Here is a 72,089-nt window from a genome sequence, read left to right on the forward strand (position 1 = left end):
TATGTTAGATGTGTTGGTTAATGGCTACATAATGAACTGTTATTTTGTGCATCTCAAAATTTTTAGTGATATTCGATGGATATGGAGTAGTGATGTTTTTGGGGTTGTTAGTTGCTGGTAGTTCGAACTTTGTATTATCTTTTTTTGTTTATCAATATAATCAAAAACTTATTACCAACCAGAAAAAAATAATGATTTTTTCTTTTTAAATTGGTTATGTGTGCACCTTGCGCTAGAATTAAACCATAATTAAAGATTATAAGGGTTATGGTTAGGATTATTATTAAGGTTAAGGAAAAAGAATGGAATGGAAGGTCTTCAAGAATGTATTTGAAAAAATAAAATCATTGAACAATAGTTGGAAGAAGTTAATCAAAATATAATCTCCAAGGGATTGGATCAACTTTTGTACTCTACACAGAAGGGTCTTCAAAGTGAGTGGGAAGAGGTTTGTAAGAGAGAAGAAGAATATTGGAGACAGAAGTATAGAGAGCTTTGGCTGAAGCAGGGAGACAAGAATACAAAAAAAATTCATGCATCCACAAAACAAAGAAAAGCATAAAATGTTATATTCTCAATCAAGCATGCAGACACAGGGGTATTGATTGAAAATTTGGCAGATATTCAAGATGAAGGAGTTAGGTTTTTTAAGAATATTTTAGCCCCTGTACCTTCTGATTTAGATTCTTCTTGGAATGATAAAGTTGAGCAATTACTGCAGTCTATTCCTCCTCTAATTATTGACTTGGATAATAGAGCTTTATTGGCCCCTTTCACCTTAGGGGAAGTCCACAAAGTGGTATTCTCCCTTTCCCCAGATAAAGCTCCAGGTCCAGATGGATTCACTGCTCTGTTCTTCCAAAAGTGTTGGGATGTGATAGGGATAGACCTTTTGGCGGTAATGGAAGAATCCAGGAGAAGGGGTGCAATGTTAAAAAGTTTCAATGCAACAAATATTGCTCTTATTCCAAAAACAACCTCTCCATCAACATTTGTAGAGTTCAGACCTATTTAATTCTGCAACACGATCTATAAGATAGTAACTAAGGCAATTTACCTCAGACTGCATCATCTCATACCTAAGATCATCTCGCAAGAACAAGGGGGCTTTGTTCTAGGAAGGGAGACTATGGAAGGGGCTTTAGTAGCACATGAGGTTTTACATTCTATCAATGAAAATCAGCAAGAAAATTTTGTTGTCAAACTTGACATGATGAAAGCTTATGACAGGGTTAAGTGAGAGTTTCTCTTCAAGGTATTATCTAAATTTGGCTTCTCAGTCAAATGGTGCAAATGGATCAAAGCCTGTGTCTCGGGTGCATACTTTTTGGTTCTAGTAAATGGACATCCCTCAGGGTTTTTTCAGGGTACACAGGGAGTAAGACAAGGTGACCCTTTATCACCCTTCCTTTTTATTCTTATGGCAGATGCCTTTAGCAGAAGCATTAATCTTGACTCATCAAAAGGGATTTGGCATGTAGCTAGTCTTCCAGGTACTTCAATTGCAGTTACTCACTCTCTTTTTGTTGATGACACATTGTTATTTGGTAAGTCTTCTCTAAAAGAAGCTAGGAATATTAAGCAAACTTTGGAAGTCTATTCATCAGCTTCGGGTCAGAAAATTAATGCTGCTAAGTCTAAGCTTTTCATTTTCAAAACAAATCCAATTTTGTCACTAAAAATATCCAAGATTTTGGACTTCTCAATGGATCAATTGCCATCTTCTTACCTTGGTATTCCATTCTTTATGGGGACAAACAAATCTTCTTATTGGTCTGTTGTTATTGGAAGAATCAAGGCACAAATCTTAGCATGGAAAGTAAGGTGGCTATCATTATCTAGTAGAATGCTTCTTATAAAGACAGTGTTAACAGCAATACTGAACTACTACATGTATGTTCTCAAAGCACCTTCATCTGTCATTCAACAGTTAGAGAAACTTGTAAGAAATTTTCTATAGAATAGTAATATGACAAATGAAAGGAAAATCCCCTTAGTCTCTCTAGAAGATGTCATTACAAAAGTCTCAAGGAGGAGTAGGTCTTCATAACTTAAAACATCACAACAAGGCTTTTGGAGGAAAATTGATTAGGAAATTGTATACTAATCCTACTTCAAAATGGTGTCAGATCATGCAAGCCAAATATTTGGACAACAACCAACCATCCAGAGTTTTGACAATTTTGGATCCTCCAAAAGGGTCAGCTATATGGAATTTTATGATTGATTCAAGAAGTCTAGTAACTAAATATATTACATGGGAAGTCAATAATGGTTTCAATGTTAACTTTTGGACAGACTCATGGTGTGAGCATCCTCCAATTGCTCAAACAGATAATATGGAAGATATTAGGAATATAGCTATAGATCAGTGGGGTATAAAATTGAGTGACTATGTGTCAGCTGTAGAAATCTTTTCAGGTAAAACATTATGGAAAGACCCAACTCTTCTTCCTATATCCAATCAACAATCCTCTTCCTTGGCAGATATCTTCTTGAATAGAACAATTTTCATGTCTAATAGGGAAGATGTGATAATCTGGGCAGCTTCTAAATCAGGGCAATATTCAATTAAAGAAGGCTATAAAGCCACACAACAGGGATGTAGCAGTAAGGTGAGTAGTCGGACATACTCATTCCAAGGACAATCATTCATTTACCAAGTGGGATAAGGTAATTGCAAAATCATGGAATGGTATTATTATACCAATTGGGATTCCTCCGAATTGGTCATCATCTCATGTTAAAGATTGGTCTTCCATAAAATGGTTACCCCCTGCACCTAATTTCTTCAAGATCAACTTCGATGGTTCTTCTCGTGGAAATCCAGGGAAGTCAGGAATCGGAGTTTACATTCAAGATCATCACAGGAAAATGTGTGCTTTCCAAGCATCTCCCATCTCCTCGGGTACCAACAATTTGGCAGAGGCAAATGCTTTACTAGCCGGCCTGGTGTTAGCAAGGAAATGTGATCTCTCCAACATACCTTTAGAAGGGGATTCATTAGTTATCATCAATGCAATTACATAAAAAACGTCTAAGACATGGCACTTATCGTATGTTTTAAAGCGTATCTGGGATTTACTTGAGTCATTTTCAGATTACATTGTTAGTCATACATTAAGGGAAGGCAATTCTATAGCCGACAATTTAGCAACACATGGGTTGTGATGGCATTTCAGTTGAGTCTGTTAACTCTCCCATCAAACTGTCTTCATACCCCGAATTGCTTGAATTGGTACAAAAGGAAATTGTAGAACTTTAATGCCAAATTATACCTCAATGAGTACTCGCATGTATGCACTTAAAATGAAGCCTGCAGATTGTATGAATGATAGGACAGTGCGAGTACTCCGAGAGGTTGATGATGTCAGCTCACATGGGAAGGAGATTTTTGGCTTCTCACACACTCTCTTGGTTGCGCTAATGTCAGATGTTAATGCAATAAATTTTGAGTGTGGTTTTTAATAGTCTGACTAATTATTGCAACACAAAGATTGCCTTAATCCAATCCTTCTGGAATCTGTTTTTGCGTGGCAAGCTATTGTTTATAAAAGGAAACTTGACTGCATTAGTTCACAATCATCAACCGAAGTGTTTGAAAGTTTTAGCAATTCAGTGAGTGGCACAATGGAGAATATTTCTTGCGAAGGTTGCATGCAATTGCACTGGGAGTACATGCCATGGAACGATCGAGTGGCAGTGCGTATTGAAGAGCCCTCTATGGCATTCCATAGCCACATTGATGATGGGGACCTCGATCAACTATTTCATCTACAAAACCCGCGACTAAGGAGAGTAGTTAAATACTTCATTGGTGAGGAGATATTGTCCCCTCAAGCCAAAAGAATTTTATTTCCCTATCAAATTATCAGTTCTTTTATGTCCAATGCTTTTGATATTTTGCAATCGATTCCTCTGCTCAAAATAGTGTTTTTTAAGTTGGTAAGGCAGGATGTGCTTGAATCTTCCAAGTCCTATGAAGCTTTGGCCAACTATAATCCGTTGTAGGGCTCGACTCTCTTAGGGGGTCTGTTTCCACCACATTTCATCCAAACTAGTCATGCATACATGGTGCTCTATGACCGAATAAAGCATGCACCCGAAAGGCAAAATTTATGCCATGTGAAGAATGGTCTGCACCAACTTGGTAGACAATTGAACGAGCACATTGTGCACAGAGTCAGGATTAAAGTCAAGGCTCTTATGGTGATTTTGGAGCTAGAAAATGTCGACTCCAAACCGCCAATATTGCAACCAGAGGAAAGGGGATAGACTCCAAAAAGGGTGCCAAACCTTAATGCACCTTTTCATGACGTGGCCTCAGGTTGGACAAATAGGTTTTCACAGTCCGAAGTGGTGGAGGAGTGGGAGAATATTGCATCGACTTCAAGGAGGGAAGCAAGGTCTCGATAGCCCACGAGGATAAATGTATGGGAGGTCGTTCGTCGTCCACAAGAGGAAGTAGAGCCGATACGATGGGAGGATGATACTTCAGACCTCAATGCCCTCGAAAATCAAAGCCTGAATAATTCCGCCATGGAAGAGTAAAAAGGTAGTTTTTGTTTTTTGTTTTTTGGTACCAAGAATATTTCCTTGATTCGATGTAAAAGGGAATTCGAAGTCAGCCGATATGGCATGCTAATTTTAGCTGATTTTTTGATATTTTTGATATTTTGATATATTATATAAAATTATACATAGCAACTATAGGCTTCCCAGAAAAATGTATATTTTGATGAAGCTTATTTTGTAAAATTGGGTGACTAGACCCTTTATAGCGTAGGTTTGGATTTTTGCATTTGTATTTGAGCTAGGATTCCGAGTTTTCTTCCTAGTTCTTTCTCTGATGAGCTCTCAAACTAGGTTTTATAAATATTAATATATTAAGTGCTCGCCAATTTTTGTTTAAAAATAAAATAAAAATGTTTCAAAGTTCTTTTAAGTACAATTTCATTTCTATATGGGACTAAGTATTATTGGATCTAAAATTATTAATCAAATCACCACAATATTTTTTATGTTTACAATTAACTTTAAAATTATAATAAATTATAATTTTAAAAATTCATAAACATTTATTATTTAATACAATTAAATTAAATTTCTATTAAAAAATAAGTCAACAATGACTAATTATAATTTTAGCATAAGTTAAAGACTAAAATCTAAATTTAAAACTAACTTTGAATTCTAATTTATTCTTTTTTGCATGCAAATCATTTCATATTAGAAATTTTAATTGATTAGTAAATTAAATATATATCAAATACCAAACATATATATATATTCACTAAAAAATATTTTATTTTATTTTAAAAATCACTTCTAACAAGAAAATCAATTTAAAATAAAAAGGAATTTATGTATCTAATTATAAAAAAATATTGTATTTTATCAAATGAAATTATTTTTAAACAAAAATCTAAGTTAAATAATTTTTTTGTGGGATTTATGTTGCTTTTCCATCTAATGGCTGCAAACGTTTAAATAGTCTTGCAAGCCTCTAAGATGATATGAACCGTGGATAGTCCAATTGAGCTTTTATAACTCATATAGAGAACGCCTTTGGCGTAGTAAATGAGAAAAATATCAAATTCAAATTAAATTAATATTTAATTTTTAATTATTAAACAATAAAAATATTTCCCTTCAATGTGAAAATGCAACAAAAATTAAAAAAAGGCTCTGCTCTGACTTAATGAAAATGTGAAATAACAAATACCTCGCTCATAAACATCAAATTCCTACGACATCCCAAGGCAGGACAAGCTTCTCTCGCAGGTACACGAACACACAAACCAAGGCACCGAAGGATTATTATTTCTCGTTTCTCATCCTCGAGCTGCCTCAGGAGCAAACTTGATTCTGATAGGACAAAGATAATTTTCATTTGCAAAAAATGTCGCCCTTTATGATAATATTTGTCGCTCATATTCTGAGTATCAAGCGTATCGCCCACAATGGGTTTTTACAAATGGAAGATGGATTGATATGTGCTACAATCTACAACAGGATAACCTCTCTTACAAAAGGCCGAATTACAATTTTTCAAATCACAAGGGAGCGCTCACTACACAACAATATGAGAATAACAAATGGCAACAAGTCGAATGCAGGAAAACAAAAAATTGGAAAGACGAACCCTTTGATCAAATGAAATTCCCAGAAGGAATATCGTAACAACTTTGAATCGAATGGGCACTAAGAATTTCCCTAATCTTCAGAAGGGATATAAGATAAGCTTCGAAAGTTATAATAAATTCCAAGCTCTCAGGTAGACCCGGTCGCGGAGGAGGGTCATTCGCCAATATGACAATTATAGGAAGGGAAACCCTACTCAGATTAAGACCAATGGATTTTAGAGGGGTAAGGGGCCAATTAACCCTCAATCTAATTTTAGGCACCCCCAAGGAATGATGGATAGGCCAAATAGAGGAGATTCTATGATGTTTGTAGTGGATCAAAAGGAACCCATAGAAAGATGGAAGCAATGTAGTAAGTGTGGTTTATTTTCCAAATGGAGTGGGTGGGGGTTATTGACATCTCAAATTATGGATTGGTGGAATTCAACATTCCCCAATCAGGTAAGTATCTCTGTCCTCCCCAATAATTTTCTTGTCCTAATTTGTAGTAGCATAGCCCTGAAGGATGAACTGTTAAAGGGCAATCCAATCTTTTTCGAAGGTTACAATTTCCTCTTTATAGATTGGGAGAAAAACTTTAAACCAACTGAATATAAATTTAAACATTCACCAACATGGGTTCGTATCCTGTATGTGTTGGTTGAAGTGCTATAATTTAAAACCCTAGAGACATTAGGGGATTCCTTGGGATCCTTCATAGGAGTAGAGGAAAACTTCTTAGACTCTAACGAGGTTAAAATTTTGGTCAACCTTAGTACAAGTGCGAATTATTTAGAACCCCTAGAACTCGTCACTGAATAATAAGTCTATTTTTTAGGGTCGAGTTCTATGAAGGGCCCATTGTAGGTAATATCATTACTAAAGCAATCAATAAGGTTGTGATAAGGCAAAATTGTCCTTCCCCTAACCTCCCACAAATAGAAAATATCAGCATCACCTTTAATCAGGAGCAAGGAGGCTTTCTCATTAACAATCACACTATTGTAGCTACTGAGGGTGGAGATAAGTCTTTCCCTCCTGAGGAAAAAGCTCCATTGGATCATTTTGAAGGGGATGACAGAAGCCTGGGGAAGAATATTGAAGTTAGTTCCCATTATTAGCAGGAGGTGGACACGATTGAGGCGATGAACCTCTAGATAGAAGTGTAAGATGGAAAGAATGAAGGATAAATCAAGGAGGTTGAAGAAACAGAGATTCTAATAGAAATGGAGGTAACCTACAATCTATTGGGATTTAACAACACCTTGGAGGAAGTCATAGACTCAGAAGAGGAGGATGATGCAAAAATGGTGGCAGAGAAACAAAGATTGATTAAGGAACTTCTGGAGATGGATGCTCAAGAGAGTGAGGTGTTGAGATTGGAGAATCGGGAGGGCTCTCCAAAGCCTATGGATGACACTGAGTTGGGGTAGAGATTATAACTAGACTAGAATTGTCCAAATAAAAAAACCCCAGATTGTGGGAATACTGACAAGAGGAGAGGGGTAGGAAATTCCTAAATGAGCTTAGGGGGATTGCTAGGGATGTTGAAGGCCTGACTAAAATTACAACTTTACTGCAAGCTGGGAAGGGGAAGTGCCTTCCCAAGGAGCAATGAAACTCACTTCATGGAATGTTAGGGGCCTGAATGCCCCTAACAAACAACACCTCCTCAAGCGCTATCGTTCAACTTTTGAATCAAAAAACATTATGATTCAACAAACTAATCTTAGATCAGAAGATTGAAATCAATTCTGCAGGAAGTTGGGCATTTGGAAAATAGTCTTTACTAATGTAGATGGAGTTGCGGGAGGCCTTTCTATCTTATGGGATCCTAGAAAGGTAATATTTTAAGATATATTCAACAAATCCAATTGGCAGGGTGGTAGGGTCAGAAGCCTTTCAAATCAGCTAAGTTTTTTTCTCATCAATATTTATGGTCCCATCAACATTCTAGGGAAAAGGTAAGTTTGAGCAGAGATTGAGTCCTTTAAGGCACTAAATTTAGAAGAATTTTACATTCTAGGAGGAGACTTTAATGTAATTATGGAGTTAGCAGAAAAAGAGGGAGGTGTTCAAGTAGAATCCATAGCCCAAAAGGATTTAAGAACTGGGTTCGCAACAACAATTTGTTGGACATCTGATTGGACAATGGAAAGTATACTTGGAGAAATAAGAGAACATGGAACAATTACATCGCAGAAAAACTAGACAGATTTTTCTTCAAAGGGGATCTGGCCAGATTTAGTAATTCACTGAGCTCAGCTATTCTGCCCCACTCCGGTTCAGATCATTTCCCAATCTCTCTGAATATAGTAGAGGACAAGAAACTTAGAAAATTCCCCTTTAAATTTGAAAATATGTGGTTTCAAGACAAAAATTTCCTTAATCTAGTTAATATTTGGTAAAAGGAAATTCGGGTTTCTGGATCAAGAATGTACTGCTTTATCACTAAGTTAAAATATGTTAAGCATAAAATTCTACAATGAAACAAAGATCAATTTAAAAACATTTTCTTAGAAAAAGGGAGCATTGAAGCAAAAATTGTTGATATGAATGAAGGTATTATCAGAGAGGGTATGGATTATGAAAAGCATACCCAAGAAAAGAAAAATATCTAGAAGTATGAGGACATTCTTACAAAAGAAGAGATATTTTAGAAACAAAATTCAAGGGAGAATTGGCTCAGTAATGGCGACAACAACACTAAGTTTTTTCACAATAACATGAAACATAGGAGAATCCTAAATAGAATTTTGAAGATAAGGAATGATAGGGGCATCCATTTAAATAATCTTGCAGAGATTGGACAAGAAATAGAGTCCTCCTTTAGGAATATATTGAACAACTGGGATGGTTCAGACCTCCATTCTCAACAGAATCTGCTTTCCAACCTACCTAAGATAATTACAGAGGGGGACAACAAGATGCTGACTAACAAATTCTCATTAGATGAAGTTCACAAAGCTGTAAAACAACTTCATCCTAATAAGGCACCAAGACCGGATGGATTCCTGGCTAGTTTTTTCCAAATTTGTTGGCCTATCTTAGGCACTGAATTGTGGGAGGCAATAGAAAGCATGAGAAATTCAAGGAGAATTCTTAAAGAAATTAACAACACTTTTATAATTCTTATTCCAAAAAAAGCAATACTAGAGGAGGTAGATGACTATAGACCAATCTCGATGTGTCACACAATCTATAAGGTGCTATTTAAAGCCTTGGACAATAGGATTAAGAAAATTCTTCCCTCCATCATTTCAGAAGAACAAATGGGCTTTGTGCCAGGTCGGCCCATTCTAGATGGAGTCATTATTGCACGAGAAATAATTCATTCAGTGAAAAAGAACTTAGAGCCTAGTATGTTGATTAAACTAGATATAAAGAAAGCATATGATAAGGTGGATTGGTGGTTTCTGTGCAAATGCTTGGAAGGCTTTGGTTTTGCTAAATAACTCATCAATTTAATCTTTAACTGTGTCTCTAGTCCTAAGTTCTCAATTCTAATTAATGGCTCCCCCGAAGGGTTCTTTGAAAGCTTTAGGGGCCTTAGACAAGGGGACCCTCTGTCCCCCTTTCTATTCATTATCATGACAGAAAATCTAGGTAGGGCAATCAACAAATCTCATCTTACGGGTAGCATTAAGGGTATCCAAGTCACGGATGGAGTCGCTAAAATAACTCATCAACAATTTGTTGATGACACAATGCTCTTCGGAGCAGGATCAAAAATAGAAGCCCGAGCTTTTAAATCTATCCTTGACCACTATGCTCAGGCCTCTGGGCAGGTAGTAAATGCAAATAAATCAGAAATCTACTTCTCAAACACTAATATCAGGGAGGAGGTATCTATTTGTCAGATACTAGGTTTTAACAGGGGACACTTCCCTTGTAAATATCTAGGTTTACCCCTAGATAAAGGAATCAGGTCAAGTAAACTTTGGGACTCAATGGTGACAAAACTTGACAATAGAATAGATTCTTGGAAAGGGAAATGGCTTTCCAATGCAGGTAGGGCCACAGTGCTAAAATCGGTGTTGTCGTCTATTCCCACTTACGAGATGTCTTGTGTTCCTTTATCCCAAGGAGCTAAAGATAAGATGAATAAAATCATGAAAACCTTTTATTGGCAAGGGCCCTTGACAGAAAAGAAACTACCTTTGATTAAATGGAGCAATATATGCAGGCCTAGAGAAGCAGGAGGTATTGGTCTAAAAAATCTAAGATGGCAAATTAAGGCTTTAGGGGCTAAACTAGTTTGGCATATGTACAAATTTTTAGATAGGAAATGGGTGAAAATTATGTGCAAGAAATATTTTATTGGATCAGATCCTAGCAATATCTTCAGAATCCCTAACCCCCCAAAAGGCTCTAGGATCTGGAATTTCATCCTAACAAATAGGCATATGATCATGGACAAGTTAACATGGGACATAGATGACGAGAAGAAGGCCCTCTACTGGAGTGACTCATGGAATGGGCTCCCTGCTCTTGATCAAGCACTTGTGAACCCTCGAATTAAGGAGGTGTTGAGCAATATGTGTGATACACATTTATGAAACTATGTTGAATTCCCTAATGAGAACTTAGTCCTAGGGTGGAAATGGAAGTCCCTAGACCGAACACCTTTATTAGAGGTAGAGAATAAGGAATTTAGAAACTTAATCTCAGATAGGTAAGTCTCCTTCAAGATTGGGGAAGACAAATTAATTTGGTCAGATTCTAACTTAGGGTACTATAGAGTCAAAGAAGGCTATGCAGAACTGATCAAATCCTAACAATGGGAGCAGAATAATATTCCCCCTCATTTGTGTTGGGACAAAGATTGCCTCCATAAAGAAGGCATGTTTCTTTGGGCTGCCTTACAAAAAAGACTCTTGACACCTAAATGGTTTAGGAGAATTGGCTTTCAAGGGCCATCTATGTGTTGCCTTTGTGAGCCAAATGAGGAAAGAATAGATCATATGCTCTTGAATTGCCCTTTCATGACAAAATGATGGAATTGGCTGCATAGAAAACTAGGTTGGTAGTCTGCTTCATCTAATGACCAAATAAACAACATAATTAGCTGGCTAAGATTGGGCCATAAGAGTTTGTATGGTGTCATACAAAAACTTGCTCCATCCATTTTAGTTTGGGAAGTTTGGAAGGAAAGAAATAGAAGGATCTTCTAGGGGAATAAGATGAAAATCCACACCATATGCAACAAAATAGAAGCCTCGATCATTGAAAGCACCAATAACAGAATCAGGAAAGCCAACCTTAAAGCTTGTATATTTTCCTATTGGGATAGCCTTATCAGAAGGAAGTGGTGGGGTCTTATTATTCCTCCACAATATGGGTGTGGGGGACATGAGAGAAAAACTCTAAGGGAGAACTGTAAATGGGAAAAACTAGAATATGGTTGGTTCAAACTTAACTTTGATGGAGTATCTAGAGGCAACCCAAGGGTTGCGAGAATCAGTTGTATCATCCACCATCGGGATGGGTTAGTCTGTGCTAAACTTGCTAGACCTACGGGTAAGTTTACCAACATTATAGCTAAGATAGAGGCCCTAATGGAAGGTTTATCATTTGGTATTGATCTAAACATTAAGAAACTAGCCATAAAAGGGGATTCTCAAATTATTATTAATGCACTGAGAACCAAGAGTACTCCCAATTGGCAACTGAACTCAAGGTTGGCAAATGATATCCAGTTATTAGATCATTTCAAAGCAGTTACTATTAACCACATATATAGAGAAGGAAATACTGCGACATATAAGTTAGCTAATTTAGGTGTTGATGGCACCTTTTTGGCAAAAATAGGAGGCTAGCAAGTTAATTATATTTCCTAGAAATCCTCATTTCTGACCTAGCAGAAGTATGGTGGTCCCTACTTTATACTGGGGAAATGTTAATCTTTGATTCATGAGTTTAGCTTACATCATGTTTCTTAGGTCCTTTGATCTTATATATATTAATTATATCTTCAATGATATCGAGGTGTGGAAATTAAGGCATAATTGCCTGTGGTGCCAGTCCTTGATTAATTATCCTCACACCCGCCTAAGCAAGTGATTTAACACCTACAACCAGCCTTGTTTTCACTTCATATGATACACAAGGTTAGCTTTGTTTGTAGACATTGCAGAGTAAGTATGGAATCGAATTTGAAATTAGTCTCTGCCTCCGATTCTAGGCTTATGGCTTTTAGGGGAGAAATTAAAGCTGAGCATTGGAGCAAGGTGTTGCTTGAGCTGGATGACTTGTCATGCAAAGCGGTAAGGAGGATTTTGGGGGATGAATTTAATCAACAACGAATATTGATATGGGTGAATTGTGATATCTCGATGACCTTTCTGACTATCCTGCTTATGATATGTGTAAAAAAGGAGGAGGTGATTCAATTAAGAAGAGCCATCTTTAGTGCTAAATTTCTTGGTAACCTAAAACTTGCCATTGGTAGTGTGGACGAATTCATGCAGATTCCCTTTCCAGAAGATTATGGAATTGAAGCAGGGGCTGGCGATGGGCAAAATGTGAGTATTATTAAATGTCCTCTATTGATAATTAGGGATAGAGAGGCCTTTGAAAGTAGAAGGGCTTCTATTCAAAGGAATACAAACTTCCTTTACAAATGGCTCCATCTGAAGAAGGCCCTAGAGAATAGAATTTGGTGGGTGAACTACCTAAAGGCAGAAGGGTTTGAAATCCTAGAATCTTTCTCAGGAGTGGAATTAGACAAGATTCAAGTTCTCCCTTTGGTCATTATCAAGGCGGAAAAGAGTAGGGTCACTTCAAAGAATGTTGATTGGTCAATTCCAAATATGAAGGACTTAGTTGGCTCCTCGACCCCTAGGCCAGGCATTTAGCTAGCCACCTTGGTCCTAGTTCTAGGCGTTTTTGGTTTTCATTTTGGATTCAATTATTTACAAACTTTCATAATCTTTAGTTATAAATAGAAATATTTATATTATAGTAAGAACATGTTATTGGACCTCAGTAGTCTCAGCTGCTTTATAGACCTACACAATATACTTGTTATGGCTTGTCTTATAGAATTACTATCAGGACGTTGCTCACTTTTTTAGAACAATAATTAACTGCTATTTTTTGGTTTCACTAACCCTGGCAGGATCTGAAAGGTGATGTCTCTTCTATAGGGTATTGTGGTAGTTTTTGTTTATTATGATTCTTGATGTGACATTTGTAGTCTATCTTTTTGTCATTTGTTAAGCTTTGGGCAGGGCTCATGGCTCTCGATTCCTTGATTCTTGGTTGGTTTTACTGATCTTAGCTGCACTACCGATTGGTTTATTTTTCCTTAAGATTTCATAAGCAAATGGTTAACACATATCAACAATAGCACTTGGATGATTTTGGTTTTGGAAGTCTGCTTTGTATGTTATAAGGGCATCATTTGCATATAGTTATACATTTGAATATGCAATCTTGGTGATATGCTTGGGTATGATAGAACTTAACTGCTACCCATAATTAAACATTTATTAATTTCAGAATCAGTTGCTGGTAGTGATCACTTTTTGTAGTTAAATATGGTTTCTTTGTTGCTATAAATTTGGTTTCCGTCTGATTATTATTCTTAGTTCAGTCTGGTATTGTGTTTTGTTATGACTTTGGCCCTGGGTATCCATTTTAGGCTACATTTTCAATTTCTCATTATTGGCGATGGTATGCTTGTATTATATGGTCTAAAGATACTAACAAGCTAACAATTCTTTGAGCTGGGAGTGATTTTCAAGTATTGCAAGATAGGTCCCAAGCATGGTATACAAAATAATTTAGCGAGCGAATGGCTATTGATGTTCAAAATGTGGAATCAGATAACCCAGACACAGATGAGAAAGAACTATGAAAGAATGGTCCCTTGGATGGGTATTTGTAATTTCATCAGGAAGGTTGTACCCCTATATAGGATTTTTTGTAGATATTGGCACTAAGCCAACAATGTAATCTTTTGGTTTTCAAATTTGATCTAGGATGTAATCCTTGGGCAAGACCAAAGGTTTTCTTTACCCGTCTCTTTCCTACTGGTGCCCACACCGAACTAGGTTTGTAATTTTTTCTATTAATTAATAAAATAATGACTATGGCCTATTACCCAACAACAACGAAAAAGAAAGATATCCCTTCAATTAATAATAAAATATATTTAGATCAAAAGACAACCTAAAATTGTAAATTATTTTCTTAAAATAAATAGAAAATCATATTAAAAATGACATAATGAAGTTAAAAAAATATCAAATTCAAACTAAAATAATTTTTAAAAGATTCCAAATTATAAAAAATTAAAAACACTTCCTTTCAATTAATAATAAAACTAATAAATTAGACAAAAGTTGATGCTATATGAAAACTATGATTTTCTAGCAAGTTTGGCTTTAAAACATTATTATGAGAAAAATATTCATCATTTTTTTTTCCATGCACTAGATATTAAATTTGTCATTTTGAAAAAAGAAAAAGAAAAAAACACTATTTGATCCTTTTTTTTTTGTGACATCAGCTCAACCTCAATTTTTTTGAAATTTTAGCAATTCATAATTTGCTCTTAAATTTACATAAAAACACATCAAACCAATTTTTTTTTTTATAAACAAAATTACAAGCATAAACTTCTTCAAGAGTTCTACATTTCACTAGTTTGCATCATTTTGAAATTGAAAACATAAAGACCAAAATGTGGTCAAAGTTGGAAATTTTGTTGGTGTTGGAATAATCTATTTACAAAATAATAAAGGAGGGTAGCAAGTTACATTACCACTACCAAAATTAGTTTCTCTTCCACATTAAAGATTTTCTAAGATGAAATCCAATACGTTGTGAGTTGCTTCTAAATTTATTTATGTTTAAGCATAATAATTCCTTCTATAAATAATCTAAAATTTCTATTATATTAGCAATTATGAGAATATTAAACTTATACATTTTAACTAAATCCTACATTCCAAAGTAGATTTTATAAATGAGTGATCCTTGAGCCCACCAAGAAGTAAGTCATTTAAAAAATTATTTGTGATTGTTTCTACTTGCAATGACAAATTTTGGAACTGTTGAATATAATCTTTGACAAATATTGTTTAGTGTAGTTTAGATAACTGGCTAAAGTAATTATTTACCATACAATCATAACAATGCAACTATAATTCATCAACGAAAAAAACCAATAAATATTAAGAGCCTTCTTTTGAGCACAAAGCCATTGTTCACAAATGAGTTACCCCAGTTCTAAATTTAAGGATATTATTACTACCTTCTATATACACCATATCTAATGTACATTTGAAAAATCTCGCCATATGGTTGATTTAGGTGATTAAATCCTTCAAATCAAACTTATGCATTTCCAGTTTTAGCATCATATTACATGATCTTGATTAGGTACCAGTCAAAGGTGATGACTGTGAAATATCTAGGTTTGCATTGGGTTGTGTATTAGTGCCAAGTGGTCAATTTAGTTACAAAATCAACAATTGATTGAGTCTCTACTTGAGCTCATCCACTTAATGAATGATATTGGTCATGTCAACTTGTATGTCTTGAACATTTACTAAGATGGACCAACCCTAAAATAAAATATCCCTTAATTCTTATTTCTATACTACATCCTCTTTATTGGGAGGTTTTCTTGGTGTCTATGAATTTTTCCATAGCCTCTCGTTTGCACAACTATCATATTGAGGCTTGATAGAGTAAAAAATGATTTTCCCCTTTGACCAAATTTGGTAAGATGACAAGTGAATCAAGTTGGCCTTAAATAAGAAAAATTGAAGAATTAGAGTAATATATTTTGTTATATTAGTTTAAAAATGTAAATATATATAAAAAATCCAACGATTTGTGGCTTGTAGGGTTAATATATGACAAACACCAAACTCACAATAATTCACTCAAAATTGATCATATAAGTTTGAAAATTGAATTGTAGCTTCCTTTATATATATTTTAGACTCCTTTAAAAACTCACTGGGGTTTTAAGGATATGGCTAAAATAAAATATTTGGCCCAAATAGTTGCTTTGATACACTTGTAATGAAATTACTTCTACAATAGGATAATAACATGATAATGAATAAGTCTAAGCCACTTTGAGGGGACACATTCCATGACCTCACAATAAGAATATAATTCACAATATTGTGATTTAGGAGAACCTTGCTCACACTCATCCATTTAAATGATTGGGCTAGCACACACCTCTTTATCCTAATTATATTGGCCTAAATAACAACTAACTAATGGATTAAAAGATAAATGACAAGCATGCCATGAGTTAGCCCCCACATATCCCTATACTGATAACTCAATGATGAACGAATAGTACCAAACCGGTACTGAGAGGGGGGGGGGGTGAATCAGTACAGACAAAAACACAATCCTAAACCGGTTTGTCAGTAGACAATGCACTTTGGCAAACAAATAGTAACACCGGTCTTAAACAAAGTACAACCGACAAAAACTAGAATAACCGAGACAAGCATAAACCGGTTGACACTTATCTTTTCATACAATCTAATACTTCATTCCATTTCACCCTAGTGCAAGAACAGGTAATCTATCATCAAATATATATATATATATATATATATAAACAGCTAGATCAACAAGATTTACCTTCAGACACAAATCACTTAAACCATCACATGAATAACACCACACATGACACACAGATTTTTCACATGGAAACTCAACTGGGAAAAACCACGGTGGGGGTGAATACCAACAAGCTATTTTTGAACTCTTTAGAAGTCCGCTCTATTAAGAGCCTTGTCTGGTTAAAGACTGATACAATAGGTTCCGTTAGGAATCGATCCTGTTAGGGATCACCTGGTTAAGGGATGACTAGAATACCCAGTTAAGGGTTAAACCCTGTTAAAGGTTACCTTGTTAGAGGATATCAAGAACTCAATGGTTTTGAGTCACCCTGTTAAAGGATTTACAGTAAGCCGGTTAAAGCTATCCTGTTAAGGGATTTCCCAACTGTTGAAGTGGTTAGAGATCAACAAGTATTACAATGATCTGGTAACAACACTCAATGCCAATGCAGATCCACTTTAGCTCCTCTTCACCTTCTGCACTTACACTCTACAGGTATCACTTCTCTCTTCTGGTCTGACAAGTATCACGTATCCCTTCACTTGGATACACACACAACTTTTGCCAACAACCTCAGAAAGAAACACAACATCGACCTTATAGGAAACAGATAGGTCAGTAGCATAAACCCTAAACCTGTTAGGTTAAGCAATTCAAATGGTTCAATCCTGACCGTTGAGCACATTGCATTAAATTCAACAGCCTTGAACCAATCTCAAGACGTTCTCCATCGTTCATTTTCCACCGATTTCATGGCGGTTGATAACCCATCACACGTTATCACCGTTTACAGACTTCGCAAATTCCCGAGGTAGATAGGAACAATCTCCTTCATGCAGGATCCTTCACACGCACAAAGCTGACATGGCAACACGATCTGTTCTTCGTTACAATGCTAACTCATCACACAAAGTCACCGATTGAGTCACACAAGCTTGAGGCACTTCAACCGGAAACCCTAAAGTTGAGACTACCAACCGGTAGTCATACAAAGCTTCCATGTGCCGGTTCCCATAACCACATGCCGGTTCACCTTAAACAAAAACACCGCTTCACTTTGGCACAAATGCCGGTTCACATTGTTATACCGGTTCTCACATATACCGGTTCTCTCCTCTTCAGCATATTGACATCAATGACAACATACAATGCATCATGTCCTCATACTAGTTCACATAATGCCAACATATACATGATAGAGCCCCAATGTGTAGCAACACACCTTCAACATCCTTACAATTAAGCCAAAGCTTCTAATTTTTCTCAACTAATCTCATATAATGGTGATTTTTTCTTATTTATGTTATTTCTCATTTAATTTTGTGCCCATTTTGAGAAAATGCTTTAATACATACACATATAAAAAGATGGTGCAATCTTATATGAAGTTGGGTTCAATCCTCTAGCATCCTCTTATCCCCATAAAATGGCTTCCCATACATTTAATTACATTTGCACATATATTAATACATCCCTCATTTATTAAGACACCTAAGACTTCACAAATATCCAAATATTCACCTTTATAAAATTGTGACCATTTATCTACTTGAGGTCATCTGTGTGGTTGAAGGGTTGATCCCATGAGCACAAACTCAACCCTTAAAATTTTAAAATTCAAATTCAAGTTTGGTCAACTTTGATCAAAACACACTTTGCACAAATTGATGCTATATGTTGTATTTAAAGGTATTTGCTTTGATTTCACATCCTTCTCACATTCAATCATCCTCTCTCATCCTAGGAACATTCAAGACACAAGTAATTGTGAAACACTTCTACACAATGCATTAAAATCATTTAGGGCACTTGCTTGCTATTTGTCTATCTTACATATAGGTCAATGAATTGAGCTAGGCGAATACACACCCTTTCAATTCAATGACATCCTTAAAAGGTATTTTATAATAGCACTAGTTTTAGATAGCAAAACAAATAGATCAAACATATACTGTTAAGGTGAATCATATAGCAAAGACACACATTGAGGAAGACCAAATTTACACAAATAGGGGATACATGTAGATGCAACGAGGACATGATTTTGTGGACTTTATATTAGACTCGACAAAGATCAATTGCAAAATCTAAGACAACATATAGACGAAGAGACATCTTTTCCTTACTAATAACAATCAAATAAATAATCTACATCAAAAAATATTCATTCTTTGATCATACAATTAAATACCCTTATCTATTACATTTACTTCAATAAATTAACATTAAATACATTTTTTTTACACCTATTATTCATACTTATTAATCTAAATTAGTTTATAATAAATTATATAAATTTATTGAATTAAGCTTAGAGAAAGATTATTTAGTTTTAGCCCTCCATGAAGAATTTTAGGTTGCCTTCCTCCATGGAACCATTGCCTTGGGCACACCATGAATTGCAAAGTAGACTCTAAAGGCAATTTCCTCTGGGTGTAGTTGATACACGTCTAGAGTATAGGTGGCTTCAAATATATGGTGCATCTGCGCTACAAATTTGCTTGTATGGGTGTGGAGGCATGGTGCTTCCCTCCAGCTTTCTGCAAGAATGCCAACTCTCTCGTTCAAAACAGTTTAACTCCACTGTTTTATTAATCTTGCGAGCAAGAGTGATTTACACAGCTCGTGGAATCAATTCATCCAATCCACACGCAATTAATGTTGAAAACCCTAGCTTTGAAGTTGAAAAACCCTCAACCCTATCTTTCAGACAACGCCACAAGGAAGCATTGTTAAGAAGCCTTCTCACCGCCCGAAGAAAACCACCATTCTTGGAGTGTGCTCTGCAGATATGTAAAGTCCTCAACCGTGGCCCATGGTCTCCACACCTTCAAAATGAGCTTGAACAGTTAAATATAGACTTAAATCCATACACTGTAAATCAGGTCTTGAAAATACAGAACAATGCGGACATGGCCTTTGAGTTTTTTGCGTGGGCCAAGTCACGAAATGCATATAAACACGATTATTTTACTTACATGAGCATTGTTGAAATCCTAGTCCATGGGCGTCGCTTTGATTTATTGTCTCAGGTCTTGGAAGACATGGATAGTGTGGGATTTCAGATGCACAGGTCCCTTTTCACGATTGTTATTGACGGCTATGTCCGAGCCGGGTTTTTAGAAAAAGCCATTGAGATTTTCCATTGGATGTTTAGCTCAGATTGTGTGAAATTTGGCATTGATTATAGTCATTTCATTGACCTTGTCGTCCGGAGTGGCCGCCTGGAGCTGGCCAAGAGGATTTACTTGCAAATGGTGGATCATGGATTTTTATTGATTGATTCTACTTATTCCAGTTTTATCCGTGCACTCTGTGAAGTAAATGATATAGGGTTCGCTTGCGAGCTTTATGCCTACATGTCCAGGCGAGGGCATGGAATGAGCATGTATGCGTATAATATATTTATTCATCGTCTGTGTAAGGAAAAGAGATTGGACAAGGCGCTCGAAATTTTGGATAAAATGGGAGAGAATGGATGCAAACCCGATGTTGTAACTTACACTACGATAATTGATGGGCTGTGCAAGGCCGGCCGAGTGAAGGGCGCAAGCCAGGTTTGGAATAAAATGGCGGAACAGGGATGTCCGCCGGATGCAATAGCCTGTGGAGCATTAATACACGGTCTTTGCGGTTTAGGAAAAATTGATACGGCCTATAATTTGTTTATGATAATGAGCAAGAATATAGCTTTCGACAGCTGTGTATATAATGCCCTAATCGGAGGGTTTTGTAAAGCCGGCAAAGGATCCAAAGCACAGATTATTGCAGCCTTTATGGAGAGGAATGGCTGCTCTCCTGATGTGGTCACTTACAATACTTTGATCAACTATCACTGCAAAGAGGGGAAGTTGTATGAAGCCGAGAGGCTGATTCGTAAGATGATGGATAAGGGCATTGCTCCTAACAGCTATAGTTACAACGAGCTAATTGATGGCTTGTGCAGGGTTGGCAAGTCGTATAAAGCCTCTAGGCTTCTTTTTCAAACGATGGAGGCAGCTGGTTTAAGCAATGTTGTTTCTTACAACACGCTTATTAATGGGCTTTGCAAGCTTAGAAGAACTGGCACAGCTTATAAGCTGGTAAAAAGTGAAATGGCGCAGAAAGGTATTGTTCCAGATATTGTTACCTACACTACACTGGTAAATGGTTTCTTTGAGGAAGGTATTCCTGACCTTGCAGAGGAGCTTTTCCATGAGATGATCAGAGAGGGTTTAACGCCTGATGCCATTTCATATACTGTTGTGATTGATCACTTATGTAGGTTGGACAGGGTTGATCAGGCTCGTGATTTGTTTATTGATATGGTGACAGAGGGCTGTTGTCCTGATGTAGTTTCCTACAATTCTTTGATCTATGGGTTCTGCAAGACATTTAGAGCAACTGAGGCTGTTGAACTTTTTGAACAAATGGTGAAGAATGGTTGCAATCCTGATGAGCATACCTATAGCCTGCTCATCAGTGGTCTATGCCGAGAAGGGAACTGGAACATAGCTTGTAAACTCTGGGAAGAAATGATGGAGAAGGGCTATCCGCTGGACACAAGCACCCGGAAAATTCTGGCGGATGCTGTTCGAAAGAGAAACATGCTTGGAGGAAACAAAATCAAAGGTATTATTATTTATTACTTGGCTTTGCCATTTTTTATGTAACGGGCCTTTTTTGTAGAACTGCACAGGTGGAAGTGGATTGCTCAAATCACAACTATTTATTGTTAATTTATCTTCTATAATCTGTCATTTATATATTATCTTTCCTTGCAGTTCTGAGAAGGACCTAAGTTGCAATGCAGAGAGAATATTATTCCATCAGTCTTAGATTCCAAGCCAACAATATTTCAGAGGCAATGGGCTTTCTGACATGCATCGGATTACAGAAGATCCATGGCCATGTTTTGCAACACATGCTTTGATAGTACAATCAATCAGGTTTGGATTTTCCTTGTCGATGCATTCCACTCCATCATATTACAAAATTGTCATTGAATTTGTCTTGACTTCGATTTCAGTGCTAGAACTTAAAGAGATTTCCTGAAGCTTCTTTGGATTCCTATATAAAGGCAGAGTTGCCCTTGTGTTTATGCTGGGCTTATGTTTGAGAAAGAGTTTGCCAGGTTGATTGCCTTCTTGAAGTGGATGGCTGGACGTGTGGTTTTTGCATCAGATCTGTGATGCTTGTATCCAAAGGCAATTTGAATACAAGTAGGCTTACTTCCACCCATGCTTATGAGCCCCATTTTCCTGCCTTTGATATCATTTATTCATATTCCTATGTGCTTTGCGATAATATGAATTTATATTGTTGGACGTCAGAATTTTACTGTCTCTCACTTTCATCCATAAGGATGAACTTGCTCATCACATAAATATTGCACAACTTCTAATATTATTGCATATCTGATCACACATATCTTTCAATTTAGTGGGCATGCATACTGTATTTAGTGTTGAACTTTTCAAGCCGTATATGCTACCCTTGCTTGAGCCTTTTGCAGTCCAACATCCATCAGAGATCAACCTTTCATACTTGAGTTCAATAGAAAATGACAAACTGTTGACACCACCTCAATTCATGCTGACCATGGCACTCATCAATTGTTCTGAATTCTGATGTAGGGGTAGTAATCAGACCAAGCAAAGTGGTTTATCTTTTCGCAGCTCCAAAATCTGTTTCTGGTATCTGCAATTGGCTGCACAAGCAATGGGGACCATTTCTTTTCAGGAAAGGGAAAATGATTTAAGCATAAACACCTCTGGGTTGGATTTGCTGGTTCCCAAGGTAAATTAACATCTCTTCTGACTTTGCAGTTTTCAAAACTTTGCACCTTTCACGAAGAATATTATGAAGCACATTTGCATATGGGGCTGCACATGTACTACTTGATGAAACCGAATCATTAACAACACTTCATCTTCCACATCCCGCAAGGACCAAGGAAACTGAAACGATTAGATATGAACAGCCTCTGCAACTGTTTGTTCTTATAAACAAAATGTAATTATATTTTACCCTCTTCTCCTTGATTCTTGAGGAAAGAAGACTGAGAAATAGGTGCAAAGGCAATTAAATATTATTTATGCAAAACATTCTCAATTTTAAGCAATTCGTCTGAGGATTTGACCCATGGGAATAACACAGCTTGGTCTCTGTTTCCAGCAGTATACTCCATGTATCATAACTTGTTCATGATGAATACAAGAGCTTTATTTTACTAACCATTGTTTCTATTGAATGTGTGATCGTGCTTCAGCACCTTTATATTGTACCTGCCAAAAGGCATGGACATTGTACTCACTTTAATTTTCACTCCCTATTTTCTAGCTGCTAATTCTGAAACTTGGTAGTTTAATTTAAATAATTTGTTATTAAACTATAAGTAATTGCTATAAGGTTTCATTAACATCTCCCTTTTTCAATCCCCTGTTCCACTATAATTCAAATTCCTTCTCGTCTTACTATCAACCTTTCGTCGATTGCAAACTGAGAATGTCGTCTTACTATCAACCTTTCATCGGTTGCAAACTGTGAATGTCGTCTTACTATCAACCTTTCATCGATTGCAAACTGTGAATGTCACTGGCCTTTGAAGTATTGTACCTTGCAAAAATTTAAGTTTGGAATTGTTGCAGAGCAGGGTGATGTTAACAATTTGATGATCATTGTATGCTGGCTTGGTACTACATCACTTTATTTTCCCTACCAAAATATATACTTAACACATTATTTTCAGCTCACCACATAATTTGCATTATATTAAACTTAAAATGGAATCATGAATGCTATGCATATATGGAGCTAAATTTTTAGCTCAAACCATTTAATTTCCATATTCAATCGTGTAATTTTCCAATTCAAGAAGATATATAACAATATAATCAACAAAACATTTATGCATCATATTAATAAAATCTATATATATGTGTGCCTTTAATCCACTATGGGACCCTTCATTTTATAAGAAAAAAAATTAATAATCCTAAAAATATCATCTTTTTTAAAAAAAATTTAAGGGCCTTGAATGTGTATTTAGGAGCACTCTCTTGGGTGTTGAGTGTTTTGGTGCTTAATCATCTCCGTAACACTTTCATCATTGGGTAGGGTGTGTCACATGGAGGTGTGTGCTACTTGTTGACTGTTCATTTATTGATTGACCTCCTCCAGTTCTGTTGCACATTTCCTTACACATTCCTCTGCGCACGGTCAGTATAAGGGCACCGCACTTGGTGGTCATGCATGGGTGCACATTACTTGTTAGAGTTAAGCAGTGCCTAATGTGGTATAAAAAATAGGTTGCATTTTGTGTGTTTTGCTCTTGTTAGCTTTGGGTATTACAAACCCAGAGTTACAGAAATTGCTGAATTATACCAATTAATAGCCCTTCTCTTTCCCCTGCTGATTTTATCTTAAAGAAAATTGTGATTTTTTGATATTATTGGTCAACCTGATTTCTGGCCCCTTTTTTGGTTTAAAAAATTAGGTTTTCTGGTTTTTTTTCAGATTATGGCAGCAATTTTTTCTGATTTGTTTCCTACTCCTGATCCTGACCTTCATCTTATTTTTTCCTTCACCCTAACCCAAACCCTAACCCAATTTTTTCTTGATCAAATCCCTGATATTAACCTCTGTAGTGTGACTACACTTTTTATTAATGAATCATGGTGTCGACCAAGGAAACTGTTTTTCCAATTGAATAAAAGCACTTATGTGGCTGGGGTCGATGTGGTTGGAGATACTATTGTAAATGACTATATAAGCTGCAATACGTGCCAACAATAATAGCTATGACTATGAGGGAAATATGACAAGACTTGGAAAACTTTATGGACTCCTCATACCATAGTTGAAAAACTCAAACTCAGCAATAACTTGGCTGGCCCAAAATTTTTAAAAATTTGGGACTCAGCAAAAAGTTGGGAAAAAGTGGCAATAACTTGACATATTTATTGAACATTAAGAATTATATAAATTTAAAAAAATTGTCTCCAAAAACATGCATGTTATTGATTTTATGGAACATATTACTGATTTCCTTCATATTTAGATCAAAATTAGATTTCAATACAGATCATAATTCAAAAAGACGAGTTAAATACATATGAACCTCAAGTTTCAATATCAATAAAATATAAACACCATAAATTTTTCCTATGACTAAAACTCAGAAAAGTCTGCTGACGCTAAGTGGGCATTGTGGAATTGGATGGTACAGTTGCATCATTTTGAACAGGGCATCTGTGAACTTTGAACTTTTGAGGGCATTACCCAATTCAAAATTAAAAGGGACGTCTCTGAGTGATTTACTGGATACCCACTAAAAAAATTTAAAACAACTCTTGCAGGTTTGCAGCAGCAATGGACAATCACTGTAAAGTTCTAAGCAAAGCCCTCACTCCCAGCAGCAAACACTCCAAACCCACTAAAATAATAAAAAACAAATCTTGCAGGTTTGCAGCAACAATGAACAAACACTGTAAACTCTTAAACAAACCTTTCACCCCCAGCAGCAAATTCTCAAAAAACACACCCAGTGCCCAGCAGCGAAGTTGCAAATGCGCACCTGATGCTCAAGCTGTAACCTAAAGCACAACCTGCAGAAGACGGAAAATTGAAGCCCTCACACACAGGAAATCCCTTAATGAGCCATGGAAAACATAAAATAGTAACCACTTGCACAAGATGAAATACCTGACTGTTTACAGTTGCATAGGATGAAATACCTGTGGGTTTATGGTCACAGAAGAAGGGCACACAAAATGAAATTTATGGTCACATCAATTTCAAAATACCATGTTAAAGATGGTATTTGTAGAGAAATTTGCTTGTGGAAAGTTCATTTGCTTCTCTTGATGCATGGCATTCTTGTTTTGGATTTGCTGTAGCATCCTCAGACCAATTACCTGCTGACCAACAAGCTGCCCAATCCTCAAGCTATCCTCATACCGATTACCTGTTTACTAATAAGTCGAACCAACTCTTTATCAAACAAAACCATAACTTTGATCACAAATTTGTTATGCTGTTTATGAGCAGCATGATTCCAAACCAATGGTAGTTTCCCTTGATTCCCTTGAGTTGCTCTTCACCTTTGCCTGTCTGATTATGATTTAAGGTGATTTTGTGGAGGCATTGCCATGGTAATTGAGATAAAGTCTATATATTTGTGTGTAATGTCCCCACTTTGAAATAGAATTTAAGGGTAAATAATAATAATAAAATAAAAATAAAAATATAAAAGAATATAATTAAATTTTAATAAAGTTAATGAATGGTCAAAAGACATGAAATGAAAAGTTGTGACTCCCTCGAACATGAGATATAAAAGGGAGAAGAGAACCTCATTTGAGGTGGATAATTTGGGAATCAGAAGTGCAGATCTGATATTGAAAGGTTGTGTCCCTTTCAAAGGGCAGATATAATGAAGAGTTGCACTCTTCCAAAGGGTGCTAATGATGGAGAGGGTGCGTCTCTTGCCAAAAGGGCATACATGATGAAGAGGTCTGACCTCTCCCTTGCATTGAGAGATATAAAGGAAAGGAATCAAAAACATCCAGTGAGATCACCATTGATCAGATCAGATCAGAACTGTTATTAAGTTACAGGCAGTAACATCCTTGTTTTTGGTGGTATGCATGGGGATGTGCTTAATAAATGAAGCCTGGTAATGTTCTTATGCAGAATTTAATAGTAATACTAATATAGACCGCACTTATGTATGACAGTGTCATACCCCTGATCGGAATTCCTTCTAGCAAGAAAATTATCTTACAAGTTCGTCCCTCTCCCTCTAGGGACAGTGATCTTATGTTTAGTGGAAACAATTAATTAATTAATGCATTTATTAATATTATTACCAAGGAGGATCAGTTAGCACAAATTAAAAAAGCAAGTCATTAGTTATAGTTGGCAGCAATTAAACAAGAAGGTTCGTGTCTGCCAAAACAGTTGTGACTAAATGAAGAGGCATGCCTCCTCACTGTCTATGAAAGATACATAAAGCCATTTTAGGTACAACAACAAGGCATCGAAGGATAGAAGATGGAACAATCTTGGAAGGAGAGAACAGAATAAATAGATCAAATCTGCAGCTACTGTTAAGTTAGGACGTGTTGGTGTACATTTTATCATATACTGAACATTAGAATACAATATCTAAGGATACTCTATCCTCTCTTGAACAAAATCACTACTTGTGCCAAGATTGCGAGAAAGACCACAAGGCGACTCCAAGGTCTATATGTGCGAACGAGCGACTTTATTTGGATAGCTTCTTGGGTAGTGTCTGCTGAAATACAAGGGGGACTTACGCTTGACAACTAGTATCATTCACAAGTTGGACTTAGGCGAATTTTTCAATAAATGCTCTTTGTTTTTGGATTTTCTGATTTGGGATTTCAAAAAAGGATAAAAAGAATAAGGGTTTAGGAATTCTAACTACTGCTAAGCTATTCCTATGAACTCAAGAGACGGTAAAGACTGGGTGAAACTAGTAACGACACTTTGTTTTGCCATACTTGGACAACTACGCAAAGCGGGTGCAATCTTCTTGGGTTGTACTTAAAATTTTCACACTTTGAATAATACCAACAATTGAACAATATTACTCAAAATGGAAGTTAAACATCCACATCAAAAGCTCAGGCTAACTTTACACATTGAATGAAAATCATCAATCCAACAAAAGTATGAGCAAAATTTCATTAATCTAAACTATCAATCCTTCATTCATCTAACAACTTCAAAGCAAATTACTTAAAGCAAATCTATTCTAAGTGTTGAAGAATGTAATGTCCCCTTCTAGGTTTAGGCCTGTTTTAACCTATTTAAATGTACTTATGACTTAAACTAAATTGATTAGGAGACAATTCTATCTTGTCATGAATCAAATCAGTGACATTCCATAGTTCAATCAATTAATTTATTAATAAGTAACTTGCTCATCTATCATACACCCATAATTCTTAATGCAAGCATCAAAGTTTGTTACTACTTCAGTTTTAAGGAAGAAGAGGATGTGAATGTTACCAAAGTGCTTAGATACCAAATACAATAAGTTCCCTCAAAGTTTACAGATCCAAGCCCTTACCCTATCTTGGGACCTGTCGCTCAAGGTTCTCGGGACGCTGATCCCCACCTTCTCTTGGGAGTCACCCTATTGTCTAGATTTAGACTGCCCCTCTTTGGAAACACCAATTCCCAACTTCTTAAATATTGACAGTAGTAACAAGAATTATATATGCCCCTCTTTGGAAACACCAATTCCCAACTTCTTAAATATTGACAGTAGTAACAAGAATTATATATAAACAAATTCTTCTTACTGTTTATAAGCTCTTTCTGATTTACCATCTACTATTGTTATATATCTGATTAAGACATTATAAATATATATTATATATTTTTATTTTATTATAATATATATTACTGTAGAGTAGTTTCCAGAAAAATATTATAATAATTATAATTATTATATATATCATCAATATTTATAATACTATTAAATCCTTTATAAGAACATCAGCAGGCTTCATATATTAAGCATACATATTAAGTGCATACCATGCATACTACCCAGAACATGAATGTTACTGCCTGTATCTTAATATCAGTTCCAATCTGATTTTGTTGGTATTATTTGTTTTATATATTTTTTTATATCTCTCCTTTTTCTTAACTTCCTCCATGCCTCATTTTCCTATCCGGTCTTCTCTACTTTATACCTTTATGTTCCTTTTGAGGAGAGAAAATACTTTAGATGTGGCTGTCCCTTCAAAGGGGGTAACACCCTTTCACCGCAATTGTAATGTTTCTTTCTAACTTGAACTAACCATTGTTTAAGTGCCTTTCCATAATGATTCGATTTGATGTTGGAACGATGCCCATTCATCATAAAATGGTGCCCTTTATTTTAATAGTAATGTTTAGTTATTTAATTTTGACGACAGTGATTACTTTCATATTTTTAACGGTAATGACTAAATATATGATGGGCACATATATAATACAATTTAACATTAATATAAGAACATTATTAATTCAAATGATAATTTATTTAGGGGTATTACTGTTAATTTTAGGATCAGACTGTAGCAAAAATAGCAATAACAGAAAGCAAATCAATGTGCACAAGGAACACCAAGAATACCTTGGGAAAACCTCCCTCTTGGAGGTGAAAAACCTAGCTATAGATCTGAGATCTTATTATGCAATAATCAGAAGTATCTTACAATATGGCTTCAACACTTGAAGCAATCAGAACCAGCAAACTATGCACAATAGGATAACGCCTTCAACCAAGGATATACAAATGATAAACTTATCTCTAAGAATAGGGTATCTGCTGTTAAGGAGGTTCGTTGCCCCAGAGATAGTGTTTGCTGCTCCAGAATGAAGATCACTGTCATCAATGATAGTTCGAAGCCTTCAAATGAAGCTCGCTGTCCACAAGATGAAGTTCGCTACCCTTGTGGACAGTTCGCTGTCTCTAGAACCTTGTTCACTGTCACTGCAAGATGGTTTGCTATCCTTAAATTATAGTTCATTGACTCAGAGAAACAATTTGCTGAATGAAGGAGATAATTTTGCTAATTGAAGACAATTCGCTAAGTGTATATTGATACAATGACTAAGCCTTTGTGTATATATGTGACTCAATCTCCCAATGCACTCTAGGTCGGCCCTTTCAACTTGGCGCTAAAACATAGGGTTAAGATTACAAGATACATAAGATAGGGTCTACCCTATTCACAAGTTACAAGTTACATTCAATATAGGACCACAAGTTACATCGCCCAATTAGGGTCAGACCAAATTACAAGTTACATTTATAGGACCTGTCCTATCCACAAGTTACATTATATATAGGTCTTGCCCAATATTCATAGCAAGACATAATTACAAGTTACATGTATTTGGGCCCAGCCCTAAGTGGTTCGGATTGCATGAGAGGTAATACATAGGAATTTTAATTGTCATTGACAACATTAAAATTCAATAGTCAGGTATCCGAGCTAGCTACAATTTTCAACACTCCCTCTTAGCTAGGGAGGATAGCTGCCACTTGTCATGATCCATTCATGACCTTCATCTTGCATTGCCTGCAAGGATGAATGTATAAGCTCCATAGAGTATACCTGCAATAAAACACATAAATATCATGAACTCATTTCATGATGTCCATCTTGCATTGCCCGCAGAGGATGGATCCACCTTGCATTGCCCGCAGAGGGTGGAAGAGGTCTTACACCTCAGCCTTCTCCCAGAGAAGAATACAATGTCACCTTGCGTTGCCCGCAGAGGGTGACTCCACCTTGCATTGCCCTCAGAGGGTGGAAGATGCAAACTAAATTGCATCACTAGGATTGAGACTCCCTCTCAATCAATACCGTGTTCTCCACAATTCCAAACTTCTCTCTGAAGTACTCAAACTTCACTTGAGCTAGAGGCTTGGTGAGAACATCTGAAACCTGTTCATCAGTGCTGATATATTTCAACTGGATGGCACCTCTTTGTGCCATATCACGAACATAGTGATAATGAGTTTCCATGTGTTTTGACTTGTCATGAAACACGAGATTATTAGACATTTTAATACAACTCTGATTATCACAATAAATAACAGTGGATTCCTAAGGTTGTCCAAACAATCTAGCAAGAAGTTTTTGAAGCCAAACTGCTTCTCTAGTTGCCACACTTGAAGTAATGTATTTAGCTTGAGGACTATTTCCTACTGACCCAAAAGATCATAGCGGAACTTAAGCTGAAACAAATTCCTAAAGTGCTTTTCCTGTCAATAACATTTCTAGCCCAATCAAAATCAGAGTAGCCTTCCAAATTGATCACTGTGTTGATTGGATACTTCACCCCATAGCCAACTGTTCCACGCAAGTATCTCAGGATGTGCTTGGCTGCCACCAAGTGAACATGCTTTGGCTGGTTCATGAATTGGCTAAGTGCACTCACTCCATAGCAAATATCTGATCTAGTGTTAACTAGATACATCAAGGATTCAATCAACTCCTTGTACTCTGAAGGATTTGCAAAATCAGAATTAGCTGCAAAAATACTCAACTTCTTTAAGTTAGTTTCCATAGGAGTAGACATAGATTTACAATCCATCATATCAATGACATATTTTCTTGATTAAGGATACGATCTTTGCCATACTTCTAGTCCTAGACAGTAATGCATTAGGCCTAGATCCTTCATTCCAAATTCAGTGGCTAATTCTTTCTTACATCTAATGATGAGACTATCTCCAACAGTTAGAAATAAATCATTCACATATATATAAGAAACAAAATTAGCAGTTCACTATTGAATACTTTTAAAGTTAAGATTAGAATCAACATCATTCTTGCAAGATCCTAAACTAATCAAATACTTGACAATATTCTCATATCAAGCTCAAGAAGCTTGCTTAAGGCTGTAAAAAGCTTTTCTTTAATCTGCACACATGAGATTCTCTATCTTGATTCTCATAACCTTCTAGTTATTCAATATAGACAACATTAAGAAAACCGTCTTTATATTTAACTTCCAGCCTGCAGCATTAGCTATAGTGGTTCTAATAATAGTATATCTAGCAGCAAGAGCAAATGTTTCCTTCTAACTATGGGCTACACATCTAGCTTCATATTTTAAAAAACAAAACAAAAGAACTTTCATATGGAACTCCCTCTTGATTCTTAATATAAAATTATGGTAATCAAGTCTCATGAAGATTGCATAATATAAGAATCAATCAAGGAAGGCAGCCATAAATCAAGGATGAGAAATGCCAATCTTTTCCTTACTTTACTTTTACGTAATGGACACATAGCACCATCATAATGATCAAGGCATACCTTCAAGTGAAAAAACCAAGCTCCCTCTTAAGCTTGTAGGCATGGTAATTCAAGAATCTCTTGAAGGGAAGCATCAACATGAGTAACTTATCTCCTTATTGACTACAACATATGCCAAGATTGCTCAAAAGGATATTGCCAGTCTATGATCAACTTCAACCATAGTGTAAACCTACACAACATTCTAAAATTGTTTTCCATATTTGAATAACAGAGAGTTAGCTATATTAGAAAACTAAGGCAAGTGTACGACTTTAGAAAACATTTTACAAAATCCATAGGCAAAGTATATAAGCCAAATTGTCTTTCTAGCCAATGTGTAAAATCAGATATGAGTATCAACCACTCAAAAAGGATACACATTGTAGTTGAGCACAAGCGTATGATCGAAAGCCAACTTCACTAAGTTAGATACCTCATTCATCTTAGGTTTCATCATCAAGAGAATACTTACTTCAAAGAATGTAATAGGTAGTATGCTTAAATTGAAGAGATAATGTCACAATGAATATTATGTGAGGATGATGAAAGCCATGACAAAAAATGCATTAGAGCTAACGGCAATCCTCTACACAAGAGGAGAATAGCAAGGTTAAAATAAAAATATAACAAGGATCATGAGAGCTTTTACGAAGAACTGATGAGAACCAAGAGTTGCACAGTCACAACCCTACATGACAACCTTATCCAAACATAAAACATTCATAGAACAAAAGATATATCCCCTAAAAGATTTGATGCAAATCAAGAGACACACCATAAGAGTATATAATTCCGGAGCCACAAGACTATTGATCATTTCAAGACTTAGATAGAATACGGTGCATCAGAACCATGCAGCAAGTATCATAGAGGATCAGATCATAATATGAAGATAGTAAGGTCATCATTGGGCATAGATACTAAATAGGATGACTAAGACATCTTACCTTTACATGCCTACCACACCAATGATTAAGGTTCCATGTTTTTGAATCTCTTATAAATTTATTCATCTTCCTATTTGTGCTTGCTATTATATCCATCATAATACTCCTAGATTTATATTTGAATACACATGCTGAAGTCTTAAGTGCCAAGGATGTATTTAGATCAATGCATAAACCACATCAAATAGGTTGAGAGATAAACATAGAGAGTAGGGCATAACTAACTTCAATAATTCAAACTGGATTAGAACAAATTCTTAACTCAAGAACAAAGCTCGAACTAGGGTGATTGTTACAAACCCTAGGAAGATAGTTATGCAACCCTTAAAGGAATATTGAGATCTGAAAACAAGTGTACAGACCGCCATATGAAAGCACCCTCAGATGAAGTAGTTAACAAGCAAGAGAACTTTGTGCACTAGATAAGACACCAATAACAATAAGGTAATCAGATGCAAATCTCCAAACCAACTGGACCCTACAATTGAGAATAGAGGAGTGAGAACACCTGAAATCTCATTCTTGCTATCATCCCATCGATGCCCTCAATTTGCCAGCAGGTATATTGTCCAGATTTGTTGCTGATTCATGCTAGCCCTAGTCCTACAAAGGAAGTAATACAAGATCTACCTTCAAGCTGTTAGGCTTTATAGAAGGAACCTGCTTTGATACCATGTTAATTTTAGGATCAGACTGTAGCAAAAATAGCAATAACAAAAAGCAAATCAATGTGCACAAGGAACACCAAGAATACCCTGGGAAAACCTCCCTCTTGGAGGTGAAAAACCCAGCTATAGATCTCGGATCTTATTATGCAATAATCAGAAGTATCTTACAATATGGCTTCAACATTTGAAGCAATCAGAACCAGCAAACTATGCACAATAGGATAACTCCTTCAACCAAGGATATACAAATGATAAACTTATCTCTAAGAATAGGGTATCTGCTGTTAAGGAGGTTCGCTGCCCCAGAGATAGTGTATGCTGTTCTAGAATGAAGATCGCTGTCATCAATGATAGTTCGGAGCCTTCAAATGAAGCTCGCTATCTACAAGATGAAGTGCACTACCCTTGAGGACAGTTCGCTGTCTCTAGAACCTTGTTCACTGTCATTGCAAGATGGTTCGCTATCCTTAAATTATAGTTCACTGACTCAGAGAAACAATTTGCTGAATGAAGGAGATAATTTTGCTGATTGAAGACAATTCGCTAAGTGTATATTGATACAATGACTAAGCCTTTGTGCATATATGTGACTCAGTCTCGCAATTCACTCTAGGTCAGGCCTTTCAACTTGGCGCCAAAACATAGGGTTAAGATTACAAGATACATAAGATAGGTTCTGCCCTATTCACAAGTTACAAGTTACATTCAATATAGGACCACAAGTTACATCGCCCAATTAGGGTCAGACCAAATTACAAGTTACATTTATAGGTCATGTCCTATCCACAAGTTACATTATATATAGGTCTTGCCCAATATTCATAGCAAGACATAATTACAAGTTACATGTATTTGGGCCCAGCCCTAAGTGGTTCGGATTGCATGAGAGGTAATACATAGGAATTTTAATTGTCATTGACAACATTAAAATTCAATACTCAAGTATCTGAGCTAGCTACAATTTTCAACAATTACATTAGACAAACAAGTTTGTGTTAGATATTGTTAGAAGTTGTCCCCTCTTTCCCTTTTAGAGATGTACGACTGGCAATATAAAATACCACTCATTCATTTGATCATTTGCATTAATAGTTAAACTGCAGCGATGTCTTAGGATATAATGTTTTCAAATAAATCAGTAGAAGTTATAATGGAATATTCATGGGATATAATATTATGTCTGCAGAAGCAACTACACACAGCAACCCTAATAAATCTGAATATGTCAAATTCATAAATCTCTATTTCATACCCTTTTGATCTTTTCTTCTATTATTATTTATTATTTCAAAGTGGGGACATTACAAAGAAAATATGCAACCATGCAACCACTTGATAACAATTAGACTTCAAAACAATATTGATAGTGAACTTTTTATTATTCAAGTAGCTCTACGCAACAATTTCATAAATCTCTCCACATTGAAATGAAATGAGAGAATGGGTTTATATAGAGTTTCTGAAAACAAATGAAAGGCCGAAATCAATCTAAGATCAACGGTTGAGATTAAGACAACCTAACCCTAATTAGGGTTTCGCAAAATAAAATTAATATCTAGTGTATGTAAGACAAATGGCACAAGGTGCTATTTTTCTGTATTGCACCCGCTTCTCTTGTTGAGAGGCAGAAAGTTCAATGAACTTGGACACAATCTGATCAACCTCTTCCATCGTGACATGTCGCAGCACACTGACTCTGAATTCTAATCCTTCCAAATCATTTGCACATACAACAAAAGTGATTTCCTAATCTAATTCCTATTTCTGGAAAGCATCTCTGATGGACAGGAGGTTCAATGCCTTAGCTAGATTCTACTTCAAGATTGGTCCAGTAGAGAAGATTTCACGTGTCTTGACCTTTAGATTTTCCAGCCGCATATCCTTCTCTCGGATGGTTTCTTTTTCAAGTACCTCTGCAACTACAAGGTAAACCTTGTCTTGAATTTCTTTTTTCTGCTCCTCAGCTCTGTCAGCATCTGCCTTCACTTTTTCTAAGACTTCACTGCATGCAACCAATGTCCAGTGCCAACTGTTGAAGTCATATGCAGCTCTTGCTTGTATTACATTTCCATCAATTAGTTCTTGTTTCGAAACTCCCTTCAATTCTCTAAGGCATGGAATAATTCTTTCTTGAATATCTTGAAGGTTGGCCTATGCTTTTGCCATATTTGCAATCCTGGAGAGTAAAGAAGAGCTTGTTCATATGTTAATGCTAACCTTTCTACAAATGTGGCTGCTTCTTTACTTGTGCTTTCCATCCATGTCTTGGTCTCTCTGGCTGTTACTGCTTCTTCTTCAGAACTTCTAACTGTTTCTTGTGGATTCAAGAGTGGAGGAGCTTCTGGATTGGCTTGGTTAAGTGGCTTAGTCAAGTGCTAAATGTATTCCCTTAGGTGCTCAACTTCTTTCTTATATTCCTTCTTCTTTTCTACTTCCTTGTCCACTCTTGCCTTCATGGAGGCCACTGAATTATCCAAGTCTTCAGCTTCCTGCTTCTTGGTAGTTGGTCCTAAACTGATCACAATGACTTGATATTCATGGGGACCAATATCTCCCTTTGCCTTGTCCATTTTTGGCACAACAATTTGCACTGTCCTGCAGCTGGCTTCATCTCTCTGGATGGTGGAAAACCTTTTGGGTGGCTTCTTTGTGGCAACTTGTTCTAATCTGGCCAAGAAATCTGCCATATCATCCTCTTCTTGAACTTCTATTTCTTGTGTCTTTATTTTCAAACTTTCCTTCAACCAATCAGGAATAGTGGGCTGCTCAATGCCTTCCACTTCTTGATTGCCTTCTTCACACATGATACCCCGAAGGGCGGAAATCATTCCTTCTTGAAATTCACCTTCCTCAACCTCCATTTCATTGTCTGACTCTAATACTTCTGTGCCGATAGGAGATGGAGGCTGCTCATTTTCTTGATGGATTGACTCTACGTATTCTCCATGAATTGGGGAAGGAATTTCCATCTTTGCCAATGACCTATCAATGGCCAATATGTCATTTATGTTTGCTGATAAGGCAGAACGAGATGGTTCTAGCCTTTGCTTCTTCTGAGAAGGTCCTTCATTCATGACTGCCTTTCCTTTCTTTTTAGCACTTTCAATTGGCTTGGCACTTTGAGATGCCTCTACATTTGAAGAACATTCTTATGTTTCACCCATCAGGTCATAAGTCAAGGTTATATTTCTCCGTCTTAATCTATGACTTAGCTGATCTATCCACCACCTGGAATATTTCATAACTGGTTGCATCAAGGTGGTCAAGTTTGCATGCTCTGGTTTTGACCATTTGATAGGAGAAGAGAGGTGCATGCTCATCCAAGCCAGGCTAAGTATACTCCGCACTATTCTCCAGCTGATCTGGCACAAGGAAAGGTTCAGTCGTTCTGATCAAGCTTACTGGCAGTCTAGATGATAACCTTTTCCTGATGTCAAATTCATTTTCGGCATTTGCCCAAAAATCCTCTATGTCTACTCTATGTCTGAATCTTTCTCCATTTACTGACCCAATATTGCTATAAGGATCATAGTTAGCCCTGGACCGGTAGAATGTAAAGGGATACCATTGCATTTCTAGCCTATGGTGTCGGACAAGACTCTTGCATATTTCCAATAAAGAATGGAAAGGATATAGCAGCCTTCTGTCTTATCCTTTTGAAGCCTTGACATGTTTCTAATTGTCTGAGAACTTCAAGTAGGATCATCTTGTTGGTTGGATAGATCGGAAGTCGGTAAGGGCGACCGTCAAAACCTTGAACTCTTATGTATGTAAATTTCGGAAATTGGATAAACTAAGATTCATACTTGCTGATTAAACTTTTGGCTTCAGGAGATAACCTTTGGTGAGTTCCTCCTTGTAATGTCCTTGTGATGTACATCTGGAATGCATCATTGACTCGCTTGAAATGGCTCTTCTCCTGAAGTTGTAGCTGACGATAATAGTCATAAGACTTGAATTCATTTTCTCCATTGCCAACTACGCCTCTGCAGACCAGTTCAGAATATCTAAAATTTTTGGCCAATGAGTAGATAATGTAGGAGCTCATGGAGAATGACTTTGTCCTCTCCAAATTTATCAACTGTTCATGAAGATTGTTGCTGATCATACGGGACCAATTGAACATCTTGACCCCCGAGGTAATTTCATCTATGAAGTAGTACATCCATGTCTCAAATGGTGCACCCTGAGGGTTGCCCATTACTCTATTCAGCAGCAGGATAATATCACCATATTCCTCTTTGAAGTATGGGCGCAATAGATTCTTTGGCACTTTCCCTTGGGGTCTTTTCTTTTCCAACCATGACTTGCTAATATTTGCTGCACAAAGTTCAGACTGGTTATCATAGATCCTCTTGGTATCTTCTTTGGTCTTGTAGTAAGTTTTATTGTGGAATCCCAAACGTCTCTTGAATGGCTAACTCTAAAAGGTTAGCTAAAACTCTTCCATCAGGTGCAATGATCTCTCTTGATTGTGCATTGTAGTGAATAGCACACTCGACTTTCAACTCAACACATTCCTTAGCCAGAGGAAATCCAGCTACCTGGACGATGCCATAGCAATGGGTGTCAACAGGTATCCATCATGCCCGTACATTCTCTTTTTGATTTTTTCTAAGTCCACATGTCCAAGGTCAGTGTCTGTGACATTCTTCCATTTAGATTTGATCTTTGATTCCGACTGTACTCCTTTACTGGCAAATTTCATTGGTGCTTTTCTGGAAGGTGCTTTGGTGGTCATTAACCTGCATAACACATGAAAATCAATATTATTTTCAAGTCAACTGGTTGATTTTAATTCTGATTTGAAGGTTCTAAATACCATTGATGCAAATAGTTTGCCCTTCGACCCTGGAAATCTAGATTAACCTTAGGGAATTTTTTAAATACGTTAATTTATTTTGTATAATAGCTTTCCCTATCTTATAGGGAAGTCCTTTAAAAAATTCACTGAATTTCAGATTATAATTGCAAGGACCCCAATTTGATCTATATAAAGCTACCCCAATTATATCATTGTCTATAGCTGAAGTATTTTGGCTCCTGCTAATTAGAAATATTTCATCAGCAAAACCACGCCACCCAAACTAAAGCACAAAAGTAAAGATCTTTCATCAAATCGATTCCTAGTTAAATAATGCATAACTACACGGATAAGCTGACATTAACCCGTCAATTTTGAATTGAATTTGTGATTAAAAAAAAAAATGATATTTCGAGATATAAATAAAAAATTAGCATGTTAATAACAAAAATGGATTAAAAAAAGATTGTCACTCATTCTTTTTAGTAGAGAATGAAGAATTAATCTCGAAGGATTCAGAGAGCTTTTTTGTTACAAAATATATATATATATATATATATATATATATATATATATATATTTTATACTAATCATTCATGTTAAAACAGGAAAACTGCCCAATCAAGTTTCCATAATGAAGAAAGGGAATACTTGAAAAACAAAAATGTCCTCAAAAGAATTGAACGAGAAGCCGTATGAGGAGAAATTCTCATGTAGGGTTTTGTATAGTGGCAGTAAAGATAACTTTACTGGCAACTTTTCCACTATCACCCCTAAAAAACCAAACTTTGCCTTACGTAAAGTCGCCAGAGTACAATTAACCTCTAAATATGAAATCACTGCTTATATACCTTGTATTGACCATAATTTGCAAGAACATTCCGTAGTATTAGTAAGAGGTGAAAGAGTTAAAGATTTGCCTGGTGTTAAATATCACATAATTCGAGGAATCTTAGATGCCGTCTCAGTAAAAAATTGTAAACAAGGGCGTTCTAGTGCGTTGTATATTCTTATCTAAGATTTGTATCATTTTATGATGATGCCATGTCAATTGCTAAAAACATGTAAAGTTTATGGCTAACCCAATAACGAACGTTTTGTAAGGGGACTAGAGCAGGCTAAAACAAACTAATTTGTAAGGATATTATATGTCTAAGGTTTAATATTGTATTGAATTCATTTCATAAGTTTTCCCTTATTGTAGTGTGTGTTAACATATAAATTGGAAATGTCTTGACCTTTTTGGAACAAGTTCAATTCAAATAGCATCGATTTAAAACACCTTTTTTTTTACTCTTTTTTTAAACCTAAGGACTTAATCGTATAGATATAGAAAATACAAGATTTCTAATCATAGCAAAAGAAAGGAAATGGATACTCAATATGAGAATGAGTAAACATAATTCAACGGGATTCTGGGATCTTCCCTTGGGCATACTTTTATACACACCTCTTTGGGTTGATCTGCATTATCGTTTATTTTCGTAAGATGATATACACTAGCTAAGGAACCCCCTGGTGCTACATCATAAGCACATTGAGAATGAAGATAATTAAAACCATAAACATATAGAGCAACGGCTATAGAGACCCAATCCTCGGCTTTGATCTGTAATGTTTCTGTGCCTTGGTAATCAAAACCCAAAGGTCTATGAGCTAACTTATGCTTGGCTAGCCAAGTAGATAATCGACCTTGCATTTGATTACTATTTATTGTCAAAGTATCTGTATAATGATTTGACATTTCTAATGGAATTTTCAAAATTTATTTTTTATTTCCTGCTCGTTACTTTTTAGTAACGATTATTCATTCGCCAGCAACCTCTCGTATTTTCTTCAAATTTTTCAAAGGGTATGATATCTCTGAAATGGGTTCAGATGTTTTGGGAGTTATCTCTAAAGTCGATTCAAACCGAGATTCATAAGATTGATGAAAAAACTTCTCCTCCTTATTTTCAATAAGAATACTGGATCCAAAATGAAACCTATGTTTTCTAGTGAAATACCTCTTTCCTTGTTGAAACTCGTTTCTATCTTCAGATATTTCTTGAGCTATTTTTTCACGAAGTTTTATTATAGCATCTATAATAGCTTCTGGTTTAGGAGGGCAACCCGACAAATAGATATCCACAGGAATTAACTTATCTACTCCGCGAACGGTACTATAAGAATCTGTACTAAACATTCCTCCTGTAATAGTACAGGCTCCCATAGCAATTACATATTTTGGTTCAGGGATTTGTTCATATAATCTCACTAAAGAAGGAGCCATTTTCATGGTCACGGTTCCGGCTGTTATAAGTAAGTCGGCTTGCCTAGGACTGGATCTTGGCACCAAACCGTAACGATCAAAGTCGAATCACGAACCTATTAATGAAGCAAATTCGATAAAACAACAACTAGTACCATAAAGGAGCTCTTTTACTTGAAAATTTTACTTTCAGCTTGTCAAAAAGCTAAATTTCTGCGAAAAAGTAGACGGAAAGTGAAGAATTTGGTGTTGTAATTGATGAATGTTGAGAGAAATAAGACATAATAATAGAAGAATTCAGTCAAATTCAGATTTTGGATCATTGAAATTGTTCGTGACTGAAATTCACCTTTAATTTTGTTTTAAAATCAGAAAAAGCACTCTGTTCTTGTGTCTCAACACTTAGAAAATTTAACTCCTTCAAAATTCCTCTTCAAAAATCAATTTTCACAAAAATATGAGAGAGAAAACTTCTTCTCAATTGCTTTCCAAATTTCCAACTTGAATAATGAATTTTGAAAGTGACTGGTTGAAAATATATATAGTTTAAGGATTTTAAACTTAAAAGCTTCATCTTTGTGTTTTTTTGTTTTTTCTAATTTTTTATTATTCTTTTGTGTTTTAATGTTTTAAATCTTGTCAAAATGGAAAGTTTTATTTCTCTCTCAAAATTCCATCCTTAGCTAAGGAATCTTCTAGAACTTTCTTTCAATTTCTAAAATTCTTGAATTTTTGAAAATATTTCGAATTGTTGAAATTATTTCTCCTTCGAAAATAATTCTAAGTGTTGGAAAATATTAAAAATGTTTCATGTATCAAGTTTTATTTTCCAACCCGTTCGTTGATTGACCCTTGATTTCTTGTGTAATTTTTTTTGTCAAAATTATTTCCTTTAGCCATTTTTTATCTTTCGCCATGGTAAGTTGATTGTCTTCATATCCAAGCTATGGGCGAAATTTTTTCATGCCTTGCCTAGGTATCTTCACATATTCCATTTATGCCCTAGGCAAATTATGTTTGAGTGAACTTACAAAGTGTTTGGACAATTTATTTTGGCAAAAATTTATTTTCTCTTCGAAGTGTGCTTAGCCAATGTCTTGCCAGAGAGGGCGGACTTTAATCATGTCTAGCCAAGGGCGGACTTGGGGGTTGCTTCCTTGTCAAAATTGTTATTCCCCTCATCCATTTTATATTATACTCCACCTAGGCAGACTTGGAGAGTCTTTAGACATGGCGGACTTTAACTTGTTTGTGCCATCCTTGGGTGGGGCGGAGTTTGAAGATGCTTTGCCATCTTGTTTTGATCATGCTTTATTTTGCTTTTATCCTGCTCCTAGAGGGCGAACTTTGGCTCTCATTGGACATGCTTCTTCTTGTCTTGGCGGACTTTGGAGAAGCTTCGACATGTTAATTTCCTAAGGCTAGGCGGACTTTGAAGTGCATCTGCAAAGCGCGGACTTAGACAATGTCTTGCCATCTTCTCTTTAGCACGGTGGGGTTTGTGTTGCTTGTGCCACACACTTGTTAGGGTGGAGTTCAACTTCTTTGGGCACATCTTCTTCCCTTCCTAGGTGGACTTCAAGTAGTCTTGGCCAAGGCGGACTTGGACTTTGTCTTGCCATCTTCTCTTTCCTTCCTAGGCGGACTTTAAGTAAGTCAAGACATCTTCCATAAGGTGGAGTTTGAGCCTTCTTGGACAATCCAAGGGTCTTCCTTGTGCCATGATGCTTCATTCCATCATGGGCGGACTTTGTGTATGCTTTGCCAAGGCGGACTTGGCATGTCTTTGAACAAGGCAGATTTTACATGTCTTTTGCCAAGAGCTAGGGCGGGGTTTGAAGATGCTTGGACATGTTTGCTTGGCTTAACCTTAACCATATGTAGGAGTTTGCTTGACCTTCACCATGAGTTTCTTAACTGAAGGTAGGAGTTTAGCAAGTGTCCGACAACTTGTTTGTGCATGGGTGGACTTGAAGAGAACTTGGTCATCCAAGTTGATGTGCCATCTTCCAATATGCTGACTTGAACCTTTGTTTGCCATTCTTCCCTTGGGCGAATTTTATCTGGACAGCCATGTCAATTTTTCTATCCACACATATTCATTTGAGCTGCTATGTTCATATATGATCTGCCATATTGATGCTGGATCTTCTAGAACAAAACCCTAATTATTGTTTCCACCTTGCTTTTTACACTTAGAGACCAAATTTTTCGATTTTGAGAACATGGGCAGTAATGATATGGCCTGAGGATCAAAACCCTAATTCCAAAAAAAAACAAAAAAAACATAACCTTGCTTTTTGTACTTAGAGGCAAAATTTTTCAAATATGAAGTCATGGGCACTGACCAAATGACTTGAGGAACAAAACCTAGGTTCTACTTTCAAAAAAAAAGAAAAAAAGAAAAAGTGAAAAAAGCAAAAAAGCTGCTTCCCAGATTGTGCCCAAAGTGCCAAAAACAAAACTTTCCATTTTTAGAAAAAAGTAAAAATTCCTAAAAATAGTAAGTTGTTAGAAATGACCCAAAGCAATTGCGATCCTTGTCCTTCAAACCTTTTAAGCACTTTGACAACATTCAAACATGGTTCTGAGCATGATTCCTCTATTTGGCTCGGGATGACTTCAAAACTCTAACTCAAAAACTCTCAAAGAAAATGGATTTATGAAATTGCAGAGCTAAGACAAAAACCTAAAAAGCAAAAACAGGGGTTCCCATCTGCGATGGGGCGATGTGTGAAATAGGTCACAACAGGACGATATTCTGGTATGAGTTCCTATGCACATACGTTTAGACTCTACAACAATGTTATAACTATTTTTGCATGTAAATATGTATACATTTCTGCATATCCATTACACCTATGTTCTACATATCTATACTGTATATTGTTGAGATTCTGAGATCCATGATAGATAATACAATATGTTCATATCTGCTATGATAAATCTGGAATATGATATATTTCTGAGAGTTTATTCGAAGTATTACTGAACATGATAAAAGGAGAGAAATTACAGTTAGGAAATCGGTGTTGGGGTTATCTTGTAGGCATGCCACCTCATGGTTTAAGACTGGTCCCATGAGGCCAAGGGGGTACAAAGATGCTGCCCTTGGGCCTATGAAGAATAGACTTCCTGGGCACCTTACTGTAACAGCCCTCATACCTTGTATCATGCTGAATGAATATGTGAACCATGGGTTAGGTATGACAAGTGGAGGAAAATGGTGATAGGACGCCTCTCTAGGTAGGCCACCTCATTGATGGTATGGGCCGCATGAGGTCAAGGGGGTTAAGCCGCCTCGAGCCTAGGATAGAGGGTTTCTTGGGCACCACACTTGGTCATCCTATCCTATTCCTATTCTATGACTAAGTTCTTTTAAAATGAATTCATGCTTTACTCAAATAAGTTCTTAGGATCTGTTATAATCATGCATTTTATAATTTTATATCTTGCCTACAGGGCTTCATTCAGGATACCACATATCTCTAATCTCATTCTACTCTATTTAGGGCATTACATTGTTCTATGGAATTATGGAAATTGAGGTTTAATGTTAATGTATATAAGTTCAATGATTATTAATATTATTAGGACCTAAACCAGGATTACTTTGAAACATGTATTATATTTGATAATTTAAGTTAAAAATAAATTACCCCCTTAAGACTTAAGCTGAAATTGTTATTCTGGGCTTGAATAAAGGAGATTCCAAAAAGGGGACATTACATTGTGAGTGTATGCGGAAGACTGGTTTGTTATTTTGGTTGGTTACCTTCAGCAGTGAAGAGTGATGCTAAACTGTTCAAACCTTCCCAGAAAATTAAATCAAATAAATCAATGTGTATAACTGTTGTTGAATATAGGCTCCGTACCCAATATGAATACTGATATGATGGATTTCAGTTGAGGAGCCCATTTACATTTATCTCAACATCAAGCATTAAGTATTAGTACGCCCTATGGCAGGTATCTTACAGCCTTCAATTTGTGTGAACAGCATCTGGCAAACATCAATCAATAGCTTGAATTTTTTTGAGAGTTTTTATTCTCAACATCTTAATTGTACCTGACTTTGGCTTTTGGATGCACATTTACCAGTGAAATATATCAGACACAGCACCTATCAGATTTGCTACAAGTCACAAGATAAAACAGGCAATCATCCATATCTGAAGATCATATAGAATCACAACATCATCATACATACCAGGCAAGCATTCATAGATTGAAGGTCTTATCAGACCAATACAATATACCATTTCATACATTAACAGTCTTAATCAGAAACAGCAAACCAAGCAGCATAGTTTACGCTGTCATATCAGAAACAGCAGAGTAAACTCCCCACCTTGCAGATCAGAGATCATCCTTGCACAATTGTCATCAACTTTTTCAGAGACAGCAGAGATACTCTATCCATACTTAGCATTGCTTACATTGCACTAATCATAGTAGATCCAATATAAGATCATCTCTGCATACATCTAAGTTTTATATCAGAGATAGAAGTGATAATCTATCCTATTGATTAGTAATATATATTATATCATCATATTATAAGTGATATTATTCTTGCATTTCGTGGTACCAATTATCATTCTAGTAAGCATTGATTATCAAGATTCATAAGAAATTTGGGGTTGGATAAGAAAGAAGTCCCTTGCATTTGATTTTCAAGTTAATTGTTCCCTTATTCTTGAGTATTAACATAAGGGGGCATTACATTGAATTCAATAATTTAATTATCATGATTGCAGTTTTTTTTCCTTGCCATGCCATGTTCATCTATGGCCTTTGTATTTATCAGTTGTTATTTCAATTACAAGTGGTGCCTTCCCTCATCACCAGTGATATGCTTATGATCATCTAAAACAATTAATGGTAACTTCTATAAATTATACCTTGAATTCCTCATTGCAACCGACTGCCTGCCTCTATTTATGAGCCCCCCTTCCAAACTTTGATGACTTGGTAAGGTGTTGTCTAATTTTCTTTAGAAGTATCATTTTTGCTGCAATTAAAGCACATTGACAATCTCCTGTGATTGTTGGATTGCATTTTTCCCTTGTAATTTCTTCTTGCACATATTGAATTTCTTATTTTTTTTGAATCGTATGTGATGTAAACATAAATTCTTCTATATTGTAACAAAGATAGCGAGTGGGAGTGGGAGCGCTAGGGTTTCAGTGGTGAGCGGTATCTTCCGTGGTGTTGATGCAGACAAAGGAGATGATGATCCAGATTGTTGGAATTTTTGTCATTGATGGCATAGGTTTGTCTGAGTTTGTAAAGATGCTGATTATGCATCATGGTCAATTTGAGTTGGTTTCTTTTTGCTTGAGCTGCTGGCTTGCCTTCTTGAGGTGCTTGTATGCCTGCTGGAGCTGCCTAGTTGCTCGGTTAAGCAGTGTGTGTGTCTGCATCAGCATCCTATGTGCCTCCTTGTCTCATGTCAGCAGCCTAGTCAGCTTATTTGCCACGTCATCACTTGGATTCTAAAAAGGAGTTTGACTTCGAATTAACCTTTGAAGTTTATTTTAAAAAGTTCTTTCACTCCATTTTTGGTTGATGGCTTGTGTCAGAATCGTGTTCTTGAAGCGAAGAATCTTTTTTTGCTGTGCATTTTCAGCATTAAGTCGTGCTGGTGCCGATGTTGATTATGCATCATGGTCAATTTGAGTTGGTTGCTTTTTGCTTGAGCTGCTTGCTTGCCTTCTTGAGGTGCTTGTATGCCTGCTGGAGCTGCCGAGTTGCTCGGTTGAGCAGTGTGTGTGTCTGCATCAGCATCCTATGTGCCTCCTTGTCTCATGTCAGCAGCCTAGTCAGCTTATCTGCCACATCATCACTTGGATTCTGAAAAGGAGTTTGAGGATTTGATTTAGGTCCATGCTATGTCGTCACGACATTGTATTGGTCCGGTGGTTGATTTATGTATCGTGTGATGTAATTTTGCAATTAAGTCTTAAGGGTTGAGCCGGCCTTGTAGTCAAGGTTGATGATTTGTATAAATAGGTGTTATATTCATGTAATTTGGAGATCGGTGTTGTATAGGTGTTGTGTCTGCATTATCAAAGAGTGGTGTATGTGCGAACTAGTGAATTCATCTTTCAGTATGAAGCGTTGAGTAGAGAGTGTTGCAAAGCAGACAAATGTGCTTAACTGAGATTGTCATCAAGCATTTGAAGATGCTATTCTTTCAGTTCATGTAAACTGGATTGTTGTCCGAATGTTCTTGTAAGTTAGTGAACCTTCCTTGAGGGTTGTAGCCTTCCGGGTTATTATATTTTGAGCAGTGAGCTCTAGGCAGTGTGCCTGAATGCATGTGCATTCCCCATTGTAATGTTTACACAAACCACTGCAGAGTATCATCTTATTGTGGGTAGGTTCCCACTATGGTTTTTTCCTTAACCAGTTTTCCATGTTAAAATCTTGGTGTTATGTGTGTTGCTGTTAATTGTTATCATGTTTATCTTTGTTCTTGCTGCAGTTGATCAGATTTGAAGTTGTGCTTAAATTGTTTAATCCGGTGAAAACTGATTCACCCCACTCCCCCCTCTCAATTTTCCCTCATTGTTGTTGCCAACAGTATGCCTGCTGGAGCTGCCTAGTTGCTCGGTTGAGCAGTGTGTGTGTTTGCATCAGAATCCCATGTGCCTCCTTGTCTCATGTCAGCAGCCTTGTCAGCTTATTTGCCACGTCATCACTTGGATTCTGAAAAGGAGTTATCGCAGAGCTATGGCTGGAATTTATTTGTCGAAGAGGTATGGCTGGAATTTATTATCGCAGTCACAATTATTGAATAGTGTAGTGGTTCGAACTTTTTGTGTTTCTGAATAAACGGCAGGAAGCTGGACTTTATCTCTTTATGGCCGAAATGACTCTATTCTTTCGGGTGTTATGACAAATTCTGGAGATATCTTTATTATTTTTTTTTTGGCATCAATTTGAGCTTTTATTAGTGTCGGCGAACTTCCTCTTCAGTAACGTTAGTGAAAATATTTTTGAAAAAAATAAACATGCATTTTCAGATTTACATTTTTTTGGTCAGGGGAGTATTATTCAGAGTGAGTGCGACATTGGATTAAAAAAAAAAAATTGCGCGGACTGTTAAAAAGGAAGTTAATGAAGCTGTGCGAGGATTGATGTCGTTTTATTCTGGGCAAGATGGAAGTGATGGAGTGGTTTTTTTTATTATTAAAGCTGGGGGTGATATCGTATTGAAAAGTTTTATGGGTATGGTATGTGCCGTAGATGATGCAAGGGGTTTGGGAGCTGTTTTTAAACAGCAATGCTTTTAAAAGGATATAAAAAATATTTTTTTTTGGTGGTGTGTTCTTTTCATAGTTTTTGCTGCATCTGAAAGTTAAAGTCGTGTATGCTTCTTTAGTGTGGGGAATGAGAACAATTTAAAAAAAAAATATATCTTTCGAGAGCACTTTGAAGGAGTGTGTTGAAATAAGGAGAGTTTTTGAGCATATCTGTCCAGCTATAAAAGTGATGTGAGTGGAAGATATTCAGTAAAAAAAAGGAATCTGCAGAAACATTTTCTATATTTTTGGTTCTGTTTGGTGATATCACTGTGTGACTTGGAGATTTCTGCAGTTCATAGAAAAAGGATATAAGAACAGTTCTTCAGAATTTTTGTATGTGAATTTTTGAACAAGATTAAAAGAGCATTGCAAGAATAGCATTTTCATATCTGTGATATGAATTCTAAGACAGATTATTTATCAGATTGTGTCAACTATCCTATGTATTGAAGTTTGTGGTTTTGAGGTTGGTGCATTATTTCAGTGAAGTTTATTAATATTATAGTTTCCTAAGTTATTAATGCTCAATAATGTAATATATTGTAATTTTAGTTTCTTATTAGAAACTTTCTATTTTATATTTCTTTGTAATTCTTTATAATGATCTTCATGATCATTCGTAAATAGAACAATCATTTTTTACCAAATTACTTTCGTAATATGGTATCAGAGCCTTAGGAAATTTGTTTTTCTAAAAATTTCGATTTTCGGAATTTTTTAAAGATTTTTGAAAAATGATGGGTTGTTTTTTGTAGGGTAATGAAAAATTTCATTTTTTTATGGTAGTTCATTCTCAGCAGATCTGTTTTCTGGGCGATTTTCTCTAACGTGCCTTCATTTCGCACGATCTTTCCCTATCTGCACAACCTGTGGGTTTTTTCGTGGAGATTTTTGCTGCTGCGTCGTGACGGATTTCGCGTTGTTTTTTACTTATGGCGGCTCTGCATTTCGCGATTTTCATCCAAAATCGTGACGGCTAGGGTTTATTTGGCAACGCGAATCTGTTTTTTTTCCCATTTGCAATTTTTTCTGCCATTTTTGGACGGAAATCTGCATTTTGGACTATGGTTTTTTTCCCTTCAGATCAAGTCGAATTTTTTTTCTGATGGCAGATTCTTGGTGGGTTTTTCGAGAGCTCAATTGGGTTGTTTTCAGAATTTGGTAGGTGCATCGTTTTTTGTGCTGATTTTTTCTTGAAATCTGTGCAAACCGTACTTCATAATTTTTTTGAAGTTTGTACCTGTATTTGCTTCTGTTTTCTGCATTGGGATTTGTGCTTTGTATTCCGTGCTATCACCTCTTCTCTGATTTTTCATTTTTCGTGCATTGGGAAACGTGCAACATGGCGCCATTGACCAACTTGATGTTGGAAGGCAATCAGCGATTTAATGGCAAAAATTATAACACCCGGAAGCAGCGCATGCTGACAATCTTCTAATATCGCCGCCTAGATGACCTTGTCTTGGGAAAAGAATCTCGTCCTTCTACAACCGAAGCTGATCAAAACAAATTTGATGACCGCAATAGGGAAGGTGTCATGCTTCTCAAGCTCTCTGTCACAGATGACACCCGGAAGCAGCGCATGCTGACAATCTTCGAATATCGCCGCCTAGATGACCTTGTCTTGGGAAAAGAATCTCGTCCTTCTACAGCCGAAGCCGATCAAAACAAATTTGATGACCGCAATAGGGAAGGTGTCATGCTTCTCAAGCTCTCTGTCACAGATGACCAACTTCCTCAGATTCCTTCTGGTCAATCAGCCTCAAAAATTTGGAAGCATCTGAAGGAGTTGCATGAGACATCTGACAAAAGCCGAGCGTTCTTCTTGAAGAACCAGTTGTTCTCCATCATGATGGATGAACGCATGTCCTTACAGGAGCATCTCACGAAGATTAAGGACATTCGAGATCAACTCGAAGCTATTGGTCGGAAAATGGAGGAAGAGGATATGGTAGTCATAACCCCCAAAAGTCTACCAAAATCCTAGGAGCACTTCATAGAGACTCAACATTACGTCTACGAATGTTGATTTGAAATGTCCAGAGTTATGCACCAAACTTCTGTAGCAGGATCGCTGGAAACAACAGTTTGGTAGCGGTGCCACTTCATCCTCCTCTGAGCAAGCATTTGCAGCCAAATCCTTTCACAAGGATAAAGGCAAATTTCAGTCATCTCAGTTCTCTCAGTCGAAGGGCTCTAGTCAGTCACAGGAAGGATCGAAAAAGAAAAAGGTTCAATGCAATTATTGTCACAAATATGGCCATTTGATTAAGGAATGTCGCACTCGGATCGCTTCCAAAAAACGGAAGCAGGGAGGGTCTCATCCTAAAGCCAATGTCGCTGAGCACACAGAGCAGAAAGAGTGCTCCTTTTATGCTTTCATGGCTAAAAGACTTGCAGACCATGTGAAATCTTCTGCTTGGTATATTGATTCTGGTGCTTCTCGGCATTTCACTCACAGGCGTGATTGGTTTACAGAATTCACTCCCTATACTGATTTAGTTATTTTTGGAGGAGGTGAGGAGTACACCGTTGTTGGCAAGGGCAATGCTCAGATACAATTTGGTGGGAGGAATCTCATATTCCTCAATGTGTACTACGTTCCTGGCATGGAACTGAACCTTCTCTCTGTGAGTCAAATTGTGCGGCATTCTCCTCAGCTTGATGTCATCTTCAGTGCACATAAGTGTTCTATTGTTGATCGTGCGACACACACTACAGTTGCTGTTGGTATTGAGGATCATGGTCTTTATAGACTTGTGGATACAGGTGATTCTCTTGAGTATGCCTTAGCAGCAAAATCCTCCTCTATCTCCCATCTATGGCATCAACGATACGGTCACCTGAACATTCATTATTTTGCTCAGCTTGTTCGAGAAGATTTAGTACATGGCTTACCTAAAATTCAAACTCAGAATCAGCGAGTTTGTGACGCTTGTCAGGCTGGGAAGCAGCACAGGACACTGTTCAAAGATGGTGACTCATGGCGAGCATCTAAGGTACTGCAGTTGGTCCACGCTGATGTATGTGGTTCAATGAATACTACTTCTGTTACTGGGTGCAGGTATTTCTTACAGTCGTAAGATGTGGGTGTACTTTCTTAGACAAAAATCAGACGTGTTTCCTATATTTCAGAAATTTAAGGCCTTGGTAGAAAAGGAGTCTGGTTGTTCTATTATTACTCTTAGGTCTGATAATGGGGGGGAGTTTTGTTCTACTGCTTTCTCCACTTTCTATGATACACATGACATAAAACGTCAGTTAACCACACCATACACCCCTCAGCAGAACGACGTTGTAGAATGTCGTAACCGCACCATTACAGAAATGGCTAGGTCTATGTTGGAACACAAAAATGTTCCTAAGAAGTATTGGGCAGAAGCAATGTTTACTGCAGTCTATCTCCTTAATAGATCTTCCACTCATGCTGTTAAAGGGAAGACTCCTGAGGAAGCCTGGACTGGTCGCAAACCCAGGATCAACCATTTGAAAGTTTTTGGCTCTCTTGCATATGTTTGGAGTCCAGATGCCAAGCGCTCTAAGTTGGATTCCAAGAGTCAGAAGCTCATGTTTACAGGATACAGTGACAACCATATGGCCTACCGGCTGATTGATGTAGACACTGATCGTCTCATCTTTAGTCGCAATGTTGTCTTTGATGAAGATCGAGGACCATTTCAGCTTTCCTCCTCTAAGCAAAATTCTGAGGATCCGCCTTTGAGGGCTTCTGATTTAGGTGTTCGTCTTCCATTTGATTCACCTGATGGGAGGGATGATGCAGATTTTGTATTTGATGATGCACTACCTGAATTTCCTCCGGATGATGCTAATCTTCCAATTGTTTCAGATCCTCTTCCACCTCCAGTTCCAGTTATTCCTCCTTTATCTGATGTTGGCATATCTACTCTCCGGCCTAAGTGGTGGGCTAAGACCATCAGTGATCTTCGTCGTGATGAGCTCATTGAGGGTAGATCTTCCAGAAATAAGGGCAAGCACCAAAATACAATTAACTTTGCTCTCATGGCCAACATTCATAGCATTTATGAGCCTCAGACTTATACCGAAGCAAAAGGGATTCTAGAGTGGGAACAGGCAATGGACGCAGAATACCAGAGCCTTACGAAGAACAACACTTGGGTTCTCTTTGATCTTCCTCCAGGGAAGAAACCCATTAGTTGTAAATGGGTCTATAAGGTCAAGTATCATGCAGATGGTACCTTGGATAAGTACAAGGCCAGATTAGTTGCTCAAGGATTCACACAGCGGGAGGACATTGATTATGAGGAGACATTTGCTCGTACTGCTAAGATGAGTACCATTTGTCTTCTTCTTGCTATTGCAGCTCAGTTTGGATGGAAAGTCCATCGAATGGATGTTAAGAGTGCCTTCCTCAATGGTCAGTTGTAGGAAGAAGTCTACATGACGCAGCCTCCTGGTCATTTCGTGGTACCAATTATCATTCTAGTCAAAAGTTGTAATTCTTTATAATGATCTTCATGATCATTCATAAATAGAACAATCATTTTTTACCAAATTACTTTCGTAATAAAGTTGGCACCTCAAAGCTGAGTATTGGAAGGGTTGGTGCCCACCGTGAGTTGTAGTTCACCTTTGTATCTTTGGGTTGGTGCCCATTCATGTTAATGAAAGCTTTTTGATGCCATGGTTTTTTACCTGAAAGGGTTTTCCACGAGAAAATTTGGTGTTCTTACTTCTATGTTTTGCTTTCATTGCTATTATCTCTGTTTAATGTGGTTTCGTGTTTCTAAAAGTTTAAAGTTCTGAAATACTGGTTCACGCCCACCCGTCCCTCTCAGTATTTCTTGTGTGCTTCTCACAGACGATGAGGAAGAGTTTTGTGTTGTTGTTGTCTGTCTCGGCAGTGGCCCCCCTTCTCAGTATTTCTTGTATGTTTCTCACAAACAATGAGGGAGAGTTTTGTGTTGTTGTTGTCTATCTTGGCGTTGGGAGTTGGGGAGTTAGCAATGTTTGCTTGGGGATTCTTCGGTTGGAGGTGCCATCACCCTTGTTTCTAGCTGTTCTCCTTGGACTCCAAAAAGAGGTCTTCTTCTCTGGTTCTCCTTAGACTGAGTTGGCTACCTTGGTGGCTTTTGGGGCTAGTTTTGAGTGTTTTTAGACCTTCTATGTGGGGGGTTCTGAACTTCTGATGCCCAAATCTCGGTAGCATTTCTTCCTTTTTCTCCCCTCAAGTTGGACTTTGTATTTGTGGGTGTTGCTTGGTTGTTGACGAGGCATTTGATGGAAGTGGCTGAAGGGCCATCTTCTAATGCTGGCTTGGGTAAGGAGTTTCTTTCTGCTCAGGCTAAAAGGATTGTTGTTCTCTTTGTTGGGGGAATGGAGTGCCTTCTCCTCTTTGGTTTGAGTTGCAAAGTTGTTCTTCGCCAAGGTGCCTGTAGTGCTACACTGTGGGGGCTATCACTACCCAAATCTCGGTGATTATTCATCCTGATTCTCTTGCGTAGGACTCTCTTCTTCGGGGTGTTGTTGGGATTTGGACTCTGTTGGATGGAAGCAACCGATATGCATTCCTCTATTGTTGGCTTGTGTGAGAAGTCTCTTACTGCTTAGGCAAATAGGACTGATTTTCTATCTGCTGGGGGAAATTGAGTTCCTTCTCCCCTTGGTGTGTTTGAGGGTTGTGTGGTTTCCTCCCCTCCTGTGCTGGGATTTGAGTTTGTATTCGCCTTCGGCCTCTTTTAGGATCCTTGATGCTATGGTGGTCAGATCTTTGGCTGGGTTGAAGTCAGCCATTATTGGGAGACTCTTTGGATCTCAGCCCTACGTTATTGTTATTCGTCTCTAGGCGTCTAACAGCTGGAAAATTGAAAAGGATAAAAGAAAGTTGGAAGCTCTGTCTGGTTTTGCCCTTCAGAGCCAATTCATTAAGGTTTGGTTTCACATCTCTTTATTTAGGTTTGGTTTCTTCTAGGTGGTTAGCTTGTTTCCTGTTACCTTTGTTGGGCGCCCCATCTTGGGCCTAACTTTTATCTTTCTTCATTCCAGTTCAATGTGTATCTTGCTGTAAAAGGTTTCTGGGGTCTTTTCAAAACCTGGCTCTGGTTCATAGCTCCAGTCAAAAGTGCTTTCAATTTTGTTGTTGTTTGTTTGTCTAGTCTTTGGCTTGTTGTTTTGTAGCTGTGATAGCCTTGTTCTTCTATTTCGGTTGTTGATTGTTGGTTTCTATCTCACTCCTTGTGATACTTGTTTTGCTTGCCTCCTTGGCTCTTTTTTGCCTCCATGGCTGTTTATGTATTCCGGTTCATAGCAAAAGCGTTAGCCTAATCAAAGCATAAAACTTTTCTATTGTAATGAATTAAATTCTGCAGAATTGCTAATATATGAAATTCTCGTTAATTGGAATGTCTCACTGCTGTTTATGATAATGTGATGTGTTCGAAATGTTACTGCTATATGCTCTGCAATTTTTTTTAATTGAATGCATAATTTTTTATTTCTCATGTTGTGACTAAACTAATTGTAATGGATAATAAATTGTTTTGTTATTAATTGCTAAAGTTATAACCATTTTGTTCTCGTGTTATATGAATTGCCATATTTGCATTTAATGCATATTTTGACTTGTGCCATATTTTTGACAGATATATGCTCGTTGAATATGACTGAGTACCAAGAAGCTATATTGCCTATAGATATGTTGTTACTAACAGTTGTGCTAATGTTGCCTTTGTTGTTTGTGCTAAATGGGCTGCAAAACTCACTGTAATGTTGTGCCCCAGATTTTTGACTGCTAACATCTGCAGCCATGGCCCCATTGCAACCTCAACAACCTTCACATTAACCATGGCTGCTAGATCACAATCCTCCGATGCTAGTAGCCATTATCCATGGTTGCATTCACAGTCATATCAGCTTCCGTGCAACCACAAAATTTGATGATGTAGAAACATGTTGACCAGATGTTTTGGCTGTTTGCAACTTGACACATGGTAATAGGTTTGTTGCTCAAGATTATATGCATTCTGTTGGCTTATGGGGAATTGTTGTTTTGCCAACAATATAACAACATGAGACTTTGCTCATTCAAGCACTTCCAAAACTATAGGAACTACAACTTTGTGCTCTAAAACAAAGTTGTGGTCATGTCACTGAGGCTGCTACATTTTTTTGGGGTGAATTTGGAAGTTGAATGGATCTGCATTACTGTTCAACCCAATGTGTAACAATTAAAGCAGCTTGTTGATGCATACAAAGCCAACCTAGTTTACATTTCTATTATCATCTTGGGGAACCGATTCTTCAAACTTTGTAGATGGGGATTTGACATCGCTCCACCTGTTATCTCCCTAGAGGATTTGTAGAGAAATTTGTATTGCTGATATGCAAAATGTTCTTCACACATTGGTAGTTTAATTGGGCCTTGTTTCTAATAGATTGGTTGGATGATGTCATCACTAATGCTAAGGCATGTGGTTAGTTTACCATGGGTCATATCTTACGCTCATGTTGATTGCATCTCTTCTTTCCAGGGTCAGCAACATGTAGCAGCTCACCCCTAGATTTGCTATTGATCAATGCGCTCTCTAGATCCTAAAGCTCCATGTATTCAATCTGCAAGAGTAAGATGGCACACCAAGGTCTTCTTGCCAATGGAGTTAGTACACTTAAGCATTAAGATCCTCTGCTGGTGCCCCAATATTTGTAGTCCATCTTCATTAACCATGATGAGCACAAGCTTATATTGAGAGGGAGGGAGGCGGTGGGGAGAGGGGGGCAGTGAATCAGTATAAGACAAACTTTTACTTTTTCAACCCACACAACACCTCATGGATGCCATATCTATCACATCACAGTAACTTCAAATCTTTTCACCTGCCATGAAAATCGCTTCTACATTCTCTCTTCACCAAGTACACCACCCTCATGGATGTCATATCTATCACATCACAGTAACTTCAAATCTTTTCACCTGCCATGAAAATCGCTTCTACATTCTCTCTTCACCAAGTACATGTCCTTCACCATATTTGCAATGTCACATCAAGTATGATCTAGCATAAAATACCATTTATGACTTATTTAGCAATTATTTCATTCTTTGATTTGTTTGATATATTCATACCAATATGACATTAATATATATATATTATTTATCATTCTTTCTGTCAATCATATTTTTGGACAAATCAATATTTTTGTTGGGGGGAGGGGTATTGTGATATTGTTATCATTACATTTTTTTTGGAAAGTGGTTTGTTGTCATTAATTACTCATTAAGGGGTAGGTGATAGTGAATGATGGTGTGTGTATTTATTTTGAAAGTCTGGAAACATCCGTCTGGGTAAGTCTGTTATCTTGGCTAAATTTTAAGAACCAAGAAACCAATCTTTATTTAAAATTACAGTCATACATAGTTATCCTAGCTCCTCAAATAGGTTGGCAAAATGAACTATTAGAGTGGTTATAGGGTTGTTGAGACATGGACCAGCTAGGACTCGAACCTAGGACCTTCCATACGCTGCTGGAGTGCTCTACCACTAAGCTACTGGCCTCTCTTGGACCAGTCCATTGTCGATCCGGGTGTGGCTTATTTCCAACACCAACACCCCCCCTTAAGCCACACCTCTCGTGTGCTTGGGGCTCCTAGCCTGGACCTGGCCCTGATACCATGTTGAGACATGGACCAGCTAGGACTCGAACCTAGGACCTTCCATATGCTGCTGGAGTGCTCTACCACTGAGCTATTGGCCCCTCTTGGACCAGTCCATCGTCGGTCTGGGTGTGGCTTATTTCCAACACCAACAAGGGTCACAAAATTTTGTGGTGATTATTTGGAAATGGAAGATATTGAGGAAGTTGAGAATGAATTGGTAATTTTTGAAGGATATAATTTCGAATTTGAGCTGAATAGGGTATTTCACAGCTTGTTGACATTGCATGAGAAAGAAGTAGGAACACAAGAAGAAAAGAAGAATAGGTGGTGACCCAATTAGACAGGAACCTTCAAATCATACCCTATCGCTCAATGATTGAAGAGTTTGCAGCCACCTTTTCGAACAATGAAGCAACCATTAGAGGATTGAGGGTGGAAGCATCCGAAGCCACTATAGTTGAAGTCAGTGGTCTACGAAGAATGAGAGAAGAGTTTCCAACATCCCTAGACTCCATGACAACAAGGGTAGAATTTGCTTGCCCAAATGAGACTTTTAGCTCAACCAGTCAAGGTACCACTCAACTCTCTCTTTCTCCACTTTGGCATGCTATTGCTATACAAGTTATCAGGTACTTCACATGTGATAGGACACATTCCATGATATATATTGTTCATTTTAAATTGCTAAGTCATTTGAGACACAATAGACTAGTTAATGTGCCCAACTATTTGCAACACATGGTGACTACCATGGCAATAGAATATAGGAAGAAAAGAATACCCACTTCTTTGTCTCACCATTGTCGAGTTATTTTGTTAGTCAAGATAAGTCTATCTTTGCATTTTCCAAATGTAACACGGGGAGAGTTTAAGACATGAGACAATATTCATTGTAGGTTGTTAAGAAATGTTCCAGAGCCAAGAAGGGATAGTGAAGAACAACTTGTTAGAATTGAGGAAGAACAAGCACCCGAGGATAAAGAAACTGAAACTATAGAAGGGGAAACCTTAGGGGTTGATAAGGAAAATTTAGATGTTCCTTTCTCACCCCTTCAAAACTCTAATGTGCACGAAGAAGAGAATCTAGCACAAGGATTTTCTAGTGAAAATGAGCCAATGGCTTCACCCATAGCATCATAGGATGCACTTGCAGCTTTTGAAAATTTACCTCCTCAACCCTAAAGCAAAATTCTTCTACAAAGAAAGGGAAGGTATTTGTCTCTTCCTCTACCTAAAAACAAAGAGGTTAAGGGTTGAATCATCAAGAGAAGAACATGACAAAGAGACAAAGGGTTTTGGAGGAGTCTCAAAAAACATCCATAGGAAAAGAAAAGAAGAGAGAGTCAGAAGAAGAATTTGAAGCCTTAAAACCTATAAAATAGTCTAGGCAACAAAAAATGAGGAATAAGGGGACATTGGAGAAACAATATTCAAGGAGGTGTTCTAATCATTTCAATAAACAAAAATCTTCAGTAGAATAGGGAACCCTAATGTAGGAGACCGTACATGGGGATGACATTGACTATGAGAGGGAATATATGTTTAGAAAAGGAAAGAAATCAGAGTAGGGATGCAAGGAAGCTTGAAGTAGAGGCTGTGAATGAGAAAGAACAAGGGGGACTTGGTCAGAATGATTCTTAGAAATGGAAAATGAGGATCCTTTTGATCCCAAAAAAATACCTACATGTTTGCCTAGTCCTATGGAACATGGGATCATCCCTTTATGGAGGAATTTGATGATGATAATGAAAAGGAACTAGGACCAAACATTTCTATTAGCCTTCAGTATAGCCTAGAAGGAAAAGAAAAAGTAGAGCTACATGCAGCTCTAGAGAAAATATTTTTTTTGGAAGAATAATTGGCTAAGTTTAGAGAACGAGAAATTGCATTGAAGGGCAAGGTGTAGGAATTAGAAACACAGTTGGCCCTATAACAACAAGAAGGGTTTGGATTATAGAAATTAACCAATATGGCTACCATTGAGCTATAAAGAAAGGGACGCCATCTTGTGCAAGGCAAGAATGTAACCGCACCAACGACCACAATAACACTTGGACATGCCCTATGGAAGCAACAATTGAAGTTTGAATTACATAAAATGAAATGGAAGAGGGAAAAACATTTTCTCCAATAAAGACATGAGGTGGAATTAGAGGAGAAAAATGTATAAGTCAATTAATTGACTGTCAACTTGACTTAGATGGCTGATTTAGCCAACTAGTTGAGAATTTGTCACCCTCTTGCTGAGCATAAGTTTTATACTTGCAAGAGAAATTTCTATGTTTTCAAATTTGTCAGTTGTTAAATACTTTGCCAATCTCTATTGTATCACCACAATCATTTTTAGTTGCTTATTCTAAGGTTGATTCAAACACACAAGACCAGATGTGTGAGATTTACCTACATAATCTGGTTGTTCCCTACAAAACCACACAAAATCCTTTATACTATGTTGGAGACCTATAGCTCAAGGTGGTCACATCCCATCTTTGGAATGAGCAAGAGTGGAGAATTATATTAGTAGTATCAGGAACAAGAGAAGACACATCCATTGAAGATAAGAGTTGAGTGTGAAGAACCAAATGAAATGACCGTGGAATGGTTCAAAATGGTTACTAGGCTAGAGGTGATAGCAAAAATGTATGAACTTGGAGGACAAGACTATTAGAGTCCTAGTTGCAACCAACTTCTAGTTTGTTTGGTTACATTAATAAGCTATACTCACAGCTATTGCCAAGCTACTCCTAAAGTTTCTTGCAACAAATTTTGTGCTAGTTAGTTTCTCATTTTAGAATTTTTCATGTTTACTGTTTATGTTCTTAGTAGATTAGTACATTCTTTTTACGCAACGATAGAGAACTTAGGATCCTTGCTACACACATAGTGCCAATACTATCTTTGAAGATATGTACCTCGTAAATAATTAAACGAATCTTCACTTAGGACATAGGGTTGTCCCATTGAATACCTCGACCGGGCTGTGTGTATGATTAGTTGCACCAACTCAATGGATATAGTGGATACCAGTCAAGGGGGTTGAAATTATGCAACCATTGCCTTGAAGAACAATATGCTACATGGTTGCACATATTTCCTTCCTTTTTGATATATTTTCTTCCCTTTTGCAAACACACAAACACACATTTTAATTTATATGGTTAAAAAAAATTACAATTTGATGACTACTTAAAATATTTCAAATATATAAAAAAATAAAATAATTGAGGAGCCATATGGAATCACTTTTATAGAGAGATAAATAATTGCAAATGTAATTATTTATCTTTTACTATGAAATGTAATGGAAACATAAGTGCCATGCATCTCTTGTGAATGTTATATATATGTGGCCAAACAATAAAAAATGTGAAATGTTTCGCAAGGTCACTAAATCAAGCTCCACCAATTTGAATACACATCAATAATGAAAGGTCCATGGGCATAAACAACCCACATCCAAGACATATATGCAACCTATAAGTATAGGCTGCCTAAAAAACTGCACAACTTGTAGACCCAACAATGCAATATACAAATCCAAACCTAATATTGATAACCATGCCAAAATGTGAGTAATCTGAGACACATAATTGAGTATATAATGACACAAGCTCCAAGTCTTAAAGATTTAACTTGCCATAAACTTATATAGTCATCATAGTCAAAAGATCCTACAAATAGCTCAAATTAGAATAACAACAAATAAATTATATCAAATCAGCTCCAAACTTGATCCACTATGTAATGTTCTAAATGAGCTTTCCATCAACTATTGGAAGTCCAAAATATGACAATTTTCTCAAGTTCTAACCTCTCAAAGTCAAAAGGAAACATCTAAATTCTAACAAGCATTTCATTACCAAAACAAAAGAATTTGGGAAAATCAATCACACCATTATGTAGTGCTTTGAGTCGTCTTTTCAGTGACTATAAGAAGTCAACAAATTGACACTCCTAGACCAATGTATGCTCTATGGATAAAAATAACCTATTAGGCTAAATTTGCAAATATTGGTATACATGGATTTCAAAAAAATTCCTAATCTAATTAAATCCACATTTTTCCATTTTAATAGAAAAAAAACACAGGCGGATTCAGGCCAAAGAAATTTATATTTTTTCAGCGACATTTTCAAATTTCAACACTTTTAATTTTGTGGTAGAGAAAATAATTTTTTTGTTTAATTTTATTGGACATGGCCCATCGATCCCCATATTATTTTTTAACAATTTCATTTCCTTTATTATATATCCTCAGTCAAAGATTCTATGTGGGTCGAGGATGGAATTTCAGAGCCAAAGACGTTTCAGACAATTTTCTTTGCAAGGAAGAGGAAGAGGGTTACAAAAGGACCAAACTTTTCTTGGCATCCACCACAAATGGTTTGGGAGGATCAACAGAGAAACTCTTCTTTTTTTTGAAAACAAAGCTAGCGATCGGAAAACCTTAAGAGGAAGAGATCTCCTCAGAGGAAGTGGGGCTATGCAGGTACTTTCCCTGGTCGAGATGGGGGTTTCAACAAATTGCTAAGAAGTTTTGGAGACCAAAAGAAAACAAACATGACTAGGAGTTGAATCCAAAGAATACCAATGTGGAAAATGTGAAGAGGGTTTCAATCAATATAGAAGATGAGGATTGGAAGTATGCGGTTCATACGTTGAGTGAGAAGAGCTTCTTCATTAAGTGGGTTGGAGAGTGGCCGACTTTTTCGAGAGTCAAAAGATGGTGTGAAGAGCTTTGGGGAAAGGGTTGTATTGCTAAGACCCTTTCGAATGGTTTCTTCTTGGTAATCTGTGAGGATACAAAAAGTAAAGAGCTTATCCTGATTGGTGGTCCATATATGATGGGGGGCATGGGAGTTCATATAAAAGATTGGGAGCTGAATTTTGACCCTTTGACAACAACTTGCCTAGAGAATATTGGGAACAGAAACTCTCTAACAGATTGGGAACAAATTGGGGAGGTTTTTAAATGCAGACGAAGTCGTGGAGAAAAAGGACTTCAACGTCTACACTCGTATATGCATTATGTGGCGTCTTATCCCTCCACTACCTAAGGAGATAGAACTGATCTCAAATGAGGGTATTTGGGTTCAAAGGATTGAAGTGGAAGACATTGTTGAAACCTACAAGATGTGCAGAAATGATGGGCATAGCTCTGTGGAGTGTTTAGTGAATGGGAAAAGAAAAGAGAAGGTGGGAGAACCCAACCAAGGACAAGTGTAAGAGAAGCATATTATGTCTTTGAATGTGGATGAGATTGATCAAAATCGAGTAGTTAATATTAGAGGAAATGAAGGGAATGGAAATCAAGATGATATTTTGGAGGAGGTCCAATGTGAACAAGAAAATGGAACTTGTTTCATGGGAGAGAGGCATAACGCATCAAGCCCACACAATATTTTGCCTAATGTCGTTTGCTACAACCTTGATGGTACAAAAGGTTCCAACAAAAAACCTTGAGAGGAGTAACCCACTGGAAAGGACGAATAACTTAGGCATGATTATAGGTGGAACAGAAATTGGGAGAACCCCAATATCTACATCGATACTAATTAGAAGCCGTGGAGAAAGTCTTGAGCTTGGTGTCTCCCCAAAGAACCTATCGGTAGAGAACACCGATAGTATCGAAAAAGATGGCTTCTCCTGTCGTGGGTAGTTCTAGAATGGACATCAATGTAGTAGAGCCATGTAGTCACTCTGCTAAATCAAATTTAGAAGTAAGAACAAGTCCAAAACAAGTGACTTCGAGAAAACTTTGTTTTGGGGATGAAGTGGAGGTAGAAATGGAAGAAGAGGACCCCCTTGACATGCTAGAAGAGGAAGATGTTACAAATTAAAGAACAATTTGCCAAACCTTGACATCCTCAAGCAAAGTCAAGATTGGGGAAAAGTGAGCTCGAGGAAATAAGTCAAGAAAGATTCAATTGGAGATAGTGAGGAGTGCAAAAGGTCAAATGAAACTTAGATCCGAGAAGGGTGCAACCCTTCTTGGAGAGCAATGAAGCTCCTATCGTGGAATGTTAGGGGTTGTAACACCCCTGACAAGAGATCTCTGATCAAAAGAGGGGTTGATTAGGCGAAACCAGATATACTGATGTTGCAAGAAACAAAACTTAAGTTGGAGGATGTCAACATTCCAGATTTTATGGTGTAATTGGAATGGATATTTTGAGTAGGCTGAAGGGGCAACTGGCAAGCAGTGAGGATCAAAACCTTGACAAAAAATTTGGAGCTCGTTCTCATCAATGTATACGGGCCAATGTTTGGGAAGGATAAAGTTGAGGTATGGAACCAACTAACCATCTTTGTGCAATCTCTAAACAATACTTTCTTCATTATGGGGGGTGATTTCAATGCTATCAAAATCCTATTAGAGAAATGTGGGGGAGTTGGAGGCATGAATATATCTCAGAAAGATTTTGAACAATTCATAACTTGCAATGGATTATTTGAACCAAAATTCAGGAATGGGACCTTCACTTGGACCAATAAACAAGTAGGTGACAACAAAATTGCTCATAAACTAGATAGATTTTTGCTGGGGGGAAGTTGGGCTAATCTTCCTTTGCTTTGGGAAGCTTCGATCCTTCAATATTTAGGGTCCATCACTTTCCCATCTCCCTTCTCTTGCATCATGACACAATACCCATCAGATGCCCATTTAAATTTGAGATGTGGTTGAGAGACGAAAATCTAGCTGAGCTTATTGAGAAATGGTGGTTGGAGGCTCCTCAAGCTATAAGCACCAAAGCTTTCAACTTTTCCTGGAAGTTGTGAAATATTATTTACAAAAGTTGAAGGAGTGGAATAGAGTTCATTTATGGGAACATTTTTGCAGAAAAATTAAAATTTGAGAAGGAATTGGCGGAGCTAAATGAAGTTGTCATCCAACATAGAATGTTAGACAATAAATTTCAGAAAGAAAAAAGTCTTTACCTGTGATTGGTTGAGGTGTTAGCAAGGGAATAAATTTTCTGGCATCAAAAATCAAGAGAGAACTAGTTAAAAGATGGAGATCACAACACAAAATTCTTTCATACTTTGGTCAAGGCTAGGAGGATAACATATCGGATAAGTAAAATTAGAAGTATGGAAGTTCAGATGCTCAAGTACATCAGAGATATTGATGCTGAAGCAATTGATTTCTACAACAAATTGTAATCAGAGGATGAAGTAAGAACACAAACTGATGAAAGAAGTTTTGGGAAACATTGCACATATAATATCGAAGAGGCAAAATGGTATGTTACTTCAACCTGTGTCAATGGAGGAAGTTAGAATTGCTCTCTTCTCAATGGAAGGAGACAAAGCACCTGGCCTAGATGGGTAGCCAACTTCTTTTTTTCCAATTTTTTTGGGAGATTATGAAAAAAGATATATGGGAGGTAGTAGAAGAATCATGCGAGAAGAGATACATATCAAAGAAAATCAACTATACTTTTCTAGCCCTGATCCCTAAGAAGGAAGTGGTTCCAATCTTTGAAGACATGCATCCTATCTCCTTGTGCAACACAGTATATAAGGTTGTTGCAAAAGTGATGGCTAACAGGCTAAAGAAGGTTCTCCCAAAGATTATTTTCAAGGAACAAAGTGACTTCACCCCAAATAGATCAATTGTGGAAGGGATTATAATTGCACACGAGGCAGTGCATTCAGTAAGACAAGCTAAAGCAAATAGAATGATGATTAACTTGGATATCTGGAAAGCTTATGACCATGTCAATAGGCCTTTCTTGTTGAAAGTTTTGGGTCGTTTAAGATTCCATCAACATTGGATAGAATAGACTAGAAGTTGCATGTCGATGCCTCGTATTTCAATATAGTCAATGGAAGTTTGCAATGTATCTTCTCAACTTTTATAGGTATTCGTCAGGGTGACCCTCTGTCTCCAACTCTCTTTATTATCATGGCAAAAACTCTTGGAAGACTCATATGTAAAAGGAGAGAATTGGGCAGGTGGAAAGGAATTAAGACAATCCAAGGTGTAGATGCTGTTACACATTTGCAATTTGTGGATGATACCTTACTGATGGGAGAGGCTTCAATTAGGGAAGCTAGGATTATTAAAACAACTTTGGACAAATACTGCAATGTATTTGTCCAAGTAATTAATTGGCAAAAATCAAGATTCTTTCGCTTCAACATTGCAATGGATATTAAGAGGGAAATATCAAAAACATTACACATCAGGTTAGTGAAGCTTTTGGGTAAATTTCTTGGAATCCCTTTGTTTGCTGGAGCATGCAAATTGTCCCTTTGGAACAAACTAGTGGATAATTGTTTAGGTCATTTAGAGGGATGGAAGAGTAAATGGCTAGCATCTACAGGAAGAATTATCATGTTAAAATCAGTTATTTCTGCCATTCCATTATATTCAATGGCATGCTTGAAGATCCCTTCCAAGATTTTTAAAATAATTGAAAGAGGTATGAGAAAATTCTTTTGGAATGGGAATTAGGAGAATGACAAAATCACCTTAATGGTCTGGGACAAAATATGTAAACATAAGAAAGAAGGGGGGCAGGGTTAAGGAAATGGAGCCTCATAAATGAAGCTATGGGGGCAAAACTTGTTTGGTGTATGTATGCCCATCCTCCTAAAAAATGGGCGAAAATCTTCTCAAATAAATAGCTAGACAATTAAGATAGGGATATAATTCTAACAATTAGACAACAAGAGGATCAGCCATATGGAATTATATACTTGACTGTAGAAGATCATTCTAGACCATTTAACATGGAAATTGGGCAATGGAAGGCGAACTAATTTTTGGAAAGACTCATGGGAAGGCATGTTGAATCTAAAGGCTAATATGGATATATCCTTCAGGGAAATTCAATCAGTTACAAACACAAAATTGGGCGAAAAAGTTTCTGATTTCATGTAGAGGACGGAGGATCAGGGAGCTTCCAAGTGGACATGGAGAGATATAAAGGAGTTGAATCTTTCAAGGGAAAATGAACACCTTTTGAAAGAGATCCTTGACCAGAGGAATATAATGTTGATAGGTGAAGATGACTCATTGATTTTGTGTCGATCGAAAAGCGACAAGTACTCGATCAAGAATGGGTATAACCTAATAGAACAAAATCTGGATGAGGAGCAATGGCCTCATCATCTATGCTGGAATGCCAATTGTCTCCCCAAAGCGAGGTCTTTCTCTTGGTTAGTTGTTAGAGGGAGAATTATTTCTAGTGATAGATTAAGCAAATTGGGTTTTATGGGTCCATTCAAATGTGTTATGTGTAAAAACGATATGGAGTTTGTTAACCACCTACTCCTTCATTGTTTGATAGCTCAAGATTGTTGGACAAGACTTCTAAGAAAACTAGATTGGTATACCCCTTTATTGGCCTCTATGAAGGGATGGTTCCAAGTTTGGGGAGTTGAAGCAAGCAAATCAGTGTATTCAAGCATTTGGGATGTGGCTACTTTAGCTCTAATTTGGAAGGTGTGGAAGGAGTGTAACAGATGCATATTCCAAGACAAAGAAGAGGACTTAGAAAGGTTATGGAGCAGAGTTGAAAGATGGATTTTAGAGCTAGTCAGTGTAGCTACCACTGGAGTAAATGTAGATAAACATCTGTATAATTGGTTAGATAGTAAAATCCAGGCAAATTGGCCATTGATTAATTTCAAGCCTGTTAATGAGCCTAAAAGGGTTCATCCCTTACATATTGAAGGTAGGATCACAAAATGGTCTTCGCTAGAACAAGATTGGATCAAAGTAAACTTCAACGGTGCTACAAAAGGAAATCTAGGACTAATGGGCGCAGGTTGTGTGGCAAAAGATTTTAGGGGACAAATAGTTGCAGGTTGCAATCAAAGATTAGGTTGGGGTACTAACAACAAAGTTGAAGCATATGCTGCCTTCTTGGCTGTTTGTATGGCAATAAAGTTGAATGTGAACAATATCCATCTTGAAGGGGATTCACAGATCATGGTGAATGCAATTACAAAAGGTCATGCGAAAAATTAGAAAATTGACAAAATCATCTAGATCATTAAGAGATTGTTATCTAATTTCAATAAATTTAAAGTCTCTCATATGATCTGGGAGGGCAATATGGATGTCGACTCCCAAGACAACATGGCATTTTACCTCCAAGTTGGCGAAGTAAAATGATCTTCGATGACCTCTGACATGCCACAGGGTGTGGGATAAGTAACTATACATTTTGAATTTGAATGGATAATAATTATCTGTTGTGGGAAAAGTTTGATGTTAGCTGGCACAAGATGAATTTAATGAAGGCGATGGATCATCCAAGAGGAATGCATTTATTATTGGAAATGCTTGGGTGGCCTTAAACCTGCTTGGGAAAATGAGAGGACCCCTACAACATGTGAAAGGACAAGGGGCAGACCATGGTACACACAAATTGGCTAAGGTGGAGGTGGGAGAAAGTGCAGCCAAGGTGAGTAGTATGTGGGTGGTTGGTGGATATGATTTCTCTGTGAGAGTATCACTAGGAAGTAGATTTCCAATATGCGAAAAGACATGCTTCTATTTACAACGGTTACTTCGTACAATCACAACGAGGTGGCATGAGAATTTCCAGATGAATTTATTGGATGGCAAGGGACAAATGGGCGATGGATTTAATTTATGATGTGGATGGATAGTAGGTTATTGTTTGTTTGGCGCTAAGTGAAGAAGGCGTGTTGGTGAAGTCTCTCTCATTTGGAGTGTGTAAGAGGGTGGCACAATGCAGGCTAATTTCTCCCTACAAACCACCATGGTGGCTTTCTGGGGAAGATTTTTGAACGAATGCCTGTCTCATGTTTTCAAATTATTAAAGCCAACCTTCCTGACTAGGGTAAAAATCGTCTTGGGCGACGAATATTTGAAAGGCAAATATCGATATCGAACTAACATCGATATCGCTTCTCTATTTTTGGCTTGGTGTCTTGAGTTTGAAATGAAGGATTCAATGTTTTGGTTGATGCATTTGTGCGTGAAGGATGAGTGGTGTTGGGGTTGGCGAATCTAATAGGGATGGCTTGCCAAGGGGAAGGTTTTGTATGTCCAGGTGGAGATTGGCTTCACGTCGGTGAATTATTCCACCTCTCCGACCCTTTCTATTGTGGAGTGCAAATGGTAATAAAGAAGTAAGACGAACCTCTACCCAAATTCGCCTGCAAGGCATAAAGGATTTCCTTAAAGCCAGAGAAGACCAATTGGCGAGGGAGGAAGTTGTGAAGTGGTTACCATGAGAAGTCAACCAGGAGCGGGTGCAGGAGATCGCAACCCCCAAAAGGAAGCGAGGTAGGCCTATTGGTTCCTTCAGTTTGAAACACTATCGTCATCTACTGGAAGGTTCATCTTTGGCCATGCAAATTCAGACTGGGGGTCCTGGTGAAGTGGTGGGAGCAATGACAACTGAAGACTGTAGCAAGCACGTTGTGGAGTAGTGATCGTGTTTCCCCTTTGTTAAATTATGTTTATATATGTTACCGAATTTGATTAAGGAAGTGGAGCCCATTTTGTTAGTATGAATATATAGCATACGGGCATATAGATCTAGATTTTGCAGGTGTTGGATTTTATGAAGTTTTTGAATTTCAGATTTGAAGCAAACTATGTAAATCTTTTTTGATAATCAATATAATGGCACAATTATCGATCAAAAAATGAAAAAGACCCACTGGTCCCCATGGTACCAATAGTAACGAGGGTTGAGCCCTGCAATATTGTGGTACAATGAGTATTGGCTAGCCCTACAAAGTTGACATGGCCTATAGCTCTATAGGCCTGTAGATACCTATCGATACCCATATGGGGATCAAGGGTAGGTGACTTGGCCCCCACCCAAAACTTATATATATATATTTTTTTGCAAAAATTGACTCTATAAAATAAAATCAAATAGGTTTTTATTTTGCCTACATATTTTAATAATTTTTTAATTTTTGGCAACTATAACAAGGTCGTACAATCGTATCTAAAAATTCTACAACTTTGTCCAACATCATCAAAGGGGGTCATATTTTATGTTAAAATTCATCTCCTAGACCTTCTAAATCCAACCATGAGGTTTGTTTTTGTCTAGGGGTATATTTGCGAAACCTCACCTCTCCCCAACTCTGCCCCCCACAAAAAAAAACCCTGAAAATGAATGTTCAAAAGAGACCCATTTATAAATAAATTTTCATAAACCCAAATTTGCAAAAATGCCCACAAATCTATAACCCCAAAACCCCAAATATAGAAATAACAACCTGCATAAAACTCTCACATCTTTCCATGTTTTCATTATATCAAGCTATGAATTTAAATTTAACATGCAATTTACTCAACCTAGGGTTATAACACCACAACCATGACTCTGATACCAAATGTTGGAAAATATGCAGCCATAGAATGACAATTTCTACATACCCAAATGAGAAATCAAGAAAAACAAGTATTCAAACTCCACATGCAAAAGAATAGACTACATAACCATCAAACATGATACAAGATATACCCTAGAGAAACCCTCATGAGAGAAAACACAGCCTCCGAAGGAATCCATCTACCATGTATTATTCAACAATGCAACATTACAATCATCCATGAACACCTCTCAATCATAAGGCATCTACAAGCACTCTATATGAATAAGCATGTGACCACACATCCCATGTGATGCTTCGTAACCTTCACAAATGCTAACCTAGCTAACTTGCGAACCTGCTAACCTTAAACAACTACCCTTATAGTTGCTTTTATAGAATCAAACTCCCACAAAACCACCAAGCGGCGTTACATAAAACCATGTGACTAAAACCATGGGATTACAAACCATTGATCCTATTAGAATAATATCTTAATTAATTATTATTAATAGTCAATATTGTATCTTAATGTAAATATTAGGTAGTTTCTTATTTTCTTCAGTTTACGATTGTTTCATAATAGAAACATCGTTTTGTAATTCTTTAAATGATCTTTCGATCATTTCTTTAATTCATTCAATTATTTACCAAAACATGGTATTAGAGCCGGAAAGAGGATAAAATTAGTTTTTCAATTTCGAAATAAATTTTTTCTGAAAAGAGAATTTATTTGGGCCAAAACTTTTTGTGAAGGAAATAATCTGCTCGAGTGATTCCTTTTTCGGGTAGCTTCTTTTATCCCGTACGATTTTTTTTTTCTTCTAGGAGAATCGTGATGGATTTCACAACCTCATTTGCTCTCGATTTGTGACCTCCTGCGATTTTTTTTACGCGAACCGTTTTTTCTTTGCGCGGCGACTTTGTGTCACAAAAACAATGTTGGGATTTTTTTGTTTGCAACTCGCAATCTTTACAAAATTATGCCCGATGCGATTTTTCTTCGGTCATCTCTTTCTTTTCTGACGAGTTTCTTCCTGACTCTTCAAAACCCACAATTTTTTGCGCCCTTTTGTGTTTATTCTGTGATCTGCATTCACGTTTTTTGGGTTTCGGGATTTCCAGTGATATTTCTTTTCTACAATCTTCTTTACCTGCACAATGGGGTTTTTTATTTCTTTAGTGTGCGACGTGTTTACGTTGCTCTCTAAAAATCACTCGTGTTTCAAATTTTTCAGCATTTGAATATGACCTAGGGTTTTGCTGACAAGGGTTTTTATAAAATCCCCTGATTTTTTAGTCAAAATAATTTTTAACCCACAGATTCTTTATGGGTTTTTTACGAAGACTTCTGGGTCTTTGTCAATTTTTTTTGGGTATGTCGAAAATCTATACATTGGGATTTGTGTTAGCCGTTCTTTGTACTTCTCAAATTCTATACTTGAATCTACCTCTATTTCTACATTGTGATCCGTTCCTCAAATTCTCTAATCAATTTTTCTCCTTTTTTAGAATTTCTCATTTTTCGTGTTAGAAAGAGTGCAAAATGGCATCATTGACTAACATCATGTTGGAGGGCAGCCACTGATTCAATGACAAAAAATACAACACATGGAAGCAGCGGATGATGACCATCTTCGAATATTGTTGCCTTGATGATCTCGTTTTGGGTAAAGAGGCTCCTCCTACTAGAGCTGGACAAGATCAGGATAAGTTTGATGAGTGCAACCGGGAAGCGGTCATGCTTATCAAGCTTTCAGTTATTGGTGATTAGCTTCCTCAAGTGCCATTAGATAAGACAATTGTAGAAATCTGGACAATTTTGAAGGATCTCCATGAGACATCAGATAAGAGCTGTGCTTTCTTCCTGAAGAACCAACTATTTTCTACCACGATGGATGAGCGCATGTCCTTACAAGAACATCTGACAAAGATTAAGGACATTTGAGATCAACTCAAAGCAATTTGCAGGAAAATGGAGGAATAGGATATGGTAGTTATAACCCTCAAGAATCTACCTAAATCCTATGAGCACTTCATAGAAACTCTCAACATTACTTCAACAAATGTTTACCTAAAATTTCCAGAGTTGTGCACCAAACTTCTGCAGCAGGACCGTTGGAAACAACAGTTTGGTAGAAGTGCCACTTCGTCCTCCACCGAGCAAGCCTTCACAGCCAAATCCTTTCACAAGGATAAAGGCAAATCTTAGTCATTTCAGCAAAAAGGCCCCAATTAGTCTCAGGAAAACTCGAAGAAAAAGAAAGTTCAGTGTAACTATTGCCACAAATTTGGTCATGTGATCAAGGATTGTCGAAATCGGATAGCTTCCAAATAGAGGAAGTAGGGAGGGTCTCAATCTAAAGCCAATGTCACAGAGCACTCTGAGCAGAAATAATCTGCATTCTACGCTTTCATGGCGAATCATCTTGCAGATCATGTGAAATCTTGTGCTTGGTACATAGACTTCTGTGCCTCTCGACATTTCACTCATCAGCGTGATTGGTTCACAAACTTCTCTCCTTTCACTGATTCAACCATTTTTGGAGGAGGTGAAGAGTACACCGTTGTCAGCAAGGGCAACATTCCAATATAATCTGGTGGGAGGAATCTCATATTCGTCAATGTATACTACATTCCTGGCATGGAACTGAACCTTCTCTTAGTGAACTAGATTATGCGTAATTCTCCTCAACTTGATGTGGTATTCACTTCACACAAGTGTTCGATTGTTGATTGTGCGACTCAGACTACTATGACAGTTGGCATCGAGGATCATGGTCTATACGGACTTGTGGATACGGGTGATTCTCTTGAGCATGCCTTTGCAGCTAAATCATCTTCTATCAGCAATATCTGGCATCAATAGTATGGTCACCTGAACATTCACTACCTTGCTCAACTTGTTCGAGAGGATCTTGTTCTTGGCTTACCTGAGATTCAGACTCAAAATCACCGAGTTTGTGGAGCTTGTTAGGATGGGAAGCGACACAGGATACCATGCAAGGATGGTGACTCATGGCGAGCCTCAAAGGTATTGCAGTTGGTTCACACTGATGTATGTGGTCCAATGAATACACCTTCTGTTATTGGTTCCGGGTATTTCTTTCTTTTTATTGACGATTTCAGTGGTAAAATGTGGGCATACTTTCTTAGACATAAATTAGATGTATTTTTTGTATTTCAAAAGTTTTAATGCCTTAGTAGAAAAAGAGTCACTGTCCCATAGTCACTCTTAGGTTAGATATTGGGGGGGGGGGGGTTTGTTCTACTGCTTTCTCCAACTTCTGTGATACACACGACATCAAACGCTAGTTAACCACACCTTACACTCCTCAACAGAATGATGTTGTTGAACGTCGAAACTACATTATAATTGAAATGACTAGGTCAATGTTGGAACACAAGAGTGTTCCTAAGAAATATTAGGCAGAAGCAATATACACCATAGTCTATCTCTTTAATTGATCTCCCACATAGGTTGTTAAGGGAAAGACTCCTAAGGAAGCATGAGTTGGTCGCAAACCCAGGATCAATCATCTAAAAATCTTTGTCTCTTTAGCATATGTATGTATTCCAAATGCCAAGCACTCCAAGT

General features: G+C 37.1%; 1 protein-coding gene and 1 pseudogene across 2 annotated transcripts; one reads left to right on the plus strand and one right to left on the minus strand.

Moving 5' to 3' along the window:
* Window positions 1-19,127: 19,127 nt before the first annotated feature.
* On the plus strand, window positions 19,128-47,218 carry LOC131028186 (pentatricopeptide repeat-containing protein At1g13040, mitochondrial). Of its 2 annotated transcripts, XM_057958428.2 has the most exons (5): window positions 19,128-21,341; window positions 21,494-21,658; window positions 21,790-21,931; window positions 22,346-22,508; window positions 46,815-47,218. In XM_057958428.2, the coding sequence occupies exons 1-2, from the start codon at window positions 19,250-19,252 to the stop codon at window positions 21,508-21,510; spliced, it is 2,109 nt and encodes a 702-aa protein (XP_057814411.1). In that variant the 5' UTR covers window positions 19,128-19,249; the 3' UTR covers window positions 21,511-21,658; window positions 21,790-21,931; window positions 22,346-22,508; window positions 46,815-47,218. The 2 variants fall into 2 exon arrangements, with proteins under 2 accessions (XP_057814411.1, XP_057814410.1); XM_057958427.1 differs by lacking the exon at window positions 46,815-47,218 and having other exon boundaries at window positions 22,346-22,941.
* Window positions 39,782-48,890, minus strand: LOC131028192 (NAD(P)H-quinone oxidoreductase subunit K, chloroplastic-like; annotated as a pseudogene).
* Between the last annotated feature and the right edge of the window lie 23,199 nt (window positions 48,891-72,089).

The sequence above is a fragment of the Cryptomeria japonica genome, chromosome 5, assembly GCF_030272615.1.
Source record: "Cryptomeria japonica chromosome 5, Sugi_1.0, whole genome shotgun sequence".
Lineage (NCBI taxonomy): Eukaryota > Viridiplantae > Streptophyta > Pinopsida > Cupressales > Cupressaceae > Cryptomeria > Cryptomeria japonica.

Coding starts and splice junctions, on each gene's coding strand:
- LOC131028186 (XM_057958428.2), top strand. CDS start 19,250: ATGGTGCTTCCCTCCAGCTTTCTGCAAGAATGCCAACTCTCTCGTTCA.